Source organism: Triturus cristatus, chromosome 1_2 (genome assembly GCF_964204655.1).
Source record: "Triturus cristatus chromosome 1_2, aTriCri1.1, whole genome shotgun sequence".
Lineage (NCBI taxonomy): Eukaryota > Metazoa > Chordata > Amphibia > Caudata > Salamandridae > Triturus > Triturus cristatus.
This window is the reverse complement of record NC_140580.1, coordinates 1,072,464,797-1,072,536,885: the sequence shown is the minus strand read 5'-3', so window position 1 is coordinate 1,072,536,885 and position 72,089 is coordinate 1,072,464,797. Positions and strand designations below refer to the sequence as shown.

General features: G+C 45.1%; 3 long non-coding RNA genes across 3 annotated transcripts; 2 read left to right on the top strand and 1 right to left on the bottom strand.

Annotated features, from left to right (window-relative positions):
* Positions 1-42,872: 42,872 nt before the first annotated feature.
* Positions 42,873-43,734, bottom strand: LOC146868671 (uncharacterized). Its single transcript, XR_014966363.1, has 3 exons — positions 43,606-43,734; positions 43,429-43,511; positions 42,873-43,336 (listed from the first exon to the last, which is right to left on the bottom strand). It is a non-coding gene; the product is annotated as an uncharacterized LOC146868671 (long non-coding RNA).
* A 3,135-nt stretch (positions 43,735-46,869) lies between these two features.
* LOC146868670 (uncharacterized) lies at positions 46,870-47,759 on the top strand. Its single transcript, XR_014966359.1, has 3 exons — positions 46,870-46,998; positions 47,093-47,175; positions 47,268-47,759. It is a non-coding gene; the product is annotated as an uncharacterized LOC146868670 (long non-coding RNA).
* Positions 47,760-53,071: 5,312 nt separating this feature from the next.
* LOC146868669 (uncharacterized) lies at positions 53,072-53,786 on the top strand. Its single transcript, XR_014966354.1, has 3 exons — positions 53,072-53,200; positions 53,295-53,377; positions 53,470-53,786. It is a non-coding gene; the product is annotated as an uncharacterized LOC146868669 (long non-coding RNA).
* The last annotated feature ends 18,303 nt before the right edge of the window (positions 53,787-72,089 follow it).

The following is a 72,089-nucleotide window of genomic DNA, read 5'->3' as shown; positions in this document are numbered from 1 at the left end:
ATTGGTCTAATATCACTTGTTAGTCCCTTTTCTTGTAATTCGCTGTATGAATGTGATCTTCCGCCGAACTTGAGGAAAAAACGTCCACCGCAATGTTCCTTGTTCATACCTTTTATTGAATTAAAGGCGGGTGTAAACCCAGGGTGGGCAATTATAGTAATTTATACATGATCAGAAAAGGGAATGCACACCTATAGAAATAGTAATCCTTAAATAATCCTGTGATGCATTGTTGCGTGCTCCTCAGAAAAAGTGCCTTGCCCATTTGGCACTTGGAATAACGAATGCAACAATTCGGGGCGACATACGCCCCAATCCAAAGGCACAGCACACTGGTCTTGAAATCCTCAATTAATTTGAAAACCAATTAGTCACCATTTTTTTAAATGTGTAATCACTCGCTTGCACAATCTTCTCTCATAACTCCCGTTTACTCCACAAGTGCGGTAAAATGCCAATTTTCCTGATTTCTCATGCCATTGATGTGCCCATCCGGATCTCTTTGCAATAACACGTACTGATGGATTTAATTCATCCAAAGGCAGCTTTTATTAAAATACCCAATACATTTCGGGCTACTGGGGCCCTTCGTCAGGGGTCACTACAAGTAATAATAAAAACAAATATTAGTTGCAAAACCGTTTTCTAATGCTCAATGCTCTACTTCAATTGTTTTGACTAATTACCATGCCACTTGACCCGAGCAGATTACTCCCTGGTTGCTATGCTAACTTTGTCCAAACACTGAATCGTGTGGTCCCCAGCTTTTATTACAACACCTCTGGCACCACTCATGTTCAACCAAACAATCTTTAATAAAACCCACACATTGTTCTGGCGTTAGATCCCCTTTAAATACTTCTTTCTTAGAAACGCAACCCTCTTCCAAATTCTTTCGTGCTTTTTACCTTCCCAGCTTTTATTAGGGTTTACTACAAGTGCTGCTACGATATTATTTCCCTTTCTCTTCGCTCGCGCTACCTGCACCTGAATATACGCCTCCTTTAAACATTCATAAACTTAACCCTGTGGAGCACTCCTTCAACCACCCACTTTAATTTAAGCATAGCGCCTCACCAATCTTCAATGCCCCCAATGTGATCCGTAAACTCAGTGTTGACATTAAAAAGCCTACCACATTTAAACATGTCTACAACACGTACCTGCCGCAAATAAACTCTCCTCATCTTTCTTTTCCAAGGAATTGCTAACATTGTTATTCACCCTTCGAATTTAAACTCTCTCTGATGTTCTAATCCCTCCCATATTTGCCATCGGTTAAATGATGACACCTGCTGCAGATTTCTCACTTCAAACACCCCACCCTCTTCTCCTTGATACTACAGCTCCCACAGTCCAGCAATTAAAACGAAAATAGATTGAAAGTTCACCACTTTCCTGAATACCTTCCTCCCACAACCTCAAAAGATTTTCCCACTAGGTGATGTAGAGTCTGTTGGTGAAGAGGTACGCGGAAGGAAACTCGTATGTACTGCCCCGAGTGTCCTTCTAACCCTGGGCTGTGTGTCCCTGCTTGTTTTAGAGCGTACCACACGCAAAATAATTTTTGGGAGCATCCATGAGTGGTAAAGTGAACTGCCTGGTCTGTATTCTTTAAAAAAATATATTCTGTTTCAAGGTTGCAAGGTTGGCATAAGTGCAATGTATTTAATTTCAGATTTTGTGTTAGTAGATTTGTATCTATTTTCAATTTGTTTGTGTTTTTATTTTTGTCTAAAATAAATCCTAAATGTGATGGTGGTGTGTGTAGGCTGGCACTTGGCTGGTGGTGTGCGTGGACTGGCGCTTGGCTGGTGGTGTGCGTGGACTGGCGCTTGGCTGGTGGTGTGTGTGGACTGGTGCTTGGCTGGCGGTGTGTGTGGACTGGTGCTTGGCTGGCGGTGTGTGTAGACTGGTGCTTGGCTGGTGGTGTGCCTGGACTGGCACTTGACTGGTGGTGTGTGTGGACTGGCGCTTGGCTGGTGGTGTGCGTGGGCTGGCGCTTGGCTGGCGGTCTGCGTGGATTGGCGATTGGCTGGCGGTGTGCGTGGATTGGCGATTGGCTGGCGGTGTGCGTGGATTGGCGATTGGCTGGTGGTGTCTGTGGACTGGCGTTCGGCTAGCGGTGTGCGTGGACTGGCACTCGGCTGGCGGTGTGTGAGTAGTGACTTGCTGCTGGTCACTACACACACTGCTAGCTGAGTGCCACTCCAAGCAGTCCATCAGCTTGTGTGGTTGCTGTGTCAGGAATGTGGGCGTGTGAAAGTCATGGGCCCACGAATGGCGCTGTCTGCTGGTGTGAGTGTTGTATTGTGATGGGCCCATGGCTGGCGGAGTGAATGGTTTTGTATGTGTCACACGTATGAAAGGTGTATGAATGGCCTGTAAAGAGGTTGGAGCCTTGTCGTGGCTTTACAGCTCACGAGCTGTGAGTCAATGGTTCAGTTTCTCGCCCTTTCAATTATTAACAGTTCATTTAATTTTTGTGAAGTCGCTTGCTTATACAATTGTATATACTGAACCATCACTCACCCTCGTGCCAAATCCAACCAGTATGTGTGTGTGCTTGAGGATTAGATGGCTGTGCAGTAATATTTGTCTTTCTGAAGCAGGGTGTACCTTGTCCCTTTTTGTGAATGTTGTAATTTGTTGTTTTTGTGCCTGGTGGTGTGAATGGTCTTGTGTGTATCATGTATGAAAGGTGTGTGAATGGCCTGTAAAGCAGTTGATGCCTTGCCGTGGCTTTACAGCTCACGAGCTGCGAGTCATTGGTTCAGTTTTTTGTCCATTTAATTATTGACAGTGCATTTCATTTTTGTGAAATCTCTTGTTAATAAAATTTAATATACTGAACCATCATTCGCCCTCATGCCAAATCCAACCAGTATGTGTGTGTGTTTGAGGAATAGATGGCTGTGCAGGAATCTTTGTCTTTTTAGTTTCTCTGCCAAGGTGTACGTTCCATGTAAGAATAACCCACCAACTGTAGATATTGTCGTAAACCCATGGGAGTTCATGGTGATGTCTCTCTTGTGAATTCCAAAAAGTTATTTTATCCACAATGTCCTGTAAACCTCAAAATGTCTGTCACATTTTGCTTGCAATATTGTGACGAAATTCTCACGCTGTAGAAACAAATAACTAATTATGTCAAAGCAATCTGGTTTTGCAAGGGGGGTCACCTGGGTTTTTGGCCCCGTGCTCGGCGGCCATATAGGGAAACCTACCAAACCCACACATTTCTGGAAACTAGACACCCAGGGAGGTATGGCTTGCGTGGATCCCCCAACGTTTCATTACCCAGAATCCCCTGCAAACCTTATTTTTAGCTGAAAAAAATCACTTTTTTCACACATTTTTGTGTGGGAAAGTTGTGGCATCACCGGGCTCACACAAATTTCACACCACCCAGCATTCCCCCAGGTCTCCCGGTAAAAATGGTGTCTCACTTGTGTGGCAGACGCAAGTTCCCGCGACAGGCAAGGGCCCAAAACGTAGTGAGGCGACATCAACATTGCCAATCAAAAAATGTTTTCGGCCCTTGCCTGTCGCGGGTACTTGGGTCTCCCACACAAGTGAGGCACCATTTTTACAGGGAGACCCGGGGAAACGCTGGGTGGTGGGAAATTTGAGTGAGCCCGATGATGCCATAACTTTCCCACACACAAATGTGTGAAAAAAGTGTTTTTTTCAGCTAAAATTGAGGTTTGCAGGGGATTCTGGATAAGGAAACGATGGGGGATCCACGCAAGCCAAACCTCCCTGGAAGCACCCGGGTGACTAGTTTTCAGAAATGTGTGGGTTTGGTAGGTTTCCCTAGATGGCCGCCTTGCACCGGGCCAAAAACCCAGGTGACCCCCCTTGCAAAACCAGGTGGTTTTGAGATAGGCAAATTTGATGTTGCCTCACTACGTTTTGGGCCCTTGCCTGTCGCGGGTACTTGGGCCTCCTACACAAGTGAGGCACCATTTTTACCGGGAGACCTGGGGTAACGCTGGGTGGTGGGAAATTTGAGTGAGCCCAGTGATGCCACAACTTTCCCACACAAAAAGGTGTCTAGTTTTCCGAAATGTATAAGTTTGCTAGGTTTCCCAAGGTGCCCGCAGAGCTAGGGTTCAAAAACTACAGCTAGGCACTTTGCCAAAAAAAGGTAATTTTTCACTGCGAAATTGAGGTGTGACCACGTTGCGTTTTGCACCGTTTCCTGTCGCAGGCACTAGGCTGACCCGCACAAGTGAGGTACTATTTTTCTCGTACGACTTTGGGGAACGCGGGGTGGGTGGAAATTTGTGGAATCCACGCAGATTCCAGAACTTTCCACCACAGAAATATGCAGAAAATGTGTTTTTTTTTACAATTATTTAGGTTTGCAAGGGATTCTGGGTAACAGACCCTGGTGGGAGGCAGTCAAGTCACCCCATCCTAGATTTCCCTGGGTGTCTAGTTTTAAAAAATGTATACATTTGCTAGGTTTCCCAAGGTGCCCACAGAGCTAAGGTTCAAAAACTACAGCTAGGCACTTTGCCAAAAAAGGGTCATTTTTCATTGCGAAATTGAGGTGTGACCACGTTGCGTTTTGCGAAGTTTCCTGTCGCGGGCACTAGGCCGACCCGCACAAGTGAGGTACCATTTTTCTCGTAAGACTTTGGGGAACGCGGGGTGGGTGGAAATTTGTGGATCCACGCAGATTCCAGAACTTTCCACCACAGAAATGTGGGGAAAATATGTTTTTTTGGACAATTTTTTAGGTTTGCAAGGGATTCTGGGTAACAGACCCTGGTGGGAGGCAGTCAAGTCACCCCATCCTGGATTTCCCTGGGTGTCTAGTTTTCAAAAATGTATAGGTTTGCTACGTTTCCCAAGGTGCCCGCAGAGCTAGGGTTCAAAAACTACAGCTAGACACTTTGCCAAAAAAGGGTCATGTTTCACAGCGGAATTGAGGTGTGACCACGTTGTGTTTTGCGCCGTTTTCTGTCGCGAGCACTAGGCCGACCCGCACAAGTGAGGTACCATTTTTCTCGTAAGACTTTGGGGAATACGGGGTGGGCAGAAATTTGTGGATCCACGCAGATTCCGGAACTTTCCACCACAGAAATGTGGCGAAAATATGTGTTTTTTTGACAATTTTTTAGGTTTGCAAGGGATTCTGGGTAACAGACCCTGGTGGAAGGCAGTCAAGTCACCCCATCCTGGATTCCCCTGGGTGTTTAGTTTTCAATAATGTCTAGGTTTGCTAGGTTTCCCAAGGTGCCCGCAGAGTTAGGGTTAAAAAACTACAGCTAGGCACTTTGCCAAAAAAGGGCTATTTTTCACTGCGAAATAGAGGTGTGACCACGTTGTGTTTTGCGCCGTTTCCTGTTGCGGGCACTAGGCCGACCTGCACAAGTGAGCTACCATTTTTCTTGTAAGACTTTGGGGAATGTGGGGTGGGTGGAAGTTTGAGGATCCACGTAGATTCCAGAACTTTCCACCACAGAAATGTGGGGAAAATGTGGGTTTTTTTGACAATTTTGTAGGTTTGCAAGGGATTTTGGGTAATAGAACATGGTGGGAGGCAGTCAAGTCACCCCATCCTGGATTCCCCTGGGTGTCTAGTTTTCAAAATTGTATAGGTTTGCAACATTTCACTAGCTGCCGGCGGAGCTAGTGTTAAAAAACTACAGCTAGACACTTTGCAAAAAAAGGGTAAATTTTCATTGTGAAAATGTGGTGTGTTCACGTTGGGTTTTGAGCCATTTCCTGTCGTGGGCACTATGCCTACCCACACAAGTGAGGTACCATTTGTATTGGGAGACTTGGGGAAATTCAGATTTGTAAAGCAACTGTTATTACCTATTGATTTTTGACGCATTTCTGCCTTCCAAATGAAAGACTTTGTGTAAAAAAGAAGACATTTTGAAAAATGACCGATAATTCTCATGCTAGTATTCCCAATTTCGAAAATGTGCAAATATGTACTGTTTCTAAAATCTATAATTTGTTCCCATTTCAGAAATACATAGGTGTCTTTCATACCGATTTTTCCATGTATACATTTTCCCACAATAATTGCTATATACCCGAAACATAATAAAAAACCATTGCAAATTGCTGCTCAGTTTTTGACTCTGGGTTCGTCGGGTTCTTGGTGAACCTACAAGTCCTATATATCACCACAACCAGGAAGGTCCAACGGATGTAACGGTATATTGCTTTCAAAGAGCTGTCATAATTAGAAGAAGTTACAGGTAAAAACGTTGACACAAAAGGCTGTTTTTACAACTAATTTTCATTTTTTCCTATATTTAACTGTTAGTTTCTATAAAGAAACCTTGATGGATCTACACAAATGACCCCTTGCTGAATTCAGAATTTTGTCTACTTTTCAAAACTGTATAGCTTTCTAGGATCCATTATTGCTTTCAGACCCATTTCTGCCATTAACTGGAAGGAGGTTGAAAGCACAAAAAATAGCAAAAATAGTCTATGTCCCAGAAAAATGCCAAAACTGTGTAAAAAATGTTGGTTTTCTGACAAAAGTGTGTCATTCCCTAAAAGCTGTGAAAATTTTGATTTCAGCCCCATAAACCCTTTTTTGAAACCATTTGCAGAGAAAAACCCAGACGCTTTCATTTGCAGCCCGTTTTTCCCATTTTTCCCCCCAAAAAATTATTCTTGCTTTATTTTGCTTAATTTCTGGGACCCCTCCAGGGGAATCCAGAAGCCCTGGGTTCCTTTTAGAATCCCCATGATGTTGGAAGAAAAGGACGCAAATTTGGCGTTGATACCTTATGTAGTCAAAAAGTTACAGGGGCCTAAGCGCGCACTACCCCAAATAGCCCAAAAAAGGCTTAGCACGGGGGGAGGGGGAGGGGAGAAGGCCTTGCAGTGAAGGGGTTAAGAGTCTCCTAGGTTATACGTTAAAAGGGCATTGCCACTGGGCCAAATATTTAGGTTGCTTCCAGTCAAAACTTTTCTGCAGCAGCAAACCCAATTCAGCAGGACCTTGTGAAGAAGGTATCCAGCAACATTGAACTCTCTTTGGCTACTTCCTGCAGTCTTATCCTGTTGGGAAAATCCTCGCTTCAAAAGCGACTAAGTCCGAAGGTAGAAATATTCACTGGGTCAAGGTGCCAAAAGTATCTTGCAGCAAATCAGTTCTTAATTTGAGCCGGTGGTTGCCGGTGCTCAGCACAGGCCCTTCGGCACAGGCACTTAATTGCTGGATATCTAACACCAGGAGGACAAAGTTCCTATGGGCAGGTGCACAAAGTCACCAAGCCCTAAAAAAGAGAAAAAGGAAGGAAAGCAGAGTGTGAAAATTTCCTAGATTGGAAACCGACTCAAGAAACTGGAAGACCACTCTTTGTCCTCTATTGCCCTCACACACCCCGAAGGGTGTCATGCTTCATCATCGGGCGGTTGCTCCTCGTAGGGCCGGCGCTGCAATTCCCTACGGGCCCCGCGAAGGGTCTCTTTGTCGGAGATCTTTTGAGGACCGCCGGATGGTGCATGTGGGTGTGTGGGGAGTGGGTTGTTGTTGGAGGGTAAATGAAGTGCGTGCTAGATGGTGTGAAAAATATGTAAAAAAAGGGTCATCATGCAGCAAATTTTATTAGATGTACCCTTAGCAGGCTTTGGACTGCTGAAAAGTTATGACCCTAGAGGCACGCTATGCCCAGGGGTCATAGGTCATAGGTCAGTCATAGGTCAACATGTTTCGCGCTTCTTCCGCCTATAAAAGGTCGATGGCGCTTCGTCAGGACCAAATAGTTAAAATTAAGTGCACGTGAAAGTTGGTGAATCATAATAAAATACCCTCAATACCGCTCTGGGCCACAAACTGTGTTCCTCAGTGTGGTCACAGGTTAATGATGAAGAATAGGCTCCAGGTCAGTATCTAGGAAAATGAAAAAGAAACAGCAGTAGGGATGTCTATCAGTAAAACTTGATACAACATATGTGTGCCACAGTCATGTGCACATCTTACCCACGTTAAAGCAAGCACACAAATCCATAATATATATGTGGGCATCACAACCGTACATGGCATCTTGCATAATTCTTCACCTCACAGCACCCATATTGTAAGTGGTAATTGATTTCCTATCTGATGGGCTAGTGTGAGGGAATCTTGCTTAGAGTGTAGAACACTAACATCGGCAGCGAACCTCACCCGTAAAAATTACACCATCTAGCACGCACTTCATTTACCCTCCATCAACAACCCACTCCCCACACACCCACATGCACCATCCAGCGGTCCTCAAAAGATCTCCGACAAAGAGACCCTTCGCGGGGCCCGTAGGGAATTGCAGCGCCGGCCCTACGAGGAGCAACCGCCCGATGATGAAGCATGACACCCTTTGGGTGTGTGAGGGCAATAGAGGACAAAGAGTGGTCTTCCAGTTTCTTGAGTGGGTTTCCAATCTAGGAAATTTTCACACTCTGCTTTCCTTCCTTTTTCTCTTTTTTAGGGCTTGGTGACTTTGTGCACCTGCCCATAGGAACTTTGTCCTCCTGGTGTTAGATATCGAATTTAGGGAGCATGGACACTGGACCTTTTTTAGCTCCTACATCCCCCCCTCTTTTTGTGATATATACTTAATTGCTGGAACCTGCCCTTATGACAAATGCCACATGGTGGTGCTGTTTGTGCAATTTAAAGATGAGCAGAAAAACAGTTGTTTGGTAATTCAATATACATTAAAAACAACTAATACCTGCCATCCAATCCATTCTTAAAGTTTTGGTGGCCTTGAACAGTTTGAATTGTCACACTTGTTGCAGTGTGATGGTTAGTAGATGTGTGAGTACAGTAGCAATGTGAGGTGCAAACTGCGGTGGCCTCCTGACGAGGGACCTGGTAATTATTTTTTTACAAATTAAGCACTGCAGCAAATTGATATGTATTATGTTATTTATAATGCTCTTAGCTGTCCAGACAAAAGCCACCAGCTTCTTTGGGACCTTGGCCTGAAATTATCCCCTGTTGTGGAGCCCTCTTTAGCCACAGCCTGCTGTCTTGCCCCACTTTTCAATTACATTTCAGAGACTAAGGGGAGTATGAATGAGAGGCCTGCATCGTTTGTGCACCACAAAACGTTGCACATGCAAGACTCAAACCTCTAAGTCATATTTTTGTAGCCACGCAAATACACTTTGCGTGGCTCTGAATAGCCTGAAAAATCTGGAGTAACACAACGCAGTGCAAATCGCTGCATTGAGTTACTATGCCCCAGGGAGGCATTACATGGTCTCTGCGTTTGTGTTCCCATACAAACCCCACGGATTTGAACACATTCCCAGATTGCCAAAATCTTACACCTTCCCAGGGGAGGCATAACAAGGAGAAATAGCTCTATTTCTTATAGTTTTTTCCTCTTTCTATGTGTGCTGCATTCTGCAGAACACACAGAAAGATGACTATGCCTCCCAGGATTGTTTTTGTGCAGGAAGGTGCCCTTTCCTGCACAAAAAGAATGCTGCATACAGCACATGCACCCATGCACCCATGCACCATGGTGCAAGGGTGCCTGTATTGGTGCTAGGCTGTCAAAAGGGCACCAGGGCTGCGGATAGGACAGGAATGCACAGTATTCTTTTAAATAAAGTGCATTCCTGCCCTTTCCCTGTCACACAGTGCAGCACAGCAAGGTGACTTGCTGCGCTGCACTACACCACCTTCTCATAAAAGAGCCCCTAAGCCAGAAGGTACATCTTCTGACTGGGTTGAACCGGGTTTCTAAATCCAACCCACGCTCCATCGCGGTCAGCCTTAACTTATGCCTAGGAACCAGTCAAGTGCAACCAGATAAGCACAGTTGACACAAAATGCTTTTTGGTGCAATTTTGATTGTTAAGCTTTAAAAATTCAGGTTTACTTTACTGGATTTTTGTCACTTTGGTTTTATTTTATTCAATACAATTTACTCAGTTTTTCTAAATGGTTTGGGGATTTTTTGTGTGCTGTGTTTGTACTTTATTACTGTTTTGGTACAGCATAAATACTTGACACATTGGGGGTCATTACGATAGCGGGCGGATCGCCACCGCCCGTATGGCGGTGGCGATCTGCCCGCTAAAATCCACCGCCCGCATGACTTTTCCCCCCTGCCACATTACGATGGTGGGGGGAACCCCGGCGGACGGGAAGAACGTCTGCCGGTTTTCCGCCGGTAGGCAATCCGCCCGATTGCCTACTGGGCGGAAAAGCCCAAGAATATGGTGGCGGTGCCATATTATCATCGTGGCGGTGAACTGCCCTTCCATGGTGGAGATTCCGCCATGGAAAGGCAGGTGGTTTTGTCTCCCAGGGTGTTCAGGGGTGGGGGGTGCACGGGGTGCCTGTCACCTTGTGCACGACATTGCACACAGTGCATTCCCAGCATTGTGGCGGGCAGTGCTGTGAGCACCGCCCGCCACAATGCTGGAATGGAGGATGCCACCGCCACGGTGGCATCCTAATTGCAGGTGTGGGACTAAAGTCCGCTCGCCATCCTAATGGGCCCCTAGTCTCTAAATTAAGCATGTCTGTGTCATATCTACCAGGGGATTGAGGTTTATTTATAAAGATTAGTGGCTCACCCTGGCAGAGTTTGTGGTTATTACTTGAGTTGGGTACTCCACTCCCTACACTAATATTCACATTTTTTACAATAAGAAACTGATCTTAGTTTCACTACAGAGATTTGGTCAGGACTGCGATACATATTAAAAAGTATATATTTCACCAGCTTCCTATGAAAATAGGTAGCTGAATATATTAAATTCAATAATGGATCCACCCCTGGTTGTGTTGAATGGGCTGTCTTATAGCTTGCATTAGGGGAATCACACAAGCATTCCCAATTCTTATAGCAAAAACCTCACAACATGAGAAAGAGAAATTATCAGAAGAACTAGACTCACTACTTAGAATCCATATTAGAAAGAAAAATCCTACTTAAACCAAATGTACAGCAAAATCACCACACTACGCAGACATAGGTAAGTATTTCAAGTAGGAGAAGCTAAAAAGACAGCTTTTGCTAATACAACGAATAGCTTTAAAATGGGAAACATCAAGCAAATTACTTATATGAGCTTGCAACCCAAACTTACAAACCACACTTATTCCATCAGAGAAACCTTCAGATATTGAATTAACGTTTTAGAAATTCAATAATGATTTATATAGTAATGATACTCAATATGAAAGTAATGAAATTCACACCCCTCTTCAAAAAATACAATTAATTATTCTGAATGAATCTCAGAATACAGAGCTAATTAATCAATTCTCTACTGAGGAAATAAAGACTACAATTTCTCAAATGGTACCTGACAATGTACCAGGTCCAGACCACATCTCAGTGATAATATATCAAACTACTAGAGAGATAATCGCACTGCTGTTTAAAGAAGTACCTAAAGAAATCAAGGAGCATAGCGCATCCCTGGTGACATGGGCAGAAGCTATTATTGTAGTCTTTTCCAAAAAAGAATAAAAATCCCTTTGATCCTAAATCCTATAGGGAAATATCTTTACTTGATGCTATTTCGAAAATGGTCTTTAAGATATTGGTCGTTCTGATGAGTCTGGCTACATCGTATTTTCAGATAACCAGCGCGGCTTTGTTCAGGGAAAACATTCCTATAAACATACTAATCTGGCTATCACATTTGCTGTTCGAGCTAAAACCTTTCAAAACACTCTCTCTATAATACTGTTAGAAGCACTTGATAAAGTCTCTTAGAAATTTCTTAGGGAACCTCTTAAAGCAGTGGTTCCCAAACTTTTGACTTCTGGGGACCCCCACTTAATCATTACTGGAACCCGGGAACCCCAACTGAATAATTATTCGAATCCGGGGACCCCCCACAAGTCATTGCTGGAAGTCGGGGACCCCGGCCTAAGCAATGTTGATGATTTGAACCACAAAACAATACACAAAAATACAAAAAAGCATTCATCAAACAAATACACAAATAACACATTTTATTTAATTAGAAAACATATAAATGAAGAAGAAATCAAAATGTAACTTTAATAGAATGGTTGGAGCTTTTCTAAATTCAGTTGAGGCTGCTCATCATCCACACTATATTTAGTTTGATGCACCTGCGCTGCTCCCGCAAATCAATCTGAGGATACTGATTTAATTTGTAGCCTCCAGTTTCAAATTCCTTCACTTTCACAGTACGTTTTAAAATGTTCAATTGTACATTTAGCCTCTTTATATATCTACACTTTATTGATCTGTTAATATTATTCGATTTTCAAAGTAGTCGCGGACCCCCTGAGGAGGCTTTAGGGACCCCCAGGGGTCCCTGGATCCCAGTTTGGGAACCACTGCCTTAAAGTATTTGGTGTACATTGTAATTTTATTCAAAATCATTCACATCATTTACAAAGGACCTAAGGTTCAAATATGTATCTGTGATAATATATTGAATACATTTTCCATTTATATAGACATGAGACAGGGTTGCTCTCTGTCCCCTGTTTTATATGCATTATATTCAGGGGTGGGCGTAGTGGGCGTATTGGGGCTACGTGGAGCAGCGCATAGTGTGCCCAAATCTACGCGCCGCCCGCCTCCCGCCCACCCTCCTTTTAAAATAATGTCATGTATGCTAAAATAATTAAATATAAATTTAGGCGGGCGGGAGGCGGGTGGCGGGCGGCAGGTGGCAGGCAGCTCCACTTCGGCCTGGCGTGTGCGTAGCACTGCCTGCTTCGCCTACTTCGAAAACTGCGAAGCAGGCAGCGCTACGTATACTACGTGGGCGAAGCGTAGTACTACGCCTGGGGTTAATTATGTTTGGAACCATACAGTAGACTACTTACAGAAAAGCTTCTGATAATTCCCAATTTTACATTTGCCTTCCCTGTAGCAGTATACGTAGATGATGTCACTATATTCTCACATGCATTAAATCTACACTAAGCATTCTATATAGAAGAGGGGGCCCCGGGACGCCGCAGTTCAGGTAAGTAATTTGCTTTACTTTTAACATTGCAAGTAATTTTAAAATGAGGGCGGGAGGGAGGCGGGCGGCACGTAGTGGGGCTACGCGGAGTGTGCGGGTGTGCGTAGATTTGGCCCCACTCCGTGATGCTCCGCGTAGCCCCACTACGGCCACTACGCCCAGGGTTAACGGACTGCCATATTCTGTTTGGTCACCAATGACACAGCTATCAGACTGCAGACTGAAATCTTCCTCTTCCAATGTACTTGTCATTCCCTGAAGGACTCTGGCTGGCCCTCCACAGGCCAACAATGTAAAGTGGGGTTTGCATGGCCCTGTACTGCTCCAGCTACAACACTCCACTGAATGTGCATTAAACATTCAAATTCACACAGATGTTTCATGTCTATGATCATTCAAGTATGAAAGTATGGATGAATGTAGGGTCAGTGATTCCCCCTTACCTCCATATTGCTCATGTTGTGGGACTTGAGTTACAGGGTGCAACATTACCGATTGCGGTCCGGGTGGCGCCGACACTACAACAGAGACACGCGCATTAGTTACTTTCTTGTCCAGCCCTGAACGTAACCTTGCCCAGAGACCCAGGGTCATTGTTCACACCCCTATGCTGGACTGGCATACGCCGGGACAGCCCACTCCGCTTACGCTTACAGGGAAGGACGACAACGCTACATGTCCCAGGTCTTCCCTTTAGTGATCTGCTGATCACAGGTCTAGTTGTCAGCATGCCACAGCAACTCCCTGAGGGCTAGTTTACACCCACATCACACCCATCCAGCACAGACTTCACAGGACATGTGACTCTGCCTATAAAGCGGGCCCGGCGCGCGTGCTTGAGGCCATTTCCACTATCTATCTGAGTGTGTCCGTGTGGTCATTATTTATGCATTAGGTCCTAGGGCCCTACCACATCACATTCCCCACTGTCCGGGGGTGACAGGATGGCGTCCGCACCACGAAACTCAATCATATAGTGCCCATGACTTGCGGTGCACAGAGTTGGTGGCAGCCGAGGCACTTTGGCCGGCACGGGCCTGCCGCCACGAGACGGTGACTTGCGGTGCACAGAGTTGGTGGCAGCCGAAGCACTTTGGCCGGCACAGGCCTACCGCCATGTGGTGATGACATGTGGTGCACAGAGTTGGTGGCACCCGAGGCACTTTGTCCGGCACGGGTCTACCGCCATGAGATTGTGACTTGCAGTGCAAAGAGTTGGTGGCAGCCGAGGGACTTTGGCTGGCGCGGGCCTACCGCCACGTGGCGATGACTTACGGTGCACAGAGTTGGTGGCAGCCAAGGTACTTTAGCCGGCATGGGCCTACCGCCACGTGGCGATGACTTGCGGTGCACTGAGTTAGTGGCACCAGAGCTGAGCGGGTGTGCAGCCTGCGATGATGCGTAGGACTCAATACGTCGCCCTGCCAATCAAGATTCGATTTGAATTGGGAGCCCAGCTGGACCGCAGTGTATCCCGAAGGCAGCAGGCTGCACAGACATGACTCTGCGGCATGGTGCAGCAGGGTGCGCTGGGGGCCTGTGGCGTGGAATCCAGCGATCGGCTGAGGAGGTTGCACCGGCATGTGGTGGGCCCTCTTGGAGACATGCCGGTGGCGGCAGGTGAGCATTGAGGCCTGGGTGTGCAGGGGCCGACAGTCATCGCTGTGCGGCAGACCGGTCTGGGGACCAGGGCTGGGGTGCAGCAGGCGCACAGGATCGCGTAGGCACCACCGGTCATGGCGGCGCCCTCGTGGCTGGGTGGGGGGAGTGAAGGTGCATGGGTATCAAGCTGATACAAACCGTGATGCTTACAGGTATGAGAAATCCTGCATCATGAGACCGTAATAGAAGTTTGTGTGACCGTAATCTTCCTTTTCTTTCCTACGAAGGTTACAACCACACATACTTCTGTTACGGTCTTCTTGTGCAGGATTTGTCTTTCCTGTAAGCATTCCGGTTTGTTCAAGTGCTATACACTGTACCAGATTAGGTTTGTGACTATACGGACGCTTGACCATTGTCACCATTTGTCCAACAGGTTTCTGAATACTGACTTCTGGAGTATGGAATTGTATTGGGGAGTTCCCGCAGCATATGCAGTTACTTGAATCCACACGTTGCCCTGATGAAGTTCCCCGTTGGACGTTGGATGTGCTTTTCCTATTGTTTATTTGTGTATTTGTAATAAAGGACTGTTTATGCACTGCTGTTGACTACTGGACTACATGACCGTGCGTACCCCCATTTCAGTTACTATAATCTTGGATCTGGGGCACAGAGGCATCTGGCAACGGCTGGCGTTGGGGTTGGTTGCACAGGAACACTACGAATTGGAACTGTCATGTGGTGAGGATACATGGGCCCACCGTTTCTATTGTGGACATGCATCCAAGACATGTGTGAGGAAGTTTGATAGAGCTGGCCTTGAGAGTCCTCCGACACTGGCAGTTGTTGGTTGGGAGGTACCCGGGGCCAACAGGTGCAGCACAGCCAGCAGCTTTGCCTGCGGAGGGATGTTGGTTGTCCTCTGGGTTGGTATAGTCAGCCTGTGGGCAATGTGGGTCGGGATGCTGAAGATGGTTGTCCTTTTGTGCCTGTAGTGGGCAATGACTTCCTCTGGCGTTGAGTCTTTGAGGCTGGTGCGTGTCAGGAACGTCCGCTGTCCTGTTCTGCGCTGCCTCAGTGAGTGTGTTTCGAGGGGACATGGGATGGTGGCGGTGGGTGTTGTGGACCTCTTGGGTCTCCGAGCTGCATGATCAGTGTCTCCATGATGACATGTGTTGGTCTTCAGATGTGGCTCTGGGCTGGGCTACCTTTTATACTGCAGGTAGTGGTCCTGCTTTAAACCAGAAAAAGGCAGGTGTTAAATCCCTGCTGCTAACGCGCCTTATTGCCTGTTTTTGGATCGCATCGCAGGTCTGGCTCGTCGTTGAGAATATTGCGAAGTGATGTTTTTGTGTGTTTTTGCACGGGAACGCCTACTCTGCATATCATTAGTGTTAGCTGTCGCTCTCATCCGTGGCGATGTTTTTTGCGGAAGCTATCGCTGGAAAACTGGCGATATCGGCAGTTTGCACCAGCTTGAGAATGGGGTGATAATTCTTTCGCTACTTTTGCTGCGCTAAAGTGCCGGTAACGCGGCGATAAGTCCTTGACAATATGCCCCTGAGATGGAAGTAGCCAGAGATTAGTGTGATGTGGTTTCCAAAAGTTTTAATTTCCCATTAATTTACACTGCACAGCTTAAGCATACAATTTTCAACATCTCAAAACCATTGCAATGAAATAGAAAACTCAAATCTGACTACAAATGTGGTAATTCAGGCCATACTTTATACTCAGTGAACCAAGGATCTAGGGAAGAACAGTTATTTTGTCAATATTGTATACTTAGATGGCTAAAGAGGTGTTAAAAACATTGCCCGCCGTCTGATAATGAAGGACTAAAACCACTTACAACTGGCAAATCATACAGAAACGAACAGGCGGGAACAAGGCTGGAGCAAAATGTGAAGGATGCTGCTGATGGCATAACAGCTCCACAGCTCCTTGTGCTCCTCAGAAATATGGCAACCTGGGCCCAGCTAGCTCATGCAAGGCAAGCCCTGCTTGGCCTAAAGCCACTAGAGGGTTTACATAGAAACCAAATTACATGACACAAGGTTTACATTTTACATTTTAGGCAGGGGCAGCTCAGGTGTTTGCCGAGAATCACAAGGTGATGAGTCTACAGCTATTGTCAAAACTAGTTCCACAGCTCCAAACAGAGCAGCAGGCCACATCTCCTTCCACTCCCAGTTTGTGTGTGCCGAAATGGACTGTAAAGCTTCTGTGCTCAGAGTGTTTATGTTGCTACATAAAACAGTATCAGAAATCAGAAATTCCAAATATGTAGTTTCATTTACATTTTGATTGAAACCGAGGGGCATATTTACAAGGGGATTGGGCTAATGGAATGTCACTTTTTATTACTTTCCATTGGCGCAATGCCCTGCACCATATTTACAAAGTGACATTAAGTAACTTTTTGTGGCTTAACGCCGCTTTGTAAATATGGTACCCTTTTAGGCAGGTATCTGCATAAAAAGGGCGTGCAATGGGTGGTGCTGTGGGTGTAGCAGGGGAACGCCCATTGCTTTTCATACTGCCACAGATTTACAAGGTGTAAATCTGAGGCAGCGCCAAAAACGAATGCCATGTAATAGCAGATGTTAGAATGGTGCAACGAGGAGAAATACTTTTATTTCTCCTCATTTTTGCTTTTTCTATGTGTGCTGCATTCTGCAGCACAGATTGAAAGAGCAAAATTCCATTAATGATTGTTAATGTTCAGGAAGGTGTTCTTTCCTGTACATAAACAATCATTAAATAATGACGATTACCTACTTCTATATGTGCTGAGTTGGCGCTAGGCAGCTATTTTTAACACCAGCGCGAGGTAAAACACCGGGGTGTGCCATATTGTTGTAAATGCTGCGCATCCCTTCATTTTGGAAATGTCGAAGCATTTATTTTTATTTATTTATTTGGTGTTTTATATAGCGTGAACATGACCCTGAGTAGGGTGTCAGAGCGCTTTACATTTTCATTTCCAAAACCAGTTATGTTACCAAGTCATCAGTTGTTGTACAATGATTTAGAGCAAAACATTAAGCTTAGTATACATATATACAGACCACTAAAAGGTTAATGTTCAAAGAAAGGTAGCATGCAAATGATCATGAAGGATCCATGATGATGGCGAGTCTGTTGAGATTATGGGAGGTATTTACTCATATAAAAGGATTTTGCTTCGTTTTTTAATGCAGAGATGGACGGGATTTTTCTAATGGGAGGGAGAACTCTCGGTCATAAGTTCTTTTCTTACGAAAGCGGGCCGGTGTCAGTAGTAGATCTCCCTGGCTCCTAGAGATACGGCATCCTTCTGATAGAGTGATTTTCTAGGCTAGGTACACAGCTGTTTTGTAATTACCACTTTGTGAGTGATGCATGCCAACTTGAATTGTACTCTTGCTTCGTAGGGCAACCAGTTGAGTGCTTTCAAATGAGGGGTGATGTGGTTGATTTTTTTGGATCCCGTTATAAGTCTTAATAATAATAATAATAATAAAGAGGTTTATAAAGCGCCTGGTTATACTAACTAGTATGTCCCCACGCTGCGGCCAATTGGACCAGCCTCAAATACGTGGTAAGGGTCAGGAGAGAAAGAAAGGCTGATAGAACTAATCTGGCTGGAAAAGCCAGGTCTTCAGTTTTTTCCGGAACATGGTTTCGGATTGTTCCAGTCTTAGGTCCGAGGGGAGAGTGTTCCATTGTTTAGCTGCAAGGTAGCGGTAGGATCGTCCCCCCATTCGTGTTCTTTTTATAACAGGAACTTGAACCCGGCTCGCGCCCGAGGACCGCAAGGCCCTGGAGGGCGAATAGGGGGACAGAAGGTTGTGGAGATAGATCGGGCCTTCCTTTGAAGGATTCGGTGACTAATGCAGAGGGCCTTAAAGGAGACTCTCCTTGGGAGCATCAGGACAAGGCGGGCAGCCGCATTCTGACTATATTGTAGCCTCCGCATGCTTTTACTGCTGGCGCCCAAATAAAGGGCATTCCCATAGTCCAAACGAGAGGTGACAAGTGCGTGGACTAAGGTTTTCCTAGCCGCTATTGGGAACACGTCAAGAACTTTCCGGAGGCCTTTCATTATACCAAAACACTTTCCGGCAACCGTCTTGGAATGGTGGTCAAATGAGAGCTTAGAATCTAACCACATTCCCAAGTTCTTCACCTGCTCCTTAGGGGCAGGGATAGGGCCCAAGGTCTGTGGCCACCATTTAGGAGACCATAGTTTGGTATCCCTACCCACAATCAGTACCTCGGTTTTCTCACCGTTCAATTTGAGGCAGTTGTTCGCCATCCAACCTGCAAGTTCTTGGAGGCACAGTGACAAGTTGGAGGCATCCTCATCACGAGATTGGGATAAAGATACCACAAGCTGCGTGTCATCTGAATATGACACGACACTGACGCCATATTTTTTTATGTTATCAGACATGCGAGCCATATAAAGATTGAAGAGCGTAGGGCTCAATATAGATCCCTGGGGGACCCCCTGCTCCATCCTGATGTTCTTGGAATAGAACGGTCCTCTGGCTACTTGGAAACTCCTATCCCGAAGGAAGGAGCTTAACCATTTCAGTGCCAAATTGGCTAATCCACCTTCCTTAAGGCGCTGCAGCAGAATGGGATGGGCCACAGTGTCGAACGCAGCACTAAGGTCAAGCAGGATCAGTGCAACCGACTGACCTGCATCGACCAGTCTGCGGATGGTTTCAGTAGAAAAAGCAGAGCCGACTCTGTGGAGTAAGTCGCCCGAAAGCCCGACTGCGTGGGGTGCTGCAAGTTATTCTGATTCAAGTGCCTCATAAGTTGGTCGTTGACCACCTTTTCCGCAATTTTGACGATGAAAGGTAAAAGTGAGATTGGCCGCAGATTTTCCGGCTGACTATAGCAAATCCCGGGTTTTTTTTTAATGGGCACAACCACAGCCTGTTTCCACTCTCGGGGAACTATGCCTGTAGTAAACGAGAGTTGAATGAGGTGTCTAAAATAGGGCGCCAGAGTGTCCATACTGTCCTTCATGTTTCTAGGTTTCATGGGATCTTTCGGGGAGCCCGACTTAATGCTTAGGGCTAAAACTATCAAGGATGGAAGACTAAAGCCCGAAAGACAGGAAACCTCATTCATAATACCAACTCTCGGCAAAGCAGACTTCCCATTACGAGCCGCCTCCGGAAAGGTTGAGTAAATTCTCTCCACCTTCTCGGAGAAGAATTCCGCTAGCCTGTCGCATGCCTCAACTGAATCCCTATTAGGGGGAGAGATTCTATCCAGCGACGATAGTTGTTTAAAAATCATGAACAGCTCTCTAGAGGAGTTCTCTGCTAGTTCAATTTTGGTGTTATAATAGGCAGCTCGTGTCTTCCTTATAAGAGAGTGGTAGTTCTTAAGACTAGACTTAAAGGATAGTTTCCTATCTTTGGAAAAGTCTGCTCTCCAGCTACGTTCCAGACGTTTGCAGGAGGATTTGGTGACCTTCAGCTCTTCCTTAAACCAGGGAGCAGATCCACTCTGTCTCCTCGGAGCATTGGAGGCCCAGGGTACTACCTTGTCAAGTACCTCATTGATGCGGTGTGTCAAAGCATTGCAGGCAGTTTCCACATCACTTCCCCCTGGGGGACCTCCCAGCAGGAGGGCCTGATTAAACTTAGTAGCCGAGAAACTGGCCCACGCTCTCTGGGGTTTACCTGATTTAAGCACAGTAGGGGGTTTTAGAATCGTGAAACTAAAGGGAACCAGATAGTAGTCTGACCAAGGGACCGGGATCGGAGCGTCCACCCTGATTCCTTCCCAGTTGGCAAAAATGGGGTCTAACAAGTGTCCCAACTGATGGGTGGCGAGAGTAGATTGGAGCATTAGATTGAGCGCGGCCATCTCCTGACAAAGCTCTTGTGCAGGGGCATTATCCCTATCATCGAAATGAAGGTTAAGGTCACCCAGTACCAGTACCTTAGCATACCGTAGAGCTAATTGAATGACCTGTTCTCTAAGATTATTGGCAAACTGTAGGATAGGGCCAGGAGGTCGATATATCAGCAAGCCCTTAAAAACATGGGAGCTGTCAGCCCCGATTGTAAAGAGACCCACCTCACAGGCCTCTATGGCCACCCTTTCCAGGGCACATTCAATTGTGAGTTTATGGATAACTGCAATCCCGCCCACTCTATTAATGGGGCGGTCCAATCTCAGAATCCCATAGTTTAGGGGGAGTGCCTCAAGGATATCAGGGGCAGAGTCCTCGGACAGCCATGTCTCCGTCAGTAGCATAATATCTGGCTTACTATCCATGAGGAGATCGAATAACTCAAGTTTGTGTTTAGTAAGGGATCTACAGTTGACTAATATTATTAGGAAATTATGTTCCTTTATGGTGTCCCCCTGTTTGTTAGCCAGTGAAAAGGGGCAGTGAGCAAATTTTTGTGCCTTGAAATCAGACCGTATGCTATGCGCACATACATCCGTTGCGCGTCCTCCCAAGCATGCACCTAAATAGGCCCCGCCCACCTCCACACTAGACCGCAGACCTGGTCCAGCCACCGGGAGACCGGAAGCGCTGTTTCCTACTTCCTGCCCTCCGTACAATTGGCACTAGCAAGCCGTGACGGACCTGGGCAAGGAAGATCAGATCGTGCCACAAGGGTAAGTAGGCTTTGTTTGTTTTCTTTTTGTTTTTAAAAAGAATTATTCACACACACAATTTAAAAAATATATACACAGCGTTCAAGAACCCAAGGCGGCAGCACCATGAGAGAAGCGGTACCTCACAGACTCTGCCACCGTCTGCAATTGAGCCGCTGCACGTCCTCCCAAGCATGCACCTAAATAGACCCCGCCTGCCTCCACACTAGACCGCAGACCTGGTCCAGCCACCGGGAGACCGGAAGCGCTGTTTCCTACTTCCTGCCCTCCATACAATCGGCACTAGCAAGCCGTGACGGACCGGGGCAAGGAAGATCAGATCGTGCCACAAGGGTAAGTAGGCTTTATTTGTTTTCTTTTTGTTTTTAAAAAGAATTATTCACACACACAATTTTAAAAAAATATATACAGCCTTCAAGAACCCAAGGCAGCAGTACCATGAGAGAAGCGGTACCTCACAGACTCTGCCACTGTCTGAAATTGAGCAGCATTAAGACAAGCTTTCAGTGGGGCTGTTGAAATCTTGGGAAGAACGGCCAGAGTTTTGCAACCATACTATATCCTTGATATGACAAGTGCCTGAACTGCTGTTTTGAGGTCTAACTCATTCAAGAACGGTTTCAGTTTTCGGAGGTAGCTAATATGGAACCGGGTGTTTTTTGCCATCATGTTAATGTGTGATAGCATGTTCAAGTTTTTCTCCAGAATAATTCCCAAGGATTTAGTGGAATCAACAATCTTCAGGGCACAGTTTAATGCCATGATCAGATTGGTCCACTCTATTATGTTCGTGGTGCTTTTCTGGGGGGAGATCAGCAGGAATTCGGTTTTATGTGGGTTAAGCTTCAGATGGTTACTGGTTAGCCAATGAATGGTTCTCTTTAGTGCCTGGTTTATGATACCTATCTCTTCTGTCGATGTGACTTTGATGTACAGCTGAGTGTCATCTGCGTACATGTGGAAAGAAATGTTTGCTCGTTGTAGTGCTTCCGTGAGTGGTTCGACGTACAGATTGAATAATGCCGGGGGTAGTGTGGAGCCCTGGGGAACTCCGATTGTATTTCTGGATGAAACTGATAGAGTTTGGTTGACAATGAATTTTTGCGATCTTTTTTTTAGGAAAGAGCTAAACCATTTTAGGACTGTACCCCCTAATCCCATTCTATTTTTCATGCGATCTAGTATTTTGGCATGGTTTACCATATTGAAAGGTAGGCCTGGGCGGTAAATTCCGTTCCGCTCGAGGAATTTGCGGAATTTGGGTAATTTTGCGTTCCGTGGAGAACGCGGAATTGCCCAAAAGTCTGCGTTCCGCGGCTTCGCGGAATTTTTTGCATGCTCGCATTCTCAAAATGGGTGTTCACAAGATATTTTCCCCCGAGCACGCGAACAGCGTTCGCGAACAGGAAAAAAGCATCGGCAACAACTAATTTCACGTGTTCGCGGAATTTCTGCATGCTCGCGGGGATTTTTTACACTTCCGTGGAGCTTTGCGTAGCGCGACTACGCAAATTCCACCCACCCCTAACGAAAGGTCAAGCAGGATTAGGAGAGATGTTTCGTTATGGTCGAGGGCAAGTAGACCGTCATCCACGATGTGCAGAATTGCTGTTTCCATACTATGGTTTGATCTGAATCCTGATCAGAAGTCATTTAATCGATTGAATTCAGAGATATGTTGGCTCAGTTGTTGTTGTACACATTTTTCCAGGACTTTGACTAGCATGGCTCAGTCGTTGTTGTACACATTTTTTTGCCAGGACTTTGGCTAGCATGGGAATGTTTGTTATTGGTCTGAAATTGTTTGGGTCTGTTGGTTTTTTAAGATTGGAATAACTTGCCCTGTTTTTAGGCATTCCGGAATTGCGCCTTGTGCCAATGAAGCGTTGATGGCGTTTGTCCATGACGGGATGAACAGATGGTTTATTGAGGACCAACACTTTGCAGATAAGGGATCTTTGTAATGATTCTTAGGTTTAATGGTTGAAATGATCTTCGCAATGTCAAGTTCACTGACAGGCATGAATTCTGACCAATGAGCATCATTTTTAGGTTTTTGCAAATCTGGTTGAAATTGATGCTCATCTAGGTTGCTCGTGATGATTTCCGGGCATTCAGCTGCTTTTTTGAGCTCCACCTCCATTGAATTGGCTTTCGCTGTGAAGAAGGAGGAGAACTCTTCATTGCTTAAGATCATTAAATGGGGCGAGGAAGGGTGTTGTCGCCATTTTCGCTCTGAGAGTCTGAGTGAGCGTCTTTCTTCATTTAGGGCACTTTTAAACCAAGGGTTTTTATCTGTGTCATGGACCATTTTTAATTTTAGCGGGGCTATGTCCTCAATTATACTCGACATTGTATTGTTATAATACTTCGTGAGGTCACTGACGTCAACCATATTAGTAGAGAGTTGCAATTATGTTTCACAGCGTGCTGCGACGTTATCCATATTGAGTCCTCGGGTGTCACGAGTTCATTTTCTGGGATTAGTTGATTGTGAAGACTTTATGGTTTCTATGAAGGGTATTTGGAAGGTAATGATGTGGTGATCAGACTAATCGCAGGGGGTGATTTAAATTTTATCGATAGCTTTTTCTTTAGCTATGATCCAGTCTAAGGTAGAACCTTTGGAGTGGGTAGGTAGATGGCATGCCGCTGCAAAATGTCGCACAGCTCCATCATTTCCTTGTAAATATGCCCCAGAGTGTGGCAAATTGGCAAGACTAAGACTGTTGCTACAATCATTTACTTTTCGGTCAGCATAAACAGGCAGATACTACACTGATTGCCCTCTAATCCCAGTCCTATAGAATTAACTGCATACAACAGGTGAGCGTTTTCTGCAGCCAGTTGCTTTAATAACATTTGATTTAGTCAGTAGCGGCCCGTGGAGGGAGTGCCGCGGGGCGGTGGGGCGAGGCAGGGGAGGGGCATGGTGGGGGGTTGTAAACTCCGTCTCACAGCCGACCGGAGTAATGTAGCAAAATAAATAAACAAAATGCATTTCAGTGCATGCGCTGAAACGCCAAATGCGTTTCAGCGCGCGCAATGAAATTCGTTTTATTTAGTTATTTAATTACATCACTCCGGTCGGCCACGAGCTGGAGTTTACTACCCCCCACCCTGCCCCTCCCCCGCCCCACTGCCTGGCGGCACTCTCACCATGAGCCGCTGCTGGATTTAGTTGGTATCACTGGTCACGGAAAAGAAAAATTATCTGTGAATATTCACCCTATACATTTACTCGTTAAGAGAATTTCAAGGGATTCCATCCAGGCTCATGCCACATGCTGTGGGTGGGCAAATCACTTTTCTGAATGAATGCCAAATGCATTGAAATAAACTCAAATGTTCATCACTATCAAAATGAGCCTTTCTGTCTGTTTTTGCGTTTAGAAGTGATGTGAGATTAACAAAACACAGCCCAGGTGAGCTTTTTCAGGATCAAGTCATTGCCGACTTGCTTCGGAAGAGCGATATATTACAATCAAACTTTATTTCATGCGTGGTGCAGTAATGAGAGACAATATCATGAACAAATGGGAAAGCACTCAAATAACATTATCCTTGCAGGTGGTGGAAATAAATGCTTAACTGCACGAGCCTAGAAAGGGCATTAATCTTGGATGCCTTAGTGGGATTTTAAATTTCAATAATTGCCTAATTTTGACATAACCGCTAAAGTAGTCTGTGACTGTTTTACGCTTAAATAAGGTAATGAATTACATTTAAAATAACAACATGAATCTGTATAAATTGTATTACCTGGGCCTTAATAACCACCATATTACTACAGAAAGTCTTCCCCTAATGCCCTTACCTAGACACTACTGCATTATGGGAGGAAACACCTGGTGCATTGAAGACCTGTGGAAAGCCCCTGATGCGGTTTCGTAGCATTTGCAGTCACTGTGCATCATCCGACACATTATTTTTATGATTTTTAAATCGCACTGGTTTACAGTACCCACATACCCAATAATTCCGAGATTTCCCATTGAGAATTCCAGTTTCCTGGCTGAAAATTTCAACCCAGCAAATCCTATTTATTAAAAAAGTATTCTACAGGTTTTCAAAACTCTCCCTCTCTCCATTTCAGCCCCAAGAAGGCTTCTCTCGGGGTGCAGTTTGCAAACCTTTCCCATGTCCATATCCACCTCACAATTTTAGGTCTTGCTTTACAGCGTGGCGGTCGGCAAGAAGCATTATTACCAATTCTTTAAAGTATAGAGTGGGCTTAGGGTCCACCTAGAGGAGTGTTGGGTCGTGTGTGTTAGAAAGACCCATAGTTATGGAAATGCTGAGGCAGTAATAATGCTCTGACACACCGGTGGATGGGTTTCATGACCACGAGGTGTGTGCCTCAGGCCCCTTTATTCACTTCCCTTCCTACGTCATGACCTGGACCGAGGGGAACGTGGTTAGAGGATTGACCGGGGGATCACCCCTTCATTTTGTCACTTAGTGGGCTCGCCGGTGGACTTAACATAACATTCCTCTTTTATCCCAAACAAAAATGAACAGTGAAACAAAACAATAATGAACTGGTGAATGTCTTTCCAGGGACAAAGGTTTGGAGAGCAAGAGAGAGAGAGCACGATAGAGAGAGGGAGAGACCAAGAGAGAGAGAGAGAGAGAGCACGAGAGAGAAAGAGCACTAGAGAGAGAGAGAGAGAGAGAGAGAGACACAACAATGGATCAGTGCAGTAAGAATTTAATGTCCAGACAGGAGGCTAGCATTATGCATTATAGGATGTGGTCGGAGATGGTATCACTCTGCCCCTTGGCGAGTGGCTTCTTCTCTCATTTCATCTTGCCACACCGCCGATGAAGATGTGCTGTAATCATATGCAGAGGCGCAACTAGAGCCAAATTTCGGGGGGGGCTGAGCAAAAATTTCGGGGGGGGCTGAGCAAAAATTTCGGGGGGGCTGAACTTTAAGCAATAGGCAGAGTGGAGCTGCAGGGGCTCTTAGAGGGGGTGAAACAACAGCAAGGCCTCATTAACATGCAAATGGTCTTTTAAAGACCTGTGAAGTGCTCGGGTGCGGCTGCTTTTTTGCCCGGGAAGGTGTCTCATTCCGGGCTGCCACACACGACGGGGGGGGCTGAAGCCCTGTGAGTCCAATGGGTGTTGCGCGCCTGATCATATGACACATCAGGACTTTGTCCTGAGAAAACTCTACTTCCAGCTTCGGGGGCCACAGGCACAGCCCGCTCTGGTGGTGCATGATACCGGGTTGGCAACATCTCTTTATCGTTTGGAGCCTCCGCTCAGGGGGTTGTAGAGAGATCCTCCCCAGATCAATCAGTGACCTGATCACAATAACACTTAAAGAAGGGAATGTTCCTGGTGATGGTCTCTCCAGACCTTTGAGGAGTCACCATTGTTCCTTTTACTGGCTGCACCTTCCATGAATCAATCTCAAAAGGGAGCATGGACATCATCCAGGGATATCTATTCTTCACCATTACCATGTTGCCAACCGTGATGGAGCCGCGTCTGGCTCTGCGGACCCTGGGCATGCAGTCATTCTGTATCTGGCATTGCTGCAGAGTGTCAGCAACTTGTTTCTGTTTTGCCGATGGCCCATTGATCAATGGAAAGATGTCACCTACGGGACGATTCAAACACAGGGAACTGGGACTAACTTGAGTTGTTGTGTGAGGTGTCAGGCGGTATTCCCAGATAAAAGCATACAAAGCACACTCCATATTTTGTCAGTTGGCCACAGCAATACGGAGCACCTTATTTAGAGTGCGCATGAAACGCTCTGCTTCTCCATTGGCTTGTGGCCAGCAGGGCGTGACTTTCCGATATTGGACACCCCTGTACCGTAGGCACTCTGTAAACTCCAGACTTGAGAATGGAGGGCCATTGTCAGTGCATAGTTCTTTAAGGAGTCTGTGGGTCGCCATGATTTTTGCTAAATGAGGAATTGTCTGACTTGTAGTGGTTGAGTCCATGATTTCAATTTCTAGATACTTTGAAAACTCATCTATGACTACTAACATGTGTCTACCATCTGGGAAACTGCCAAAGTCTGTGCTGGCCCTCTGCCAGGGAAATGGCAGGATGTTCTCAGTGATGATCAGTGCTGGTGGCTCCGCTGGTACGGCAGCTTGGCATAGGGAGCACTGGCGAACTGTTTGTTCAACAAGGTTATCAAAGCTAGGAAACTAGACTTTGCACCTCAAACAGGATTTCATCTTGAAAATCCCTTGATCTGCCTGGTGAGCGAGATCAACCCCCCTGCTGCTGTAGGGCCACGGCAACTACGAGTTGGAATCCTCTTAGGAGACAGCCATCCGGCGACACTGACATTTCGGAGCAAACATTATGCAGGGAGGCTAACATCAGTCTGGCTTCTTGTGTTCGATAGGGAGTCTGGCTGAGCAAGGTGCACCATTGCCCTGAAACCACAGTGGAGGTGGCCAACTGGAGCCATTCATCAGTGGCCGCGGCCTTGAAGATCTCAACCAGCGAGAAGGTAAGTGGACAAAAATATTCTACAATGATCATGACATGCGCTTCCACTTCCTCCGCATCCAACTCTTCACTCTTGATGGCCGGTCGGCCATGTCTTGATAAATAATCTGAAGGATTCTGAGTCCCAGGGTGGTAGACAACCATGAAATGATACTCATAGTTGCAAGATCCACTTTTTGATCTTCGACGGGGGTTTTGAGAATGATCCAATGAACAGCAGAATAGGGGGTTTGTGATCAGTGTGAACAATGAAAGTCGGGCCATATAGATCCAGGTAGAAATGACGGCAGCCCCAGTGCATGGCAATTGCCTCCTTTTTGATGTGAGAAAAGCGTTGTTCAGTCTCTTGTGGAAATGTGGATTTTCCTGATCAGTTATGTCCCCTATCTTGGACCCCAACGATTCTATGTGCATGTCACAAGTACATGTATGTCCCCTCCAGTTCCAGTTTCCAAGACGCAAACATATGTGTGTCTACCGTCGACATGTTCTCTGTCAGATCCGCCATCAATGGGCTGGATATTCAATTCCTAAGTATGAAAAGCCACCGACTTTATATGGCTAAGGTACTCCATTTTTACAGTTCAGGCAAGTAGGCCCGATTCTTTCCTCAAAGCCTTTCCCTGCTCTCTGTCTCTGACAGTTTCAGCTTGAGCTCGCATCTGTATCCATGAACTTTGTCCTACTCCCTGTGCAGCTAACGGTGCCTGCCTCGGCCAGTTTTCGCCTGCCTGCCAAGAAGCTGTATTTCACCTTCGAATTATCTATTTTGCTCTTCAGCCGATGCATTCCTGTCTAGTGATTTAGGTAAACATTTCCTTTAGCTCACAAGCAAAGGACTCAGCCTTTCCGTCCTCCTGCAAGTGATTCATAGCCCTGTTGCCATGGAAAGTTTTCTGCCCCTCGCTTCTCATATAGACACTTAGACGCTTGTACACGCACATACAGTTAGTATAGAATAGATTCTGTCCGAGAGTCCTTCCTTGTGGATAACATAGTTCTCTAAACATAGGATGTTAGATATGATTTGGGATTAGGTTGACATGACCCCCTAGACTTCTCGTCTCCACATGTAGAGCTAAATATCAAGTCCCCTTCACCCCCTAGTTGCACGTCAATCACACGTCATGCTGCTGCGCACGCATCCATGTTAAGTATTATCGTATAGATCCACCTATGTAAGATAATGAGAGCCAATCATGTTTCTTTTTGCTCCTTATTACGCCTAGTTTCAATTACGTATCACTATGTTAATTTATCTTATCAATTGTTACGCCTTTTTGCACTTGTTTCATTGTAAATGTATGACCTATAAAAGTTACTTCTTGTCAATAAAGTATTGTACTTCACTTCCTGAACCCTCGTGGTGACGGAACCTGAAGGCCGCGACTCGAGTCGGCCATTTTGGATGGAATAAAGCCCATTTAGAAACCTCTTATACCACGGATTTCTGCCTCTTGTTATTCTGAGCTATTTTACTTTATTTTAAGGATTCCGTATGAAATTCAGTTTCGGTAAAAAGAATATTTACCACATAATGGCGCCCGAATAGGGACACTTTCTCATCTCACGCGCCGGCGGTGCGTTGCAGGCCCGGTCTCCTGCCACAGCTGGACGGACCATAAACGCGTACCAGCAGGATTTCCTGTAAGCTCCCTCCGGTCAAGCGGGGGCGACTGAGGCTGCGATCAACCCAGACGAGGCGGTGAGAAGTGCGAAGTATCCCGACCAGAGCCTAGCTGAGAGAGCAAGATCCGAGGTATACAGAAGCCCACCAGGTTTTTCGAAATCCCGATGTCCAGAGGGTCCGCTATCCGCAGTTATCGAGTCCTGTCCATTCTCTGAGGCCTTCCGTTTCAAGGAGCTACTCGGTGAGTACCATCGCCGAGGAGGCGTGTTGACGCGCACATAGGTTGTGCCGGTCAAGACGGATTTGGGTACACAAATCCGGTCGGCACTGTTTAGCAGTGTATATGTACTGTTTAGCAGTATATCAAGTATTCCGAAGTATTCAGTTATTGTCAAGAATTCAGCGTGGTGATTAGTTAGGCAGACTGTCATCATTGTCGGTTATTGTTAAAATGTTTAATGTTTAATGTTTAAAAGTGTTCAAATGTCTTGCATATTGTGGTATGAATGATTGTTCTTTGTTCGCTGTTCATTATTGTGTTTTTCGTATTAAGTGAATTCAAGAGTAAGTATCAGATCAGTTGTCAATATGCCGCTTTTCTCGAAGTTAAGACAGATTACTACCAGAAAAGGGGTGCTTGAAGAAGCAGTTCCCATTCCTCCTAGGGACACTCCAGGGCATTTTATGTACCACAAGCATGGCTTAGATGCCATATTGTTTCTTGATCTATGGGTAGATTATACCAAGGGATTGCCGGAAAGTCAAAGGTGGCCCGCAGCGGGAACCTGGGATGCAGAGTGCATCATGAAAGTGGAGGAAGAGTTATGGAAAAAAAAGGTCAGACAGTCACAGAAAGACGCTGTTGAGTTATGGCGTAAAGAATCTCATAGACGTACAGAAAAAGCACGTAGACAAGAAGAGAGGAGTAAAGAAAGTTCAAATAAAGTTCAAGAAGATCTATTAATTGAGGAAGGTATCCGAGTGAAGTCAGAACAAGTAAATAGACAAAGAAATGCTCTTATGAATGGTATGTATCCCCTTCTAACCGAAGGACTACCAAAGGCTGTTCCAGGGATGCCAAAAGACTTGCCACCCCCGTTATTTCCAATTAAGGTACATCAAAAAGGGCATCCCAGAACCGCAGAAGATGTTTTTCTTTCCTCATATCTAGACGACACAGCTCCCGAGTATACTAACGCCACACTACATAGACCGTCTGGCGGAGGGGTTCAACGTCAGGATCAGGTATCCGACCCCGTGCAACAGCAAGTCCCGATACAAGCTTCGGCAAGCACATCTGTCCCCGCAGTCGATTCTACAGTGGTATCGACACCCATAGTTGCTGTGTCACGTTCAACGAACCCATTCACACCCGATGCCCCAGATGGGGCCACGGGAGGTGCTAGCAATACCTTTACACCACCCAGAATAAATAAACTTGTCTTTCAAGAATCAGCGCATTCACGTACACCTAAATTCGTAAGTGAACGTACGCTTAAGGAACTCCTTGTAAATTGTAGATATGACCCGGTGGTTGGTAAAGAGGACGAAATGGTCCTGGCATCATTACGCATCAGGCGAGCCGCAGAGTATTTAGCAAGGTTACCAGGAATGACTACGCATCTAGATAACATATACCATTTTGTTCAAACAGGACGAGATCCAGGATGTATTAACAGAGCTATGGAATTCCAGAAAGTAGAGATACAGGGGGAACTGTTACGTTTCCTCATAAACTGTGTGATCAGAAATCAAGACCGTCCGGGGGTAGACCCGAATGCAATGCTTATTCTTACAAGATGGAGCCAGAATATATCAGAAGGGAGACACGATAAGCAAAATTGTATAATAGCCATGTGCCGAAAAATCCGTAGAGAAATAGAGCGTATTCATGAAGAAAGATTGGGAACAGACGAGCTCGAGCAAGATGAAGTGTCCGAATCAGGGAATTCCGCAAGACAGTCAGAGACCATAGCCTATGTAGGCAGAGGAAGATCCTGTAATAATGCTAGATGTTTTTCTGATCCCATACACTCTGTATGCCCAAATAATAGCAGAACGTATCCGACGCCTGTAATAAATCTGAAGTCTCCTGAACATTTGTTTCAAGCCGCAGATAAAATACTACGAGAACGAAGGGGTTACCACCTCCTCGATTCCATGGATGAGCAAGAATTAGCCAGATCAGCTGTTCACTGGATTGACAGTCCTGAAATATACGGTGATGAGACCGTAGCACACACGTTTTTTAATCTCAGTGCAGATGAACAACGTTTAGCTGGAATCTATATGATTCAGCAACTCCTTATATTATATAAGAGCCAACATGCTGACCCTGGTCCTTTACCTGATATATTAACGGAACTACTCACGAACAGATGGAGAGGTTCTAGTAACAAGCTAATTAAAGAGATATTAGTGTCACGTAAACAGTATGTCCTTTTTGTAAATCCGGATTCTCTCTCGCTGCCCCACAGAGAAAGAACGCCGTACTATATGGATAGACAAAATCCTTTACGAGAAGTGCACCCAATAAAAGGCGAAGACAATGAGTTTCACCGTGTATTTGTTTACACACCCATATCAAAAATGGAATTATTAGAAATGAAGAAAGTAGTACCTAGTCATGACAAAGACCCAGCGGGTTTCCACCGAGAAATTAAAGACATGTTACTAATGGGAGAGTACACCTTTCCTGATATTATGACGATATTAAAGGTGCTTTTGCCTGCTGGCATCTATGAAAAACTGAAAGAAAAAGAGTGGGAAGTGGGAGACCAAAAGATAGACTGGACAGCATTAGCAGAGGAAGAAAGGGCCCGAACTGCAGGTTCAGGGCTCGGGGATAAAGTTAAACTGTTACCAGGTTTACTAGTACAGGTACTGCCACGTCTATTAACTACAAAAAAGGAAGATTGGGGTGCAATCACAGCCTGCAAACAAAAGCAAGATGAAGACACAAGCGATTATTATGCTCGATTTGAAAAATGTTTTGGTATAAACAGTGGTATAAAAGCAAGTAGTGACTCATATCCACATTTATTTGTGACAAAATTAGTGGAAAATGCATTGCCTCCAGTGAAGAATAGAATATTGAAATTCGAGAGTACCTGGCAAAGTAACACTCCGTCACAAATGCTACAAATGTTACAGTATCATCACAATAGAATTAGGGATGAACAAGAACACGAGCATAGACGCATGAAGGATACAAAAATGAAAATGCTAGTTTCTCAGACAGTACCAGCAGAGGGTCACAAAAAGGGTGTGACACATTCTGGTGATTCTGCAGCTCCCGTAAAAGGAACCTGCAATTACTGTAAGCAACTAGGCCATTATGTACACGATTGTCCAGTCCTGAAACGTAATATAGCTACAGGTATTGCAAAAGAGAGACCACGATTAGTTAGACAAGATCAGAATGAACAAGGAGCTATGCAGCATGGACAGTCCATGCCAGTTCAGCAACAGTCCATGCCAGTTCAGCAACAGTCCATGCCAGCCTCACAGCAGCCCATACAGTTTGTGCCAGCTGCACCACCGTTGCCTGCTACTGCCACACAAACCACAACACGACAAATGTATCAGACTGCACAATATGAATATCCTGAGTATCAGCGTTACGCATGAACAAGCCTAGAGAGGGAAGTTGACTTACCGCTCATCGAGATTCCTGTAGATCAAGAAGGACCGTATGTACATAGTGAATTGTTAGGTCAAGATAGAAAATTCTTACTCGATACAGGGGCAAGTCGAACAACTATAAAACGTAGTGAAGTTCCAGGGGCACCCCTCTCAGGCTCTCAAAATGTTTCCCTTGGTTTTTCAGGAAAACCTATTGTTAATGAAGTATCACAGCCTCTCCCACTTATGATAGGACCTTTGACACGAACTACAGATTTATTGCTTACTAAATCATGCCCAGAAAATCTGTTAGGAATTAAAACTCTGAAAGCACTAGGAGCCATAATATGTTGTTCTCCGGAAGGAGTAAGGTTGTTTCTACGTGATTTTAAAGGTCACTATGTGTCTAGGGACATGGATCCCCGACTACAGACTTTACCAGTACATCTATGGGCACAAGGCCCTACGGATGTTGGCTGCATGAACATTACACCATACCGAGTCACATTGAAAGCAGGAGTGGTACTACCACGAATGCGACAATACAAGTTGCCACATGATGCTGTAGTGGCTTTGCTGAAAATTATTGATGAGCTAATTGCCCAGGGAGTAGTTGTAGAAACAGACTCCAATGTATGTAATTCACCGATAATTCCGATTCTTAAACGAACTGATCCTACTGCCCCACCAGTATACCGATTGGTTATTGATTTGCGTGAACTAAACAAGTGCATTGTACCACAATTTCCTGTGGTCCCTGATATATCATCATTATTGACAGCAATTGATTCCGAAGCAACATTCTTTACTGTAATTGATCTCAAGAATGCCTTTTTCAGCGTCCCAATAGATCCGGAAAGCCAATATTTGTTCGGATTCAGTTTAAATGGGCGCAGCTTTAAATTCTCACGCGCTCCCCAAGGATTCACAGAAAGCCCCAGCATCTACAGCCAAGCACTGAAACGAGAACTTGACAGTATCCACATGCCAGTCAATACTGCACTGCTTCAATATGTCGATGATCTGCTGATCACCGCGAGAAGCGAACGTGAATGTGAAAAGGCTTCTCTGACAGTTTTACATTTTCTAGCCGACAAGGGGCACAAGGTGTCTCCTTCTAAGCTGCAATTCTGTGTCCAGCGAGTTATTTATCTTGGTCACTCGCTGTCCAAGGAGGGAAGGCAGCTTACACCAGATCGCATCCAGTTAATTGCTAACATGTCAATACCCCAGACACAAAAGGAAGTGCGGGCTTTTATAGGCCTCACTTCATATTGTAGGCAGTGGATCCCTCAGTACGCATTTCTAGCAAAACCACTCATTCAGCTAACCACACAGGAGGCAGCCACATCGACTGTTCTCCCTTGGACTCAGGAACATACACAAGCTTTTGAAAGCCTAAAGGAAGCTTTATGTCAAGCACCTGTTTTAGCAACACCATGTTATAGCAAACATTTTACACTTTTTGTTACAGAACGTGAAGGTACTGCCTTGTCAGTACTCACTCAGGATCAAGCAGGATCACGCAAGCCATGTGCTTATTTTTCCAGTACATTAGATCCCGTAGCTCAGGCTTTGCCTGCATGCCTGAAATCAGTGGCGGCGACAGCTTTAGCAATCAGACAAAGCGATGCCATAGTATTAGGACATCCATTGACAGTACAAGTACCACATGCAGTAGAGGTTCTTGTGAACCGAACACAAACACAACACTTGACCATAGCAAGACTTACCGGTTATGAACTGACATTGTTTCAACCACACATAGAGATCCGACGGTGTAATACATTGAATCCTGCTACACTATTACCTGTAATTGGAACAGACCCACTAGCTCATGATTGTGTTGAAATCATTGAAATAAAGACGAAACCTAGACAAGACTTGACAGACGTTCCATTGTTAGATCCAGACCTGACGTTGTATGTAGACGGATCGTGCATGAGAACAAGTACAGGAGATTTAGTGGCCGCGTATGCAGTCACAACAGACACTGAAGTTATTGAGACAAATTGTATAGATACTTTGTCAGCCCAAGCAGCAGAACTTATTGCTCTAACACAAGCCTGTATTCAAGCCACAAATAAGAAAGTTAATGTATACACTGACTCACGTTATGCATTCGGAGTTGTACACGACTTCGGCGTACTGTGGCGAGAGAGAGGTTATTTAACCTCCCATGGTGCCCACATTCAGCACGGACCCCTCATTCATGCCTTGTTAGACGCAATACATCTACCCACTGCTATATCGATTATGAAATGTAAAGCACACACGAAGGTTACTGATATCATTTCTCAAGGCAATGATTTAGCTGACAGAACAGCTAAACAGACTGCTCAGAATCGCACATTAGACATGACAAAGCCAATAGTTCAGACACCAACACAGTGTATGACAATTAAGGATCCCGCACTTGACGTAATTGACATACAGACACATGCTACTGCAGAAGAATTAAAGAAATGGACTGAACTAGGAGGGATCCAGACAGATCAGGGATGGATGACGAAGGAGAAATCTGTATGGTTTCTTCCTGACTCTATGGTCCAAGCCATTATAGCTACAATTCACAGCCCGGCGCATTTAGGAGAAAAAGCTATGCTAGATAGCATTCAACACATTTGGTTCAATAAACATTTACGAGCAGCAGCTAAACAAAAGGTCCGTACCTGTATGATATGTTGTCAGTTCAACCCGGGAAAAAGTGTTCCCGTAGAACAGGGTGGATTCCAGACTCCTGATCATCCTTTTGAAGTGCTCCAAATGGATTATATCCAGATGGAACGATGTCGAGGATTCAAATATGTTCTTGTAGTTGTCTGCGCTCTCTCCCGATGGACTGAGGCGTACCCAGTATCAGATTACACGGCCCCGACTACTGCCAAACAGTTAGTTCGAGAATTCTTCCCACGGTACGGGCTACCACGTGTTGTATATTCAGATAACGGCCAGCCTTTCTCATCCGAATTAATGAAACATGTCTCACTTTTGTTGGGATATCAGTGGAAGTTCCACTGTGTCCGACACCCCGAGGCAGCAGGTCTCGTGGAACGACATAATCAAATTTTGAAAATCAGATTGTCTAAAATATGTAAGGAGAAAGGTGTTGACTGGATAGTAGCCTTACCAGTTGCACTATTTTACATAAGAATGGTAGCACACTCTCGAACAGGGCTATCCCCGTATGAGGTGATCTTCGGAAGGCCACCAAATATGTGGGGGACGCCTGTACCACGTAAAATAAATGATGTTAATTGTAATATGCTGACAGATTACCTGGCTTCCTTGATGTCTGCACTACGATCTTGTCGTTCACAGGTAGCTGCAGCTTTTCCTGACAACACTGAGGTGAAACCCCATGACGTTGCTCCGGGGGATCTGGTGTTTGTGAGGAATTTCGATCGGAAAACCCAATTGGAGCCCAGGTGGAAAACACCGAAGCTAGTCCTGCTGACCACAAGAACAGCCGTGAAAGTGGAGGGCCGCAAAGGATGGATACATTCCAGTCACGTTAAGAAATTTCATGGACTATCCTCGGATATAGACACTGTGCCCTGCACTCCCTCACAGACTGATTCAAAACTTCCCTTTGTTGAAAGGAATGACTCTCAGAACTATAAATTAAAACTTAGGCCCAAACAGTCGAGCAATTTGATTGTTTAAGTCCTCTCCAAGGTGAAGCGGTTGAATTGTCTCTGACATGTATCCCTTGGACCTGAGTAGAGAAAATACCAGAGAAATGTTGAAACGACAGGCGTATTGTAAATCACTGCGTAGCTACTGTGTGAGGACATTATTAATTCTGTTTTTATTGAGTGTTTTAATAATCATTACGAGTGTGATTTTGCACATATATCATCCTATTTCTAGACATGTTTATAATATTACTGCTGAACATTCTTTTAGTGACCTACCGCCACATGAACTATCTTATAGACTTGCGCTGCGCAATAACACCTTCATTAGTATGTTACATCATTCCCATCAGACTAGTAATGCCACCAATTGTTGGGTGTGTGGCCGACTCCCTCCCTATCAGAATAACAAAGGAGTTCTGCCTTTCTTTCCACATCCGTTCACACACAATGGCTCCTGTGGAGCATGGTTTAGTTTACTAAATTCCATAGACCCAGACACAGCAGTTTATCAACAACATTGGATATGGGGAAATCTGAATCTAGTTTTATTCAAAGTCTGTCACCCTAATAAGGAAGGTCACCCCAGTAGAACAGGAACTGATTTAGAAAATGAAGTGTATAAATTAGGTAATTTTACGCCTAACCTCATGATTTTGAACGTCAAATCCGAAGTTGAATTAATTCTGCCCACTATGTCAGTATTTCCAGTTAAGGGTGAATTATGTGTGAGAAAAGTTGGTTCCATACACATGGGCCATAGCAAATGCGTTACTACAGTAGAATATAGTGATCAAGGGAAATCTTCATTTAGAGCTTCTCGCCATTCTTACTTTATATGTGGTCAGACGGCATATATGCGTCTGCCTCTAGATTGGGATGGTACCTGTTACATAGCATTCCTTTTGCCACCTGTTTTCCTAGCTCCCCCTGATTATTATCGAAATGTTCATTTAGTACACAAAAGAGAGCGTAGAGATCTCCCAGTTGTCGATTATACTGAGACGGCATGGGACAAGTATGTAGATTTCAATAAAGGTATCTTTCCCTATATAGGTACTATATCAAATAGTAAGCTGATACGCAGACTCACCAAGACTCTTGAAGCTGTAGTAAACGAGACTATAACCGCCCTAGGCAATCTGACAGAGGAACAATCAGTGATGAGAATTGTTGTTCTCCAGAATCGTCTTGTCCTTGACGTCATCCTGGCCGATAGGGGCGGAGCTTGCAGGGTCATCGGATCCAGCTGCTGCATATTCATACCAGAAAATTCGCCATCTGTATATAAAGCTATAACACGCCTTTATAAGATTGTAAGCCAGATACACGAGAATCCAGGCACTTGGACGTGGTCCGGGTGGTTTTGGAGTGTGATATCAGCCTGGGGATGGAGAGTTCTATCCTTCCTAGGTATTGGCCTTCTTATGCTCTTTAGTTGTTGTTTATGCCTGCAATGTGGACCAGCGATTTGTGGTCTGTGTGCCACATCATGCATTCCATATCAAAGTTCTCGTTCAAAATACCGGAAAAAGAAGGAAGAAGAAATGATGCTCCATGAGCAAATCGATGGAATAATGAAGATTGATATCTCTTGAAGGGCAAGTAGGGGACAAGGAGGGAATGTGGAAATGTGGATTTTCCTGATCAGTTATGTCCCCTATCTTGGACCCCAACGATTCTATGTGCATGTCACAAGTACATGTATGTCCCCTCCAGTTCCAGTTTCCAAGACGCAAACATATGTGTGTCTACCGTCGACATGTTCTCTGTCAGATCCGCCATCAATGGGCTGGATATTCAATTCCTAAGTATGAAAAGCCACCGACTTTATATGGCTAAGGTACTCCATTTTTACAGTTCAGGCAAGTAGGCCCGATTCTTTCCTCAAAGCCTTTCCCTGCTCTCTGTCTCTGACAGTTTCAGCTTGAGCTCGCATCTGTATCCATGAACTTTGTCCTACTCCCTGTGCAGCTAACGGTGCCTGCCTCGGCCAGTTTTCGCCTGCCTGCCAAGAAGCTGTATTTCACCTTCGAATTATCTATTTTGCTCTTCAGCCGATGCATTCCTGTCTAGTGATTTAGGTAAACATTTCCTTTAGCTCACAAGCAAAGGACTCAGCCTTTCCGTCCTCCTGCAAGTGATTCATAGCCCTGTTGCCATGGAAAGTTTTCTGCCCCTCGCTTCTCATATAGACACTTAGACGCTTGTACACGCACATACAGTTAGTATAGAATAGATTCTGTCCGAGAGTCCTTCCTTGTGGATAACATAGTTCTCTAAACATAGGATGTTAGATATGATTTGGGATTAGGTTGACATGACCCCCTAGACTTCTCGTCTCCACATGTAGAGCTAAATATCAAGTCCCCTTCACCCCCTAGTTGCACGTCAATCACACGTCATGCTGCTGCGCACGCATCCATGTTAAGTATTATCGTATAGATCCACCTATGTAAGATAATGAGAGCCAATCATGTTTCTTTTTGCTCCTTATTACGCCTAGTTTCAATTACGTATCACTATGTTAATTTATCTTATCAATTGTTACGCCTTTTTGCACTTGTTTCATTGTAAATGTATGACCTATAAAAGTTACTTCTTGTCAATAAAGTATTGTACTTCACTTCCTGAACCCTCGTGGTGACGGAACCTGAAGGCCGCGACTCGAGTCGGCCATTTTGGATGGAATAAAGCCCATTTAGAAACCTCTTATACCACGGATTTCTGCCTCTTGTTATTCTGAGCTATTTTACTTTATTTTAAGGATTCCGTATGAAATTCAGTTTCGGTAAAAAGAATATTTACCACACTCTGTCAGCACACCGCTGGTGTATGCCACGGGAGACTAGTCCCCATTGTTCTGCTTTTGGGACAGTACCACACCGAGGCCAATAGGGGTTGCATCCACAAAGAGTTCTGACTCACGGGTAGGATTGAAGTCACCAGCGTTGTGTCAGCTGACAATGCTAGCTTTGTTGCTTGGAATGCCTTTTCCTGATCGGGTCCCCAGTTCCAGACTGTGTTTTTTTTCATTAGTTCTCTCAACGGGACTGTGAGGTCCATCAGTTTTCGAAAGAATCAACCACAGTATGTCACCATACCAAGGATGCTTCTCACTCCATAATGGTGGTGGGTGCCGCTTGAATGTCCGGACGTTTACTGGATCAGGTAGTGCTCCATTCAGGGTCAATCGATATCTGAAGAATGCTATTTCCTTCTGGAGGAAAGCAGATTTCTACCTGTAAAGCGTGAGACCATTGGCTTGTAGGCGTTGGAATGTGGCTCTCAGGCGATTGAGGTGTTCTTCCAATGTGGGGGCATGTACCAAGATGTCATCACTGACATTAAGGACTCCTTCAAGATCAGTCAGCACTTCTGGAATACCTTAGCTGCACTAAAAACACCAAAACCGAGGCGCTTGTACCTTCTTAGGCCTATGTGGGTGGAAAAAATGGTGATGGCCCAAGACTCGGGATCCAGCATAAGCTTGGAGAACCACTTGGATCCACTTACTTCTGCTACGATGTCGTCGACAGTTGGCGTCAGATGACGTTCTCACCTAATGGCTAGATTGGGTAGGCGCATGTCGACACACATCTGAACTGTGGGGTTTGCATGCTACAACAATCGGGGACACTCACAGTGTCGGTCCATTGATCCTCTCAATTATGTTGGCCTGTTCTAATTTGGTCAATTCTTTCTCCACCTTGGGTCTCAGGTGAAAAGCCACTCTACGGTGTTTCAATGCCACAGGCTGGATCAAGTCATCAGCCTTGAGGTGTATCAGATGGTCTTTAAGGCACCCTATGCCCTCAAACAGAGCGGCAAATCTGGTTACCAGGTCATCAACACTTACACTGAAGGCAAAAACGACGAGCTGGAGATGCTCCGCAGTGCAACAGTGAGCAACATTCCTGAGCCTCCTTTAGTAGCATATACTTTGCTGTGAGTGGACTGAGATTCATGGGCAATTTCAGTCGTGAATATTCCGGCCAGTGGAAGTGGAGTTGTAGACCCATATGCAAACACCTGTGTAAAGATGGGGCACAAAGTAGGCTGAACAGGACGTGTCTGCATTACTTATTGTGCCATGATGAATGCTCCTGTGTCGATCAGCGCCTACACCTGATGACCACCGAGGAGTATGTTACACTTCGGGATGCATTTCTGGGGGTATCCCTCTGGCCGCATGGCATGAATGACATGGACTGCCCCTTTGATATCATAGTCATCCATGTCTCCCTCGTCCTCTGAGACATGCATCGCATGTAGAGTGTTGACTGGTTTCGTCCTCTAACCCCTCTGAGGTGTTGAGGAGAGGCATACTTTGCAAAATAGTTCTGTTTTTTGCACGCAGAGAATCTCTTTCCTTGTGCATGACATGGCCCTTGGTGTGGATATGAACCTCCACACCCATAGCATGTTTTAAGCGCAGGACTGGGCTTGGTGCGTGCTTTTCTTTTTTCAGGGGTTTGGGTAGCAACGGCATTGACGGGTTCTGTTTTGACTTGGAGTTCAATGCTGCTTCCAAGTGTGCTGCTCGCACCTTGGATAGCTCTTTGGACCTACCCATCATCAGCATGTCCACTATGGGCATTCCTGGAACCTGAAGTATGTTGTATCTCAGCTTTACAGATGAACATCCCTGAACGAACTGGGCTTGAATGTCATTGTTTTCACCTGGTATCATGCATGTGTTGGCTAGATCTCTCTGGTGTGAGTAGAAAGCATCCACTGACTCATCAGGTAGTTGTCTGGCTTGGCTTAATAGGAGACACTCATAGTCAGAGTTTGCGAGTGGCTCAAAATGGGCCATCAGTGCACGTATCAGTTTGCCATATGTTAATGGTGGTCCGGCTTCTGCGACAGATTTTCCCAGCTTGTGGATGGCTGCACCTCCCAGTTTCAGGAGCATGGGACGTTGTCTTTCATCTTCTAATGCCACAGCTGCAAAGTAAGGTTTGAGGTACTCTACCCATTCTTTCCACTTCGCAGCTCGAGCGGATGGGGGACCAGCGAATAGGAAAGGTTCAATCAGTGGTATGGCAGACATGACATTTTCTGTAAGTCACTTAAGTGCTTCAATAATTGAGCAACAGAATATGCTTTCCTCCTCCACCAGCAATCTTCATGGTAGAGCTCCACCACCACTGTAAAGGCAGTTTTGCTGTGCAGCAGGCAATGTCCATGCCACATGAGCCTCCAGTATGCCCTCAGAACCCCACTGTCCTCTTCACCGGAGCAGACGTGGACTGCACAAACTGGGGGTGGGGCGTCACACAGAGCACTCACACATAGAGTAAAGTTTCAGACTGGCTGATCACTGATGATGGATGCAAGGCATTGGTATGAGTGTCAACATGACTCACTGACTTAGAGCTGAGGCATCCGGCTTCTGCTGCACGATGGCCTCTTTACCGGGTCCAACGTGAGGCCAGGAGCAGCTGGGCCGGCACTGTGTAATTTGCCGTGAAGCCTTCCGACAGCAGCAGCGTTCGATGTGCGGCCAGAACATGCACCCCTCCCTGTTTTCACATAGTTCGCTTGCCCACGGACTAAACATAACAAGGAGTACTACTCTTTCACCTCATGCAATTGGCGATTTTTTGGTAACATTCGCCAGTCCAAGAAGTATTAGAATGCATGCTGGAGTATTTTTGGACTTGACCCTTGCTGCAGGGTCATTTCCAGACTTTTTACTTTCACTCCTCCATTTTTGCTGACTCCGTTTTTGTTGGCCTTAGTACTCTGTGCACTTTACCAATGCTAACCAGTGTTAAAGTGCTTGTGCTCTCTCCCCTAAACATGGTTAAATTGACTTATGCCTAATTGGCATATTTATTTTACTTGTAAGTCCCTAGTGAAGAGACTCTACCTGTTCCCAGGGCATATATATTAAATGCTACTAGTGGACCTGCGGCACTGATTGTGCTACCCACTTATGTAGCACTTTAAACATGTCTCAGGCCTGGAAGTACCATTTCAACCTGGCAAAGTAAACCTTTTGCCAGTCCCAAGTCTTCCTTTTTTAATACCTTGAGTAAGCCGCGGACAATGCCTTAGTCATTTAGTGCCTGTAGCCTGTCTCTGGTCACATAACTTGGTGCAGCTGACAGTGGGCTTTGTGTATTCCTCCCAGACAGCCAAACACAATAGGGAGCTTAGGTGTGCCGTGATGGGCCATCACTGGCAGGATGGGAGGGAGATGCTGGGCACAGCTCAACTTGCACATGAGTAGGCTGTGTCCTGCCTCCACAGAAAGGGCAGTATAAATGCAAATGGTCCCAGAACATACGTAAAATTGAAAAAAGGTAAACAAAATAACTGTTGCAACGAATAAGGCAGAACCAAAGTGTTATTTAATCACACTTGGAACAAGCACATAAATGCATTTGAAAAAATCACACTATTTATAAAGGTGCAGGGTGCCACGGGGAAGGGGAAGGAGTGACGAGTTAGGTAGGGTAGTAGGATAAGTGACATATAAGTGTTCATAACAATAATACAAATCAATTGCTGGGCACGTTGCTGTCGTGCCGATTAGTCAGGATTAGAGTCATTCATTGACAAAATTGAATGTTTAACCGAACAACCATATACAAGTGATAGTCCACAGTGCTCAACGCACTATTGAATGTATTGGCATGGTGGGATGTCGACGTTTCGACCCCTCTTCCAAGGTAGGTTGATTAAATCCTTACAGGTGGGGTCTTCCTCAGGACAAAGAGGATGGTTGAAAGGGGAAGGTGGGCACCTATAAAAAGATGGGTAGGAGTTAAAGAGTAGTAGAGCCAAGCGGGGATTTAAAATGCGAGGCTGGATATGGAAAATAAATGCCATAATTACCAGTTAAAGGAACGAACATCTAATCAGTGTCAGCTTAACAGCAGGGCAAAAAGGCTCCAAAGACGGGTGGGAGTGAAAAACACCTAAAAAGAATTAAAGGTGACATTGGAGTCAAGAAAATTTATTAAATTTGAATAAGTGGACAGAGGGTATGACTCCGTGTGAAAATGGACTTACGTGTATTGCTTGAAACAAAAGGGAGGAATTGATTACTCCATCGAAGCACACCGTCGCGTAGATCGGTATGTTGAGTGAAAATGAATCACTGGAAAAACAGCCTCTACAAACCAAATGGAGAGAGTGCTCATTTTAAATGTGAAACCGGATAGGTGAGAAATACAATGCCAACAGGACCTGGCCGCCCAACCTATCATCCGTATACTACGATATACAAAGGAGGGGGCGAGAAACCACAGACTAGGAAATAGACGTAGGAGAAACAGAATGAATCCAAGGAGCGAAATATCGCTTACACAATATGCATGAAAAAAGCACAATCATACGTTGAAATGTGGACGAACTCGTCGTGTGAACCATAAAAAACCCATAAGGGGGACTGGCCAATAAATTAATAAAAAACACAAAGAAAGAATTCAATATGAGAAAAGAACGCTTAACGCAATATGCAAAGGACAGGCAAAATCGTCAGTATACACGGGGACGCACTATTTATGGGAAGCATGGAAAAACATGGGTATACTTATCGGTCGGTTATGCCAAATACAGCGGGATGCCATACAGGCAGTGACTATACTTTGAGGCTGCGTTCGAGTCTCCAACTGCTTGGATATACCAGCTTACTGAGACCTCGGAGCGGCTCCCTGATATGAGAGAACGCTTATGACCGCGTGGGGGGGAACTGGCCAATAAATTACATAAATAAAACAAACCACTTTGAAAGAATTCAGTACAAGAAAGGATCGCTTAACGCAATATGCAAAGGACGGGCAAAGTCGTCTGCATACACGAGGACGCGCTGATTGTGGGAAGTATAAAAGCCTAGGATTAACTGATCGGTCGTTTAAGGCTAATAAAGCAGAATGCCATACAGTCAGTGACTCTACCTTGAAGCGGCGTTCGAGACTCCAACTGCTCGGATCTGGCTGCTTACTGAGACCTCGGAGCGGCTCCCTGATATGGAGAACGCTCACGGCCGCGTGACGCTGGACCGGGTGCAGCCGCTAAATGCTGCCAATACCGGGAGAGTGGAAGAAAGACCATTCTCGTAGTTCCTAATTGGGCTTGGAGAAATCGTGAATAAAAATTAATAAATAAACAATGTGGAAAAGTGTATCTGAATAGGTCCGGGTGTTATAATATTTAAGTAAGTAGAAGGCATAACCGGCAGTGGAGTCATAATCAGCTGAATGGGATTTGATTATGGACACGTAACGCCGTGAAAAATCATGGAACGAAGCGTCAGTGGTATGGAGGTGCCTGGTTGGTCAGCAAACATGGGTGTACATTTGGATTGACATCGTTTAACAGACACATGAAGGTGCGGCCAAAACTAATGGTCGGTTCTTAGGTAAACTAATAGTCAAATAGACATATTCGCACTGAGTACATGAATTGAATGCTTCTGAAGGTTGAAATGACAAATTGCGCTAAAAAGGATATCTCAGTTGTAGAGAATACAAGACATAAAAAAACATTGGTCGTTTGAAGGTGCATCATTAGAAACCAAGCATGTAAGCTCATGAAAATTTGCATTATCTAATAAAATTACGACAAAAAAGATGATAATTACATTGGGAAAAAGCAATCAATAGTAGTATGGAGGTGCAAACATATGTGTACATTTAGATTGACATCGTTTAACAGACTCATGAGGGTGCGGTCAAAACTAATGGTCGGTTCATAGATGAACTAATAGTCCAATAAACATATTCGCACTGAGTCCATGAATTAAATGCTTCTGAAGGTTGTAATGACAAATTGCGCTAGAGAAGATATCTCAATTGTAGAGAATACAAGACATAAAAAACATTGGTCATTTGAAGGTGCATCATTAGAAACCAAGCATGTGAGCTCCTGTAAATTGGTATTATCTAATAAAATTACGACAAAAAAGATGATAATTACATTGGGGAAAAAAAACCAGTCTAATAGTCATGTGGAAACAGAGCTCCTGTAAATAAATATTTGCTTGCTAGCTAATGAGAATATGGCAAAAAAATATTTCCAATAAGAAAGAAACATAGGGTATATTTATCATAAGAGTCTCATGGTCAAAATCACAGGATGTTTCAAGGGTAACGTGGACAACAAGTTAGATTACGGGCTGGGGAAAAGACAGAAGAAAATGAACATTGTTCACTAATTGCTGAGAATAGCTAATTGAGCATTACTTGGGTCTTGTTCATTCAGACCCGTTAGAATGGTATCGAAGCGTATCATCATTTTGGACTCTCTAATAAGCAGGATAGAGGATATATTGCCTCCCCGGGGTCCCAGTTCGGTTTTTTCCAAGACGATCCATTTCATTTCATCAGGGCGGTGTCCAAGTTGGTGATAGTGTTCAACTAGAGGTGCACCTGTCACGTTGCATCTTATCCTGCTTTGGTGTTGAAGAATTCTTGCCTTTACTTTCTGCTGTGTCTGGCCAATATATAGTTGGCCACATGGACAGAGGATCCCATAGATGACGTTGCTGGAATTGCAGTTTGTATGTGATTGCAAGGTAGAGTCACTGACTGTATGGCATTCTGCTTTATTAGCCTTAAACGACCGATCAGTTAATCCTAGGCTTTTATACTTCCCACAATCAGCGCGTCCTCGTGTATGCAGACGACTTTGCCCGTCCTTTGCATATTGCGTTAAGCGATCCTTTCTTGTACTGAATTCTTTCAAAGTGGTTTGTTTTATTTATGTAATTTATTGGCCAGTTCCCCCCCACGCGGTCATAAGCGTTCTCTCATATCAGGGAGCCGCTCCGAGGTCTCAGTAAGCTGGTATATCCAAGCAGTTGGAGACTCGAACGCAGCCTCAAAGTATAGTCACTGCCTGTATGGCATCCCGCTGTATTTGGCATAACCGACCGATAAGTATACCCATGTTTTTCCATGCTTCCCATAAATAGTGCGTCCCCGTGTATACTGACGATTTTGCCTGTCCTTTGCATATTGCGTTAAGCGTTCTTTTCTCATATTGAATTCTTTCTTTGTGTTTTTTATTAATTTATTGGCCAGTCCCCCTTATGGGTTTTTTATGGTTCACACGACGAGTTCGTCCACATTTCAACGTATGATTGTGCTTTTTTCATGCATATTGTGTAAGCGATATTTCGCTCCTTGGATTCATTCTGTTTCTCCTACGTCTATTTCCTAGTCTGTGGTTTCTCGCCCCCTCCTTTGTATATCGTAGTATACGGATGATAGGTTGGGCGGCCAGGTCCTGTTGGCATTGTATTTCTCACCTATCCGGTTTCACATTTAAAATGAGCACTCTCTCCATTTGGTTTGTAGAGGCTGTTTTTCCAGTGATTCATTTTCACTCAACATACCGATCTACGCGACGGTGTGCTTCGATGGAGTAATCAATTCCTCCCTTTTGTTTCAAGCAATACACGTAAGTCCATTTTCACACGGAGTCATACCCTCTGTCCACTTATTCAAATTTAATAAATTTTCTTGACTCCAATGTCACCTTTAATTCTTTTTAGGTGTTTTTCACTCCCACCCGTCTTTGGAGCCTTTTTGCCCTGCTGTTAAGCTGACACTGATTAGATGTTCGTTCCTTTAACTGGTAATTATGGCATTTATTTTCCATATCCAGCCTCGCATTTTAAATCCCCGCTTGGCTCTACTACTCTTTAACTCCTACCCATCTTTTTATAGGTGCCCACCTTCCCCTTTCAACCATCCTCTTTGTCCTGAGGAAGACCCCACCTGTAAGGATTTAATCAACCTACCTTGGAAGAGGGGTCGAAACGTCGACATCCCACCATGCCAATACATTCAATAGTGCGTTGAGCACTGTGGACTATCACTTGTATATGGTTGTTCGGTTAAACATTCAATTTTGTCAATGAATGACTCTAATCCTGACTAATCGGCACGACAGCAACGTGCCCAGCAATTGATTTGTATTATTGTTATGAACACTTATATGTCACTTATCCTACTACCCTACCTAACTCGTCACTCCTTCCCCTTCCCCGTGGCACCCTGCACCTTTATAAATAGTGTGATTTTTTCAAATGCATTTATGTGCTTGTTCCAAGTGTGATTAAATAACACTTTGGTTCTGCCTTATTCGTTGCAACAGTTATTTTGTTTACCTTTTTTCAATTTTACGTATGTTCTGGGACCATTTGCATTTATACTGTTTGTTACCCAGGTCCCAGTGACTATTGGGTTTGCCCTTTGTTCTAACGCTTAAATGAGCAGGTGCATACCTGCGAGGTATTCCTTGTGAATTTTCCTTTCTTCTATAAAATGGTGGAGAGTGAAACCCTTTCCTATACAGAGGAATACATCAACCAGCTGCTACAGGACCCTAGGAATCTCTTTCTGTCATCCGATACACCCAATATTGACTTCACACTTAATGATAAGATAGCAAAACTTGAACGTCTGGAAAAGAAACTAATTCGTACAAAACTCCATGGTCATTTACTCACTAAATATCTACAGGCTAATATTATACCAGTTGGGCTACAGATAAAAAATGAACCTGCCATTTTCGTGGATCTACCAAAATTCAAGGAAGGCTTCAGTTTCATTGCAAACAACGCATCGCGACATTGGATGGTCCTCGGAGTAGAAACTGCGGCTGAACAGGTCCAGGTCTTGACCAGAGAAATAGCCACCCTTAAACAAGAAATTGCAGGTGACTCAACCTTGATCAATGCCAAAAGTGCTCTGGAAAATCTCACAAAATCGCTAAAAGACTTTGAAACCACTACGCAGAATAAAAAACTCGACAAACTCTCCAAGGATATTAGGTTCTATGATAAAAAGAATACATATCCCTACCTCAACGAAGATTACTACAAACAGGACAATTCTGGTCGTTTCACGGGAAGAGGCAGAGGGTCCTTCAGAGGGAGAAGGAATTACACTACTTTTTCCGATTCTACGGTGAGCTCTGACAGTGATCCTGAGGCCCCTGGCCCCAGCTACGACTATAATTACCGGGACAACTGGTACCCCCCTCAAGGCTATTATCCTTTTTTAGGGGAAGGCCAATGGAGACCACCTCGAGGACGAGGTGGCAATTGGCCGAGAGGACCCCCGAGAGGCCAGCAGAATCCACCAAGCGCCAGTTGGGACAGAGGCCGAGGTACAACCCCGAAACAAGTCCGATTCCAACAAGAGAACCACGGAGAGATATCCACGAGGCGCAAAGTCTACAGATGGTAGAGCCCAGTGAGAACCCAGTGGTTAACATCTCTACATATAACCTTAACACTGACGAACAGGCTGTACTTTGCAAGGGCCTGTCTTTTGTTCCAACTGCCCATCCGAACTCTTTCAACCTTAAGACTGAACTCCACGGTTTTTTTCGTAAGATCCGTTTGAGGTATTTTTTCAGGAACACTGAAGATAGTCCTTCTAAATCTGTCACTGGATTAAGGCCTCCATCCAAGTTTGTCCCGCCTGCCAATGCCATGAGTAGCAGGATTTTGGCTTACGAGAGCATGGTTCTGAACGATGTCAACACTTTACTTTCAACATACAAACACACCATACCTAACACCAGCAAGTCTGAAAAAGCGGCTCTCCTAACCCTTAAAAATAACAAAGACATTGTGATTAAGTCTGCTGATAAGGGCGGAGCTATAGTGGTGCAAGATACGACTGCATATAAATCGGAGATTTTAAGGCAGTTACAAGACGGTGTCAGTTATTCTTTACTGAAGTCTGATCCCACGAAGGACCTGATGGGTGAAATCCATCAAATAACTCTGGATGCTTTGAACTGTGGTTTTCTAAGCAAATTAGAATATGATTATCTCAATCAACAACATCCACGACTCCCTACCATCTATACCTTACCAAAGATACATAAGGACATCCTACATCCACCGGGTCGCCCGATAGTATCCGGCTGCGGTTCACTATTGGAACCTCTATGTAAGTACATAGACTTTTTTCTAAAACCGTTAGCAGAAGAAACAGAAACATACCTTCGAGACACCATGCAAGTCATTGCAATGATTGACCAACAACCATTCAACTCCAGTGAACAGATACTTGTCACCTGTGATATTGTCTCACTATACACCAGCATTCCACAGGAACCAGCATTGGCGGTTATGCGGAATGTTTTGAATCTTAGACCAGCACCAACAAGGGTACCTACGGATTTTATCATAGCTCTTTTGACCATCGCTATGAAAAAGAATTTCTTTTATTTCCAAGGAAAGTACTATGTACAGACGAAAGGAGTCGCAATGGGAGCTGCCTTCGCTCCAGATCTAGCGATCCTGTATATGGATAATTTTGAGAAACGTTTCATCCTCAACAACAACCCCTTTGCAGTACACGTCAATATGTGGAAGAGATATATTGACGATATATTAATAATCTGGAATGGCGAGACTACTGAACTCAATTTGTTCCACCAATGGCTAAACCAATGCGACCAAGATATTCAGTTCACTATTCAGTCCAGCACACAGGAAATACCCTTCCTTGATCTGAAAATCTTTTATGAAGATGAGAAACTTCTTACTACCCTATATAGGAAGCCGACGGAAAGAAATTCCCTACTGAGATACAGCAGTCACCACCCACGCGGATTGCGCGATAATCTCCCCGTGGGACAGTTCCTGCGAATCCGCAGGAACTGTACCAAACGTACAGACTACACAACAGAGTCTGAGAACCTAACTGCCAGGTTAATCTCAAGAGGTTACCCAAAACGACTGGTGAAGAGGGCCCAGAAGAGGGCCTGGTATAACCCACGAGACTCTCTGCTTTCACCCAAAGATCCTAATGCATCATGCCAAAATAATAAGATGATATGTGTCACAACATTCTCCACTCGTAGTAATGCAGTGAAAAAGATTATTAACAAACATTGGAGCATTATATCTACCGAGATTGACCAACCTAACGTACCGATGCATTCTTTTAAGAAAGCAATGAGTATCAAGGATCATGTGGTGCATTCCTTCCTTGAGGACCCAGTCGAAACGACCATTCGGTCACTCTGGAATCTACCTCCAATCATAGGCCATTTCAAATGCGGGTCGTGTAAAGCATGCCCAACAACTATGCAATCAAAGAACTTTGAATATAAACATCAGACCATCACATTGCAATCACATACAAACTGCAATTCCAGCAACGTCATCTATGGGATCCTCTGTCCATGTGGCCAACTATATATTGGCCAGACACAGCAGAAAGTAAAGGCAAGAATTCTTCAACACCAAAGCAGGATAAGATGCAACGTGACAGGTGCACCTCTAGTTGAACACTATCACCAACTTGGACACCGCCCTGATGAAATGAAATGGATCGTCTTGGAAAAAACCGAACTGGGACCCCGGGGAGGCAATATATCCTCTATCCTGCTTATTAGAGAGTCCAAAATGATGATACGCTTCGATACCATTCTAACGGGTCTGAATGAACAAGACCCAAGTAATGCTCAATTAGCTATTCTCAGCAATTAGTGAACAATGTTCATTTTCTTCTGTCTTTTCCCCAGCCCGTAATCTAACTTGTTGTCCACGTTACCCTTGAAACATCCTGTGATTTTGACCATGAGACTCTTATGATAAATATACCCTATGTTTCTTTCTTATTGGAAATATTTTTTTGCCATATTCTCATTAGCTAGCAAGCAAATATTTATTTACAGGAGCTCTGTTTCCACATGACTATTAGACTGGTTTTTTTTCCCCAATGTAATTATCATCTTTTTTGTCGTAATTTTATTAGATAATACCAATTTACAGGAGCTCACATGCTTGGTTTCTAATGATGCACCTTCAAATGACCAATGTTTTTTATGTCTTGTATTCTCTACAATTGAGATATCTTCTCTAGCGCAATTTGTCATTACAACCTTCAGAAGCATTTAATTCATGGACTCAGTGCGAATATGTTTATTGGACTATTAGTTCATCTATGAACCGACCATTAGTTTTGACCGCACCCTCATGAGTCTGTTAAACGATGTCAATCTAAATGTACACATATGTTTGCACCTCCATACTACTATTGATTGCTTTTTCCCAATGTAATTATCATCTTTTTTGTCGTAATTTTATTAGATAATGCAAATTTTCATGAGCTTACATGCTTGGTTTCTAATGATGCACCTTCAAACGACCAATGTTTTTTTATGTCTTGTATTCTCTACAACTGAGATATCCTTTTTAGCGCAATTTGTCATTTCAACCTTCAGAAGCATTCAATTCATGTACTCAGTGCGAATATGTCTATTTGACTATTAGTTTACCTAAGAACCGACCATTAGTTTTGGCCGCACCTTCATGTGTCTGTTAAACGATGTCAATCCAAATGTACACCCATGTTTGCTGACCAACCAGGCACCTCCATACCACTGACGCTTCGTTCCATGATTTTTCACGGCGTTACGTGTCCATAATCAAATCCCATTCAGCTGATTATGACTCCACTGCCGGTTATGCCTTCTACTTACTTAAATATTATAACACCCGGACCTATTCAGATACACTTTTCCACATTGTTTATTTATTAATTTTTATTCACGATTTCTCCAAGCCCAATTAGGAACTACGAGAATGGTCTTTCTTCCACTCTCCCGGTATTGGCAGCATTTAGCGGCTGCACCCGGTCCAGCGTCACGCGGCCGTGAGCGTTCTCCATATCAGGGAGCCGCTCCGAGGTCTCAGTAAGCAGCCAGATCCGAGCAGTTGGAGTCTCGAACGCCGCTTCAAGGTAGAGTCACTGACTGTATGGCATTCTGCTTTATTAGCCTTAAACGACCGATCAGTTAATCCTAGGCTTTTATACTTCCCACAATCAGCGCGTCCTCGTGTATGCAGACGACTTTGCCCGTCCTTTGCATATTGCGTTAAGCGATCCTTTCTTGTACTGAATTCTTTCAAAGTGGTTTGTTTTATTTATGTAATTTATTGGCCAGTTCCCCCCCACGCGGTCATAAGCGTTCTCTCATATCAGGGAGCCGCTCCGAGGTCTCAGTAAGCTGGTATATCCAAGCAGTTGGAGACTCGAACGCAGCCTCAAAGTATAGTCACTGCCTGTATGGCATCCCGCTGTATTTGGCATAACCGACCGATAAGTATACCCATGTTTTTCCATGCTTCCCATAAATAGTGCGTCCCCGTGTATACTGACGATTTTGCCTGTCCTTTGCATATTGCGTTAAGCGTTCTTTTCTCATATTGAATTCTTTCTTTGTGTTTTTTATTAATTTATTGGCCAGTCCCCCTTATGGGTTTTTTATGGTTCACACGACGAGTTCGTCCACATTTCAACGTATGATTGTGCTTTTTTCATGCATATTGTGTAAGCGATATTTCGCTCCTTGGATTCATTCTGTTTCTCCTACGTCTATTTCCTAGTCTGTGGTTTCTCGCCCCCTCCTTTGTATATCGTAGTATACGGATGATAGGTTGGGCGGCCAGGTCCTGTTGGCATTGTATTTCTCACCTATCCGGTTTCACATTTAAAATGAGCACTCTCTCCATTTGGTTTGTAGAGGCTGTTTTTCCAGTGATTCATTTTCACTCAACATACCGATCTACGCGACGGTGTGCTTCGATGGAGTAATCAATTCCTCCCTTTTGTTTCAAGCAATACACGTAAGTCCATTTTCACACGGAGTCATACCCTCTGTCCACTTATTCAAATTTAATAAATTTTCTTGACTCCAATGTCACCTTTAATTCTTTTTAGGTGTTTTTCACTCCCACCCGTCTTTGGAGCCTTTTTGCCCTGCTGTTAAGCTGACACTGATTAGATGTTCGTTCCTTTAACTGGTAATTATGGCATTTATTTTCCATATCCAGCCTCGCATTTTAAATCCCCGCTTGGCTCTACTACTCTTTAACTCCTACCCATCTTTTTATAGGTGCCCACCTTCCCCTTTCAACCATCCTCTTTGTCCTGAGGAAGACCCCACCTGTAAGGATTTAATCAACCTACCTTGGAAGAGGGGTCGAAACGTCGACATCCCACCATGCCAATACATTCAATAGTGCGTTGAGCACTGTGGACTATCACTTGTATATGGTTGTTCGGTTAAACATTCAATTTTGTCAATGAATGACTCTAATCCTGACTAATCGGCACGACAGCAACGTGCCCAGCAATTGATTTGTATTATTGTTATGAACACTTATATGTCACTTATCCTACTACCCTACCTAACTCGTCACTCCTTCCCCTTCCCCGTGGCACGCTGCACCTTTATAAATAGTGTGATTTTTTCAAATGCATTTATGTGCTTGTTCCAAGTGTGATTAAATAACACTTTGGTTCTGCCTTATTCGTTGCAACAGTTATTTTGTTTACCTTTTTTCAATTTTACGTATGTTCTGGGACCATTTGCATTTATACTGTTTGTTACCCAGGTCCCAGTGACTATTGGGTTTGCCCTTTGTTCTAACGTCCACAGAAAGGGCTGCATACCCCTGTAGTTAGTCTGGAGCCAGGACAGGCAAGACAGGATGCCTGGGAACTTCAAACTTAAACCTCTAGAAGTTTATTACCCACTTCAGAGGCACAACTGGGTATAAACACTAGAACTCAGGCCCCACAACTTCAGTACCCTTCTGGACCTGTGGATACCCTGCCAGGAAGAAGGGCTGCTGTGCTGCTCCAAGGACTGCGACTGCTACTCTTCTGGACTGCTGCTCTGAAGGAACTGCTGCCCTGCTGTGCTGACCTGCTGTCTGCTGTCCTCTTGCCTGAGAAGAACTGGACCTGTATCTCTTGAACCTAGAATGACTCCAAGGGCTAGTTGGCTTGCCTCCTGATCTGAAGCCTCAGTGGTATAACAGGCTTCCAACAACATTGCATCTTTGCCTGGAATCTGACATCTTTGAGTATATCCCTGCCAAGTGGTGCCAGCCCAGTCCTGGACCCATGGAACTGGGCTTAAGGTGCTCTGCTATCCTCTGTGGATACAACAATCTGATGCATCTCTTCTGCGGTGCAACCTGAGCAGAACTGACTCATCGCTGCAGCTGCGTGGATTGGACCCGTTGCAAAGATGTACCACACATTGCAGCTCTTCAGAACTGCTACATCACTCCGACTGCTAGACACATCCTTGGAGCAGGCCCTCACATCCCTCGTTGAAGGCACCCTCGACGATGGACTCCACATGGCAGCCTTACAGCTCTTCAGAACTGATGCGTCACCCCCAACTGTGCGCCACATCCTCGCAATTGGACTTCGCACCACAAGCCCCATCGAAGGGATTCTCGACAACAATGCAGGCCCTCACATTGCAGCCTCGCTGAATGTGTGTCGGCTGCATGACGCTTCTTCGACACACGCAACACTCTGCAAACCAAGATTTAAGGTAGTTTATTCAGCGGGCCTAACTGGATCCCTGTAGCCCGCCTGCGTTCCATTGCAGTCATTCTTTACTTGCGATTTTGGACCATTACAGCATGACCAAATATCCATAGTTGGTGCTTTGTGCTTTTTGGCACTATTTTCACCAAAATCTTTAAAATGTAATGTAATGTATCTGGTTCAACTGATTGGTTTTTTGTCATTTTGGTCTTGTTTTATTTATTAAAGAAAGTTCTATTTTTCTTATGTGGTGTGGGATACTTTTTGTGTGCTGTTTTCACTTTAGTACCATTTGAAGTGTCGCACAAATACTTCACACATTGTCTTTAAGCTAAGCCTGACTGCTCTGTGCCAAACTACCAGTGGGTTGAGAACAGGTCAATTTTGGGTTTGTTTGTGACTTTCCCTGAGAAGGGTTTTGCCCCCCTTGACCAGTAAACCAATTTCTTACAACTACCTTACTTCTGAAACACATAATCAATCATCATATGGTTTATAATCATCAATTCTTTGGCTCCAAATACAGTCTATGCAGATAACAATATTTTTACTCAATTTTACCCAGCATCAACAAAACAAACATGACATGTTTAAAAGTGATAACTGCATTAAGGCATGCAACTCATGGAAACAGCTTTTATGAATGCCTGTGTTTACATACTTTAGTATATTAAAGCATACCTGTTCTGTTAGACCCGTCCACCTAAGTGTGGTCTCCACCCAAACGTTTTGCCTTATTCTTCAATTATTTTGTTGATCTCGTTTTTGTTGGCCCTTGGACTCTGTGCACTTTCCCACTGCTAACCAGTGCTAAAGTCAGTGTGCTCTCTCCTTTAAAAATGGTGAAATTTGCTTACACCCAATTGGCACATTTAATTTACTTGTAAGGCCCTGGCAAAGTGGTAATACATGTACCCAGAGCCAATAAATTAAATGTTAATAGTGGGCCTGCATCACTGATGGTGCTACCCAGTTAAGTAGCCTTTTAAACATGTCGCAGTCCTGCCATTGCAGCCTTTGTGTGCAGTTTAAATGCCAATATGCCCTTGCAAGATAAACCTGTTGCTAGGCCTAAACTTTCCTTTTTTAATACATATAAGTAATTATTAGGAAAGGCTGTATACAGCCCATAGACCAGGATACAATGTATTTAAAACGTTCAACCTACCCTTTTGCGTTTTATATGTACTGGTGGTGAAAATCTCTTAAATTCATTTTTCACTACTGCAAGGCCTACCTCTCCAATAGGATAACATTGGATTTCCTTGTTACATTTAATAAGTACTAAATTTCAATTGGGAGCAAGTAGGAATATTGGGTTTGGTGTCTACAGAATTGTAATTTAAAGCCCTCTTTAATAGTAAAGTTGGATTTTAAGTCACAGTTCATAAAATGCCACTTTTAGAAAGATAAATTCACATACATATCCATACAAACTACACAACACGCTAAACCCCTATACTATAAATCCTTTCAAAACTCACATAATTCTTCCAAGTCTGAACCTTCGAAAACACATCACATACTCATCAGAGAATTGTTTTACTGTTATATTAAAACAGTTGACACAAATTGACAAGTAGTAAACAAAATAAATTGTGAAATATTATAGATAGAAGACATTCCTGTAAATTAATTAAGGACATATAGCACATGCGTTGACTAAATAATAACAGCAATTTGTTACAAAAATACGTTTTTACATCAGAAAATGATCACAATACAGTCACATAAGTACTTAACATCGTCTAAGGAGATAACGCCATTTGACATCAATCCACAAAACTGCCATTAATATCAAAGACAAATGTCCATATAATAAAGATAAGTGTCCACCAACAGATTGCATCAATTTAGGAACTTCAGTTTTGTCCCGCTTATTCTTGTCAAAATCCCAAAATGTCCCTATGGGTTGTGGACACAAGTTTACCTCCTTTTCTGTGACTGTGGACAGTTCCAACTTTGTAAATCCAGCCAATTGTTTTCTGGCCGTGGGTGTGCCCTCAACCTCAATGAATTACGCCGACATGTTTCGACCTTCTATGGGCCCAACAGCTTTTTTTTAATTGATTTTTTTTATAGTTTTTTATTGAATTTCATCAACGTGACAATCAAAATTTATCATCAGTTGCAGACATTGATAAAGTGCATAGGAATGAATTGGTACAGTACTCACAGTTATCATCATATGTTATAACACAGGTAGTGGCTAGAAAGAAAAATGAAGTAACATAGCATGTACAGGAGACATAATTAATTATTTAGTTTGCTGAGCCATAAAATAAGAGGTCAACGAGCCCCATATGTCACGTGGCCGGGATTTACATGGTAATTCTTCTGCATAACATATCAATTGGTCTCTACAGAAAGCCATGTCTTGTAGCCAGCGTTTACATGTTGGTGCGGGCCTGCCGCCCCAGTGAATAGAGACCCTACGCTTTGCCAACAGTAGTGTAGTTACCAGCTTACAACGGCCAGTGTTTTTCAGTGCAATTCTTCCTAGCAAGCAGTCATGCATAGTACATTCTATACTTTCCTCTACTATTGCGAAGATGGTACGTGTAACTTGCACCCAGTATTCAGCAACCTTCGGACAGGACCATGCTAGGTGTTGGAAGTCCACACCTGGCGTACCACACCGAATACAGCAGTCTGACTCACACAAGCCATATTTATGCAACTGAACAGGCGTGTAGTACATCTGGTGCAGATAATTAAAATGAATAATTCTAAGGTTCCCAATGGCAGTTAACTGCCCTGTCAGTTTGCAACATGACCTCCAATCTTCCGTTGTTAATGGCTCTGTTAGAATAGCATTCCATTTTTCAAGTGACCTATCCATCTCCGTGACTTCTTCAAGTTGTGGGGTATGATATAAACGTGTAAACAGCCTGGCTCTGGTTTGTGTGGTGTAAATCAGCTGCAGGGCTCCTAAAGCCTGCGGTTCCATGGGAAAATTGTGATATAATTTACTGATAGCTGCCCTCAGTCGTACATAGAGAAATATCATCATTGTAGTGGCATGACCATCCTCCCTGATCTATGAGATATCTAGGAATTTACCCTCGGGGAAGAGATCGCCCATTGTGCGTAACCCCGCATCATGGAGAATCTTGACGGATCCAGTCTCATTAGTTACAGATATGGCATCATGATACAATAGGGGCATAGCCGGGGCGTATAGCGGGAGTTTATTTGATTGCTTCCCAAGTTCGTTCCATGCATTCACTGTGCAGCGCACCGAGTCTATCTCACCTTTTTCAAAAATCGTACGACTATTGACAATCATCGCTTTAAGCGGTGTGGGGTGGACAGATCCCTCCTCCAAAGCCACATGAGGGGTAAAATCAGGTGTCTGCTGCCAATAATAGGCATAATGTGCTTGAGCATATAGATAATATAGTCTCAGATCTGGTGCCATGAACCCGCCCCTATCAAAAGGTAGCATTAGTTGTTTCCATTTCACTCTTGGTTTCTTCCCAGCCCACGTTAACGTGATGAGCTACGTGCGAAGTGTGGTGAAAAAGTGTTGTGACAAGCGAATAGAGATATTTAGGAATAAATATAAAGATTTCAGTAAAATGATCATTTTGATCAGTGCTATTCTGTCTGCAATGGACAGCGGCAGCTTTAACCATCTATTTACTTGATCTTCAAGTTTCATGATCGCCTTACCATAATTATTTTGTATGACCACTTTGGGATCCTTGTGGATCCATACACCAAGGTATTTGACTGGGTCAGTAAGTACTCCATTCCAGTGGGTAACCAAGTTCCATGCGGGGCGTGCTGTCAGTGAGTGGGAGTATAATTGATTTATCCCAATTAATGCCGAGGCCTGAGTGCCATTCAAAGCGAATGTATTCACGGACAAGCCGTTCAAGATATGTGTCAGACTCCCGAACATACAGGACCATATCGTCGGCATACATTGACACCGCAAGGGGGCGTTGGTAGAATCGCAATGCTGCCGATGCATATCTTTGGCATAATATGCATGCCAATGGTTCCAGCACAATCGCAAACAACAGGGGCGATAATGGGCAACCCTGCCGGGTGCCGCGTTGTATCGGGAAAGAGGCAGAGGTCTGGCCATTGTTGTGCACCTTCGCCACTGGGTCCGTATACAATAGTTTGATCCAATTAGTATATACAAAAGGCACTCCCATTCGATATAGGACCGCAAACATATAGGTCAATGCAATGGAGTTAAATGCCTTAGCAGCGTCTAGTAAGACCACTACTGCAGGCAATGTTGGTTCCAGTAAATACAGGACCGTAAACAATGTACGCAAATTATGCGATGCAGAGCGAGTCGGTATGAATCCCGACTGGTCAGGAAGTACCATGTCGGAGAGAAGGAGTTGCAGTCTATTGGCCAATACCTTGGCCTGAATTTTGACATCTCTGTTAATAAGGGATAGCGGGCTGTACGGCCCACATTGGTCAGGTGCCTTACCGGGTTTAAGCAGTGCTATTATCAATGCTTCACGAAGCACGGGTGGGAGCCGCTGGGAATTAAAGGCTTCCATATACATCTTGTGAAGGTAAGGAGACAGAATATCAACATACTTCTTGTAAAACTCGGCAGGTAAGCCATCCGTACCTGTGGCCTTCCCATTTGGTAATGCCTGGATAGCCTCTCGTATTTCATCAAGTGTTAGTTGGAGTATTAAAAAATTCTGGTGCCTGCGCGAGAGCCAGACCAATGCTATATGCTCCAGATATTGCTCTAATTCCCCTGTAGTCACTGATTGTTTACCGGCATATAGTGCTTGATAATACTGCACAAAGGAGTCTAGTATACCCGGTGTGTCATAGTGAACAGTCCCATCATCTGTAATAGCCTGTACAATGTGCACTTGGCCCAGAGTTCTACAATTTTGTTTGCCAGCGCCCTCCCGGGTCTGCCACCCTCTCCATAGTACCTAGCTGTCCACCTGCGTGATTTATGTTTCACCTCTTGCTCCGCCGTCTCATTATATTCTGTAACTTTTGATCTAATAGATGGTAGGGTTGTCGCATTCGCCATGAGTGTATATGCTCGTTCAAGGTCGCCTAATTCGCATTCAAGTCTCTGCATGGTATTTCTTAAGGATTTAAGGACACCTGTCTGTACTCCCACACAGACACCACGTATTGTGACTTTGAATGCCTCCCAAATCATTTCCATGCACTTTACTGAGCCAATATTAGTATTAAAATATTCAAGTATCGCTTCTTTTAGTTCCTCGCGGGACACTTGATCCAGCAGCGAGGATGCCTGCAAGTGCCACTGAATTTGGGGCGGTGTGTGTGTAGGCACGGACATGCATAGTACTACCGGGGAATTATCTGACAATGTCTTAGGTAGATGTCGGACTGAAGTGATCCACATGTTCACATCATGGGTGGCTAGCCAAAAGTCTATCCTGGACCAAGATTGATGAACATAGGAGTGACAGGTACCCTTCCGTCGACCAGGGTGTCTTAGCCGCCAGACATCCAGTAGACCCAGGCCCTTCATACCATCTAGAACAGATATTGTAGCTTTTTTATGCGTGTATTCTGCAGAGGTTGTCCTGTCTTCACTGGGGACTAATACAACGTTAAAATCACCACCACATATAAGTGCAGCAGCGGGAAGCATATGTATTTGTTCCAGAGTGTGTCATAAAAACCAGGGTCGTCTATATTAGGGCCATATACATTAGCTATGGTTATTAATGTACCACAGAGTTTACCATGTGCTATTATATAGCGTCCCTGGTCATCAGCATTAACATGAAGGAGATCAAAAGATACATTTTTCTTAATTAAAATCATGACTCCCCGCGCATAGGAGGAGTACGAAGATGCCAAGCGGACTCCAGCCCATCTAGTAGCAACTGTCTCAGCCGTATGTTTAGTGAGATGAGTCTCTTGGAGTAGAGGCAATTGAATACCATGTCGATCTAGGTAGGCCAATACTTGCCGTGTCTTTTTGGGATTATTTAGTCCCCGCACATTCCATGTCATCCATGTGATGATATTACCACCGTTATCTGTCATGGTGACATGTTTCGTTATCAAACGTGTCAGCATGTAAACCTGTGCCATTGAACTGTACCTGTACCTTTTGCCACCAATGTAATCTGCAATTCAAGCAAGTGCAAACAACAAATTCCCCACTCACCCCCCCCACCCACTTCAGCATCCCAATTATGCTAAGGACTCCCTGTAAAGAACAAAAAACATAGGCATGGAACATCATACCTCTCATTTGAAAAGTGAAACACCTGACAAAGTGTTCCAGTATAACCTGAAATCAGTTCGGGGGACACCCTCTTGGGGTAACACCAGTAGCCGTGCAGCCTCCCCGTGGTAGTCAAGGGGGGGGAGGGGGGTTAGGGCTAAAGGAAAAATTAACCCCATCCAGCAGAGTGTCAAGAGAATCATGTGTAGCGAGCTTCAGAGGTTCTACATTGACACATCAAGGCAGGAGGTTGCAACATTAACAGTAATTACCTAAATGCGCACTACAGAGCCCTATATAATATACTATGTGGCATGTTTACCATACTATAAAGGAAGCATGAACATTGTCTAGCAATCACAGCACCTAGATCCCATGCCAATTAAGTCCATAGGGGTTCCTGCCAGAGCGCATGCCGAGTGCGTTAGGCCCATAGTTCAGTGAGCGCCATAGTGTCCAACCCACAACATTCTTGTCCATTGCTAGGAATATCCACCGGGTGCGCACTGGGGGTCTCAGCAGCAGAGCATGCATCCTCAGAAATATTATATCAGACATGACTACTTAGGGGATTGGGGGCTTGCAGTACATATCACAGCATAGGCAGTGCCGAAGAGAAATAGAGTATATAGTAGGACAGCAAAGAGTATCAACAAGAAACCAGCTGTAGACAGCAATAATTATAAAGATGGTACCAGAAATCAGCGCTTTGTGTTGCAGAGTGCATCAGTCTTCAGTGTCTGCATCATCATTTGCCACTTTAGAGGATTCCTGTTGTTCCACTTGGCGTGCAAACCGTGGGACGTCTTTTGGTGTTGTAAAAATCATCACTTTACCTTTGTGCTGCACCCGCAGACGTGCCGGGTACAGCATAGCATACTGGATTTGTAGTGCTTGCAGTTTTTTCTTCGCCGGATGGAACTCGCGTCTCGCCTGCAGCACCGCAGTCATGAAGTCTGGGAACAGAGCAACTTGCACTCCTTGGTATGTGGTAGTACCCTTCTCTTTCGCTAGACGCAGTGCAGTGTCGCGATCGCGATAATTGAGAAGGCGAGCTATAATAGGGCGTGGCGGAGCGCCAGGTACAGGCCTGGGTGCTAAGGACCTATGTGCCCTCTCCAAAATCAACATATCAGAAAACTGCTCCACTCCCAGCATGTTTTTTAACATGGCCTCCACATAAAGTTCCATTTCTCCCGTATTGATGGATTCAGGCACTCCAGTAATTTGGAGATTGTTGTGCCGGGACCTGGCCTCAAGATCTTCATTCTTTGCCTGAATTATGGCCAGGAGTTTCTCCATTTGTGTGCATGACTCGCTAACGATCCCCACCTGGTCCTCCGCGGTAGATATGCGCTGTTCAGCCTCCATGATGCGGGAGCCATGTTTGTCGAGTTTTGCCGCCATATTGTCCATTCTTAAATTGAGGTTGTCAAATTTGCTATCAATTGCTTGCAAACTGTGTTGCATTGCAAGCATAATGTGTTCTATCTTCGCGCCAGTGCAAGGTTCCAGTTCCGGCTCAGTATCCGATGCAGCCAGAGTGCGGGACTTAGTGAGGCGTTTAGATTCAAATGAAAGCTTAGGTTGTTGCTTGTATGGTTTACCCAGTATCACCGCGGCCCAATCTGCCGGTCGTAGAGATGTGGGGTGCAGGAGTACAGATGTGCTGTCACCGCAGTTTGCAGCAACACACCGACCACCCGAGGCAGCAAAGCGCGGCAGTCACCAGTTGCCCAGTTGGAGGGTCAGTGCACCCGCCGATCTGGTCTGTGATTCTGGATGCAATAGCAAGAGATGTATCAATTCGGGCGTGCACAGCGTCATAGATCACACAGCGCCGTCAGAGAGGTAGCACACAGCTAGGCAAGAACGCGCCAGCCTCTGTATCTCTCTCCACACTAGGTCACTTCACCACAAGCGTCCCGGCTAGCTGCTGTAATATCGGTCAGGGGTGACAGTCGCCAGTTGTATCCACCATACACATAGTGCAGTATCGTTCCAGGAGTGCAGCAGCCAAGCTCATGGGGTAAAACAGCAGCGCTAAGTAAGCAATCCCCACATCCACCTTCAAATGTGCAGCAGCATCATCCACAGCAGGCAGCTTACCAGCGCCAGATCGGCAAGCAGCCTCAGCTTCAATGGTACAGGGCGCAAAGGAGGACAGCTCAGCAGATGCAGGAATGCGAGCACCGCAAGTGGCGTGAAGACACAGTCATGCCCAAGTAGAGGCCAAAGTGCGCCGCACTGTAGTGCCACACTAACGTGCTTGGTTGTTGCGGTCTCCTAAGGCAACAGCACACCGCTGTGCGCGTTCAATCTACCGCCAGGAATCCAGAATGGTGGCCACGTGCACAGATCCCAGGCTTATCTGGCACCATAGCGGAGTGTATTGTGGCAGGGGCACCTCAGGTTGTCAGCAGCATCGCAGGGAGAGCGCCGTACGCAGCTATGGTCCTCGGTCCTCGGACACAAGCGTGTAGCCGTCACAATGGTCCGCACGCCTACACAATAGGGGCTGGAGCGCATAGTTCTGGGCAGTATAGGAGTGAAGAAAGCGCGCGGTCCCCGTAATTCAGCCAACAGCGCCAGGCAGTATAGTCACTGGAAGCGTGGCCTATTAATCCCCACAGCCACGCACCATAAACGACGTGCCGGTGCCCCCCGGCAAGAGATCGCAGAGGCGGGGAGACAATCGCCCCCACACCGCAGGATACAGATGCCACCCGCTGCACTCTACCGATCTCACCGCTCCTTCAGGCTGCAGTCGGTCCTTATTTAGGAGTCCGATGTCGCTGGAGGCACCGCCGCTGCTCCGCAACACCCACTGTATAGATTTCACCCACCAATCTGCACAGCCAGAGCGCTCTGCAGTGTAAGTTATAAGCGCTCACCGGTCATTGTCCGTTACGGAGGGGAGTACGCGCTGTTATCCAGGAATCACTGAACAGGGATCGCGATAATGGCAGCGCTCTTGGCAGGATTCGGGCCGCTACATGCAGGGGAAGGATCTCCTTATCTGTGCACCGCTGGATGGAGGGAAGTAGAACAGGATTTTTGCTGGATTGAAGCCCCGACCCGCAGAGCAGCACTAGTGTGCGGCCATCTTGCGACGGGCTCTCTAGCGCCCCCCCATGGGCCCAACAACTTTATACAAAGGTCTGCCTCAGGGTTCACAAAATTTCATAATGGACACAGTCTTGTCATAGTGCAGAGTATATGTGAGAATGATTTTTTACTGATGTGTGGCAAGGGTTTGATTTTCCCCCATTTTTATATGGTTGACCTGCAATCTTTGTATTTTGTGATGCGGGGAATAGCTCTGCCATTAAATGCAGGCAGCCTCTTATATAGATGGCCAGGTTGCTCAATAGCGTACCGGTTTGTTGTGCGGGAAATATCTCCACTGACAAATGCAGGCAGCCTCGTGTTTAGTTGACCGAGTCGCTTCGTATTACGCTGGTGTCGGTGCAGTATCAGCAGTCTGCAGTCCCTCGTGCATACGGGGTACTTCTAGAAAGTTGGCATTTTCTTGTCCCAACCATTTGGAGAATGCAGCCTGTCTCCTGGTTCACATGACTAAGTATAGCTGGCAGTTGGTGTTTGTGTATTGCTTCCAGACAGTGAGACAAAGGAGGATAGATTATGGCAGGATGGGCCATCTCTAACTTGATGAGGGGGAAGAGATGTAACCTACCACACTTGCACTTCACAAAGGCTCTGCTGGGGCGCACTCACACAGGGTTTGACCCTTGTCTACTGTGTCCCCAGACAAGCTGGGGCCAGGGCGGGGAGCCAGGAAATTCCAAACACCTCTGAGGACGTAAACCTCCAGAAACTTCTCCTACTTCAAAGTGAGTACCAGGTGTAAATATTGAACCCTCAGATCAAACTCTTCAGCACATATCTGGACCTGGGGAAGATTCAGGCGTTGGGCTGTGCTGCTTCGCAAGAAGGATTGCTACTCCTGCTGCCTGAGTGAAAGGACTGGACCTGCATCTTGAACTCAGGACCAACAGAGTGTCTGCAAGGGTTTGTTGGCTGGCCTCCTGATCACAGACTCAAGGACAAAAAAGGCTCCAACCACCTTAAACCTAGCTCCTGGACTCAGTCTGCTGTGAGTCTTGCCACCCAAGTGGTGCCACCTCAGTCCTGGACTCTTGGAAGTGGGCCTGAAGGTGCTCTGCCAGCCCAACTGTCGTCCTGTGGGCAGAGCTGATGCAGTGTGACGCATATCCTCGCAGCTCCGCTTCGTAACCGCAGCTTGGCGACCCATCGTGAACACAGAACTTCCCTTTGCAAGCCCCTCGTCGACGGCATCCTCGAGGAAGCAGGACTGCACTGCAGCCCTGCAGCATCTTCAGAACCACTGGTGCGCGATGCAACTTCAATGCAGGACTTTGCATCGCAAGCCCCGCAGCATCTTTGGAACTGTCGGTGCACGACGAATCTTCGATACAGGACTTCACATCTTAAGCCCTCATTGGCAGCATCCTTGACGATGATGCAAGACCTCACTTCGCAGACACCCAGCTCCTTGAGCCCACTGCTGCATGACGCATCTTGAACATGATATCTTGAACGCTCCGCAACCAGGAGTTAAGGTACTTTCCTCAGCTGTCCAAACTTGGTCTCTGTATCTGGTCCACACTCCTTCAATGTGGGCCTGAACTTGTGACTTTGTCCCGGTTCTGCATGACCAGAGAACCATTAGTTGGCACTTTGTGCTTTTAGGCACTATTGTCACTTACATTTTTAAAACTGCATGTCTTTGGTTCTACTGATTTAATTTTTGTCGTTTTAGTGTCAGATTTTTTTATTTATTTACTATATGTTTTTAATTGATGTGAGACTTTTCTTTTGTTGTGTTTTCACTTCATTACTGTTTGAAGTGCTGCGCAAATAATGATGCATTGCCTTTAAGTTAAGCCGGAGTGCTCTTATTCAAAGCTACCAGAGGGTTAAGCACAGGTTAATTTGGAGTTTGCGTGTGCTTCACCCTGACAGAGATTGTGTATGCTGCTTGAGTAAGGTTGCAGCCTCCTCAACCAGTAATCCAAATTCCAACATATTGGCTTTGCCAATGCTTGTTCCCATATATCTTCTTTTATGATTATCATAACTATACTCTTTTTTTGCATCTTCATGGCTTTTTACATTGCACATGATTTTACACTCGTAAATAAAGGCATTTGTGCACCTAATTTCTATTTCAGGGTACCACGGGGTACACCAAGTTGCATATTTTTTATCTAGCAAACGGTCAGTATTTCATACAAACCCTACTTGTGATAAACAAAGTTTGCGGAGATCCGTTCTCGGCGATTTGTACTTTTGCATGAGAATATTGAATTTCTCTAAAATAGTGTAATACATTTGGGTCACGTGAGGATAAGCTAAGCAAGGTATCCACTTGCATTTTAAAGGCCTGTTGGTGACGGACATTACCTCTTCTTCCGTCTTCCTGGATGCAGTCCTTTCGCATTAGATACTTTTTCTTTCTGGCCAATTCCCTATCTGAAACCCAAAAAGTTCCTCCAAGATGGCCACCCTTACCCAGGAGCAGCCACAAAAGGGAGGAACTACCGAAGCACTTCCTGTAACATACCACGACAACAGTTAGTAAACAGGAAACAGTCAACTGCCAAGCCCGAGTGGGCGGGCAGGACTACATCTAGGAAGACCAGGACTCGGAGTAATGAAGATGACTGGTAAGTAACCGGGGCATCATCCAACACTTGTGAGAAAGGACACAGGGCTAGCACACGTGAAAAACTCCGTCAGTTAGGGGTAGGCCAACAATTCATGAGACGGCGCTTGCTGTGGAGTTGGGCCACGGCGGACTCAACGTGCGTGCAGGTATGGCAGCACCTGAGACACAAAGTACACACGCATGGCTGGTGTGAGCCGGAAGTCCCGTGCGACTCCGGCTCCTTTATTTAAGCTCTCTGGCCACGTCTGGCCAGAGAGTGATACAATGTGTGGGGGTTCTTCCGGACAGGGTCATCGGTCTATCTAACCACTAGACCGCTACAGCTTGCGTGACAACTTTTCAAACTCGTGTGTACACTGGTAGTCTATAGGAGGGGAAAGGTTTGCGACTACACTGGCTGCTGGGAACTTTTTCACATCACGTCCTATTACCATGTGAAACAAAACCCCATTCACTTTACGGCGTCCACATGTATTACGTTTTTCCGGGAATATGTACGGCCATTAGTTGTTTGTGTCGGGTACCAAAGCATATCTACATTGCCTGCAAAATATCACCATTTTCATCACAGTTGTGTTGCTAATTAAAACAAAGGATGCTAGCGCTACTTCAGTGCACCATACAGCAATTACCCAGACCCCAGTTGCGGAAGAACGAAAACAGGAAAAGGCTTCTCTGCTACCGGTGCTTTGAGGACGTGAATAGAGTGAAAAGCTCCGAGCTGCACGCCAGGACCTCTTTGAATTGCCACTCATCCCTCAGTTGCTAATTCGCGCATGTCTCACCCTCACACCCGCCCCTGCCTTTCCCACAGTCTTTGCAAATTAATGTGACTTCCAGTGAGCGAACCTGGTGAGGGGGCTGAGGCGCGGGAGGGAGAGGAAGTCACTCCTGGAGCGCAGGTAATTAATCCAAACGCGGCGGCTGCAAGAATAGCTCTGATGATAAAAGAGCGCATGCCGTTTCGGGAGCCAGCCTGCCCCAGCCCTGTCACTTCTGCAAACGTTTTCATTTTGATAGAGGCGCAGTTTGGCGGCGTGCGCGTGCCAGCCGATCCCTTTTCCTGCTGGTAGCTTCTTTTATTCAGGGGCGCAGATCCGAAATACACTGGGGCAGATTTATGAGCCCCTTGCGCCACTTTTGCGTCACTTTTCCCATGTTAAAAGTGACGCAAAAGTGGCGCAAGGGGCTCATAAATCTGCCCCACTATCTTTAAGTGGCCTGCGGAATCATCAAGGTAGGTATTGAGTTAACTTCGAAAAGGTTCTTGGTACAGCTTGAATTAATGCCGTTTTTGTGCATCATTTTAGTTCTCGAGCTGTCATCTAAGGATTCATCATCTTACAAGAGAATGGGGAACTCGTCGTAAATACTAACCTAATCATTTGTGTCAAGCATCACACCTAACAAATGACACAGCCAAAGCCAGATTCTGAAGTTCAACAGCAGCAGTTTATTAAATAAGCATCGGCAACGCCAACAGGTCTGGGTTTAATGTGCTAATGATTGCGTCTATATTGAAAGCTGCTAGTATAACAGTCCTTCATGTTATGCAATGCAAGTGTCGAAGCTCTAATTAAAAGTAATTAGATGATTGATGTGCAGGTCTAGGACTACCCGGTTCGTTGTAAGACCTGGTATGTCTTCATAAGACCAATGCTTTAAATGGGCCGGTAACATCCGGTACTGAGTACCAGCACTTTTTTATTTGGAGAGGGAGAGTACCGGCATTTCTCAAGAAAAATGTAATACTTCAATTGGAGAGTTCCGTCACTTCTCAGAAACAAGCAGATACTCTGATACAGAGAACCTGCACTTCTATTTCTCCATTTCAAGCACTACATAAGGCTAAGTCCTAGTGCCGATTAGTAAAATCATCAGAGGACAAGAATTCATGTCAAATGGAAGTTTGCTTTTTCCATGTGCACATAAAAAAAGCAAAAACGAGGAGAAATAATGCATTTCTCCTCGTTTTGCCAACTTAAGACCAGGATTTACCTGGTCTCTTTTGGCGCTGCCTCCTATTTACGCCACCCTTGTACATAGGGGGCAGCGTCAAAATGAATGGGTGTTGCTGTGGAACACCCACCGCAACACCCGCTGCCCACCCTTTTCACACTAACCCTAGCGTGAATGGGGGCCTTATGTACAAGGCAGCGCTAAGCCATGTTAATTGGCTTAACGCTGCCTTGTACATAAGGCGCAGCCCCTATCGCCACCACAATATCGGTAAAAGTGACGTTGTGGTGGCAATAGGGGCTTGTACAAAAGCCCCATAATCTTTTATAGGTTTGAAGACAGAAAAGCCACACACTCGATATGGTGTGAAATGATATATTAGGGCCGAATTAACAAATATACATGTGAATTAACAAATTACTGTACAAATAGACAAGATACATCAAATAAGAAACATAGTAAACACTTACTTTGCTGCATATTGATATGTTTTATGGTATAGTAATGGTTAGAATTGAGATTTCTGGTTGGCTAAGGTTTGCGCCAAAGCCAGGCAGAAACCACCACTCTAGTCAGGGCAAGGGAGTTACACGCCAAAGGTAACCCCTGCTCACTTCCTTGGTAGCTTGCCACGAGCAGTCTGGCTTATCCCGGAGGCAATGTGTAAAGCGTTTGCGCAACACACACACATCAACAACACCCTAGGCACACCACAAAAGAAGCTCCACACAAGGTTATATCAAAAATAGCCTTTGGATTATCATAAAGCACATTAGAATAGTAAGCACACAATATACACTGTGCCAACTGGCACTAGGCAATATTTACAGGGGATTATATACACATGACAGGGCCACTTGGACCACTGTCAGAACCATCACAAAGTGAACATAGTAAATGTAGAACATATAATAAACGTAGAACACAACCAGTAATTACTGGTAAACACTGTACTCAGCATTATCCTGCAACATAAACCATATTATGCACAATATCACATCAGGCGCAAAATACATTATAAGCCAACCTCATAAGCCTAAACATATTAAACGCTAACCTCCTAATCATAACTCACATTAGGCAGAAATCACAGTGGAGAATAACCTCCCAAGCATAAACCACAATATGCAAAACATAAATCACAGTACAGGCATAAATCATGGTGCATAAAACACAGTACATGAATCACATTTCCTAGCACCACATAAATCACATTAGGGCCTGGCACCCTATCAACCTTACAGTCCCCCTGGCCAACTGGCCTCCTCAGAGGGCTCAAATGCCCTATGTCCAAAAGCGTCAGGTCGACTGCCAATGCAGCAGAATCCACAAGTGCGCAATTGCGCTGGGGCACAGGTGTGTACTTCACTCCTGTCTCACTAAATATGCCCCCAAATAACTAATGGCCTAAACGTTGCAGCTGTCAATAATTGCCCTGAAGCTGTGAAGAAGGAAATTAGGCACTGGCACTGACTGTTCCCTGAGAGTGGGTCCCCACTGGGACTCTATAAAACAAATATGCCAAAATGTGCAGTTGCCCACTACTGCAGCGCAACTGGGAATATAGCACATGGGGCCCTGGCACGACTGTGCCCTCAGGGCCCTCACTGGGGCTCTCTTCAACACTGCCCCCATAGTTGCAGTTGCCCACTCTCCAGCGGGGCAACTGCGGAAAGAACCAAGAAGGAGGAAGACACGGGCACCACTGGCTCTCGGGACCCCCACTGGGGCTCTGAAACTGCTGTGCCCATCATTGAAGCGGCCCTCTGTCAGGCGGAGCCGCTCAGACTCCCTAAGCACCGGTAATGTGCCTCGAACGGCACCCACAACCAGGAAGAAGCCCCTACTCATCAGGACTGTGGGGCAGTGTTAAATGGTAGCGGCAGTTTCAGTCGATAACCTTTCAAGTATTGCCCGGCGGTAATCGCCTCTTATACCATTCGATGATTAACCAACAAAAGAGGCAGGCGCCGGAGACTGGAAGGCAGGAAACAAAGTTTTATTCCGTCGGAGCAGAACACATCAGATCGGACAGCAAGGTATCGTCTCGAGGTGCTCTCACCACATCTCTGAGGCCTGGCCTCTTATACACAAGTTTATTGCTTTATTACACGTGACACATTCTTGTTGAGACTTTGATGTACGGAAAGACATCCTTGGAATCTCCACTTCAAGCTCGTTCCCAGACATATCTACAGTAAGTGATGGCTATTCCACAGCAGGATACTCTGTCGATTCCCGGAACGGGGTATCTGATCGGATCGCACGGGGTGGGAGGCCTTTGATTAGTCGGAGATCCTTTGAATCAGGGCAACTGCTTACAGGAAGGGGGCCAATAAATGGCAGCTGCAGGACCAGGTGGTGGCTTGGGAGCGGGGCAGGGCAGAGGAAGGGGGTTCATCAAAGGACGGGGAGGTGCTGGCCCCGGGGTTTTTTTTTCGCTTCCGAGGTAGGGTCGCGCTGGGGAGGGGTGTATGGTCAATGCACGAGAGAGCGGGGGGTGTTCGCACTGCCAAAGGAACGCGCTGGTGATCGGCGAGGGGCAGAGGGGCCATGGCGCTTTCAAAATGACTCCTGCTTAAGTGAGCGTACGGGCCTGAGAGGGGACAAGGTGGCGCCGATTATGTTGACATCGCAAACCAGATTTTAACAGTCCTCCCTTTTCAACATATCTAGCCAGCTTGTCTAGCCGACATCCACCTTCGTTAAATTCTTAGCCACGACATCGTAAATGCTTTCATGCGTTCCTGTTTTCAAAGTACAGAGTCTTAGGACAGACAGGAATAATCTGAAACAATTGTACATAATTACATGTAGTTGATGTGATAGGCGAGGAGGTAGCGCATACAAAATTACATCAGCTGCGTCATATGTCAGACCCGGAGATAGGAGGGGGGAAGCTCGCTTGAACACAAACATGATACCGTAAAAAATGTTCTGGCAAAACAAGGAATATTACGTACATTACTTACGGCATAGACTTCGTGTGGATCAAACTAGACAGCATAGTCATGTGCACGGCTGATGTTATACAATTGTCATTATACAAAGTTAATGTTTCTTAACTATCAGTGTACAGTTGGGAGTGACCGATGTAATATCTTGAAAACTCGATTGGAAGATAGTCAATACGAAAGTGGTTGGGAGAGGAATTCAACTCAACATGAGTTACAGTCAGAGGGGGGGGGGCAATGTCCAAAAGGGAGTTCTTCTTTCCAGTGTCCTATTACAGCGAGCCATCACTGGTAAGCTCTCATTGTTCTTCTTCTTTCGTTGGCAC